Genomic DNA, 72,089 nt, shown 5'->3' with positions numbered 1-72,089 from the left:
AACCCATATTTATTTAAAACTTTTTGCCCTGCTTATGATCCCTACTTATGGTTCATAGGTAGTTCCTATAGGACTGTAGGTTTGATCTATAACCCGATTTTGCTATAAATCCTACGACCCCTTCTTATGGGTCGTAGGTAGGACCTATAGGCCGTTAGGTAGGGTCCATAGGTTAAGGTTCAAATACCCAAATTTTGCTTCTAATTTTCATGACTCAACTTACATGTCGTGGATTAGACCTATGATCCTATAAGTAGGGTCGTAGGTCCACTTACTTGCCTGGAATTTTGTATTTTTTACAATTTTCCAGGTGCTTCTTCATGATCTTAACCTACAAAATAGAAACAAAGTGAACACTAGCCCAAGCAGTGCTTGATTTAATGTTGTGGCATGACATGGCTATGTTGGGTACTCAGGCTTCACCACCAAGCCCATGGGTTGCCTCCCCTACAACACCTAATTTAACATCACATCATGACTCAACTTCCTTGAATACTCAAACTCTGCCAAGGCTTACATTCTCACATACTTTCAATTTCTCTGTGCTTGCCTTGTAATGCTTTACACAATGCCTGTTCACCTTGAATAGGGAATCATTATATCATTTTATCTCAATAGCACCATGTGGAAATATTCTAACCATGGCGAATGGTACAGACCACATAGACTTCAACTTTCCAAGAACTAAGCAAAGTTTTAAATTATACAACAAGACCATATACTGAGATGGAATCCTTTTTCTTAATCTTCTTCTTTTGATACAACTTCATCTTCAGCTTATACAAGGAGGAACTATCATAAAAATGAACGAAGGATTCATGTAACTCATTTATCTTATCAATTTTTAAGTGTGCGGCATCACTCCACTCAAAATTTAGCTTCTTCAACACTCATAGTGACTTATGCTCAAGTTCGATCGACAAGTGGAATGCCTTTCCATACACAAACTGATTATTAAGCTATTTGATAGGTCCAAAGTGTATCATCTAACTTTCTTCACTAGTCAGTTCAGTTAGCATTCACAGTCTTTGCCAAAATAGACTTGATCTCATGGTTGGAGACCTTAACCTGTTCACTTGTCTGTGGATGATAGGGTGTTGTAACCTTATTTGTCACACCATATTTCTCTAGTAGATCCTTGAATACAATTATAGAAATGGTACCCACCATTACCAATGATAGCATGTAGAGTACTAAATCGAGAGAAAATGTTCTTTTTCAAAAATGATATAACACTTCGACCTTATATTGGGAGGCGTAATTGCTTCCATCTACTTAGACACTTAGTCGACTGCCACCAAATATGTTTTATGTCATGAAAACTCACAAATGGACCAATGAAATCACTTCCCCACACATCAAATAGATCAAGATCCAGAATAGGTATCATGGGGAGCTCATACTTCTTTGAGATATTTCGCTACCGCAGGTTTTTATAGGCCCAAGCATAGTCATGTACAACTTCATAAATCATCGTCCAATAGTAACTACACTATAAAAATTTGTGGATCGTACGAGTACCTCTATAGTGACCTACAACTAAAGATGAATAACAGGCCTTAAGAATGCTCATCATCTAAATTTTGAGAATAAACCTCCAAATTAACACCATCCTCACATACCTAAAATAAGTAAGGCCCATCCCAAAAGAACTTTTGTATCTTATGCGGAAATCATTTTTATTGCTGAAAATACATACCTTCTAGTATAATGTCACTTGTCGAATAATTAGGAAAATAAGCATACCAGGGGATTAATTCTTCTTATACTACCAAGATCTGCTCATCTAGGAAAGTATCATCAGTCTCAAGATCATTCCCTAATTTAAGCATCACCTTCTCTTTTTGGCAGGACAAATGTTCAACAACCTGATTTTTCGTGCACTTCCGGTCCTTAACCTTAAAGTCAAATTCTTGCAGTAATAGTACCCATTGAATTAATCTAGGCTTCACATATTTCTTTGACATAAGGTAACTAAGAGATGCATAGTCAGAATGAACGATGACTTTGGTCCCAATCGATTAGGACCAAAATTTGTCAAAAGCAAACACCACTGCCAGAAACTATTGTTTAGTAACTGTGTAATTTTTCCACACAAGGTTGAGTAATTTACTGGCATAATAGATAGGATGAAGTATATTTTTGCGTCTTTGGCCTAGGAAAGCTCCTACGGGCACACAACCAGCATCATATATCACCTCAAATGGATGGGTTTAATTTGAAGACACAATGATAGAATTAGAAATCAAACTCTATTTCAGGCACTCAAAAGCCTTGAGAAAAGCATCATCAAAAATAATTTTCACCTCCTTCTCTAATAACTTGCATAATGGATTTAGAATCTTAGAGAAATCCTTGGTGAACCGCTTATAAAAGCTTGCATGACCCAAGAAACTTTGAATACCTTTCACAGAAATTGGTGGGGGAAATTTTTTAATCACCTCAATTTTAGCCCTATCAACTTCTATTCCTTTATTTGAGATCTTGTGCCCAAGAACTATCCCCTCTTTAACCATGAAGTGACACTTCTCTTAATTTAGAACCAGGTTTCCCTCCTTACATTTCTGAAATGCATTAGCCAAGTGGGACAAACAGTCATCAAATGAGTCTCCCACAACTATGAAATTAACCATTAAGACCTCTATAGTATCCTCCACCATATCAGAAAAGATAGACATCACATAATAAAGAAAGGTGGCAAAAGTATTACAAAGACCAAAAAACATCCTCTTGAACGCGAATATACCATATGGTATGTGAAGTGGTCTTCTCTTGGTGGTCGTTTAAAATAGAAATCTGATTATACCCAAAATAACCATCAAGAAAACAATACCATCCTCTACCTGCAAGACGGTTTAGTATCTAGTACATGAATGACATAGAAAAGTGATCCTTCTGTGTCCAAGTATTCATCTTTCAATTATCCATACAAAATCTCCACTCCATAACTGGTCATAAGAACTAACTCATTCTTTTTATAAGAGACCATAGTAATCCCACCCTTCTTCGGCACTCAATGAACTGGGCTTACACATTTTTTATCGGTAATAAGGTAAACCATACCTACATCTAATCACTTACTAATCTCCTTCTTCATCACCTCTTGCATTGGTGGATTTAGATAACGTTGATGCTCAATTTCAGGTATATACTCTAATTCAAGCTGAATCTTATGAGTGAAAATTTTGGGTGGAATCTTAATAATAGCCATAATAGTCCAACCAATGGCCCATTTAAACCTCTTCAAAACTAAAATCAAGTCCTCAACCTATGTATTCACTAAATCTGCAGCAATGATAACCAACAAGGTATTGTTGGAACCTAAGAATGCATAACGCAAATGAGATAGGAGGACCTTCAATTCGAAGAATGGTGGCTCCTTAATAGATGGATGAGTTGATAGTGTCTCTTTATTCTTTAAATCAAGATCCAACTTTTTTTGGCATTTAATAATAAGAACCTCTACCAATAAGAGTGCTCAACATCTCATCATACTCATCAATACTATCACTATTAAAGTTCATGATCACTATCACTAGTGCCTCAACATCAAGTCTCTCCTTGATGGGTGTAATTAATATATCTTCATATATAGTGTCTATCACAGACATCACCCATATATGTTTTTGTTACCGCACTGATTGATAGATATTGAAAGTAACCTATTAATCATTGAGCCTAAATTTCATCTATCCTATCTCTATGTTAACCAATGCTCTACTTGTGGCTAGCAAGGGCCTTCCCAAGATAATAGGGTCATCAAATTCTACCTCATAGTCAAGAATCACAAAATAATCTAGGAATATAAAAGAAACTACCTTCACCAATACATCACATAATATACCAACCAAATTCTTCATGGTACCATCGGCCATTAATAGTCTCATAGAGGTTAGCTTAGGTGACCCCAATCCTACTGCTTGTAAACAACTAAAAGCTCCAAATTAGTATTATCTACTAAGTCACATAATGATCATACAAAGAATAAGGACCCAATAGTGTAAGAAATAGTGAAAGCCCTGAGATTTTTTTTCTTCTCAACTAAAGATCGAGAAGCAATAACACTATAGTGGTGCATATAATCAGCTGGCTCAAAACTCACCATCTGCTTCTTAGTCACTAAATCCTTCATGAACTTTGCATAGTGAGGAATCTTCTCCAATGCTTCCACAAGAGTGATATTAATAGATAATTCCTTTAACATCAATAAGAATTGTTGATATTTCCCTTCTTCCTTCTTATTTTCCAACCTTTGAGAAAAAAGAGGGGGAGGTCATAGATATTTCCCTTCTTCCTTCTTCTTACTCAGCATTTAAGGAAAAGGAGGGGGAGGTCATAGAATAGGATTTAAGACTAGTTCTACCTCTTTACCCTTTTGTTTATTAGTATCAACTCATTTCTTTACACCCATTAATTTTTGCGATGTCTCACTATTAATCACCAACTTCTCAATTTCAGCTTTGGGTGCATTATCAACATCAAAACTATAATTCCTTACCTCATTAGCTACATAGATGGATTAATAGTAGCCTTTCAACTCTGAGTGGTGATGGCTAGGAAGTGACTATCATTCAATTCTAAATGGTATTGCTCAAAAGAGTGCCTGTTTGATATTGATTTAATATAGCTGACATCTGACCAAGCTACTACTCAAGCTTCTTAATTAAGGTAGCATATGATTCTTCTTTTTAGCTCAACCCTAATATATCTGCCTTAATCTCCTTAAGGAAACTCTTTTTGCTCTCTAAAACCTTAACCAACTTAGCAAGAAATACTTTAATCCTAGAGTCAACATCATGGTTCTCTGATGGAACATACTGGCCACTTTTATTTTTACAATCATCCTTTATCCTCCAGTCAGTATTTCTCTCTCTACTACTATCCCTATAATTATTCCGACCTTGATTCCTTTGCCTCAAGTTCCATGTGTCCTAATTAGACCCTTGTCTTTTGTCTTAGAAACCTTCCATTTCTCTTTCCTATTACTTTTCTTCCTCCTCAGAGTTAGACTCGTCATGTACAGTATATTAACTTTGTGCTCCCACTATGTTTACCTTTTCTGCTCCCATAGTTGAAAAATATTGGTAATCAACCAAATCTCCATCCTTAGCTGCGCTACCTCTTGAGCCAGTCTTACTAAGGCTTTTTACTCACTGGAAGCACCAATAGAATAAGTACTGGCTCCCCTACCTGCCTCTCGAGTATGCCATCCCTTATTGGTAGTGATCTAATCTAAAATTTCATAGTCTGCTCCCAAAAAAGACTCATGAAAGCCCTACTAGTATTAGTGTCAGCCACAGTCTTAGTATTTGTATTCAAGTATCTATAAAATATCTTGAGCAAGTTCCTCTCTTAAATTCTGTGATTAGGCATATTTATTAGCTTCTTCTTGAACCTTAACTAAGTCTCATACAATACCTCTGAATGTAATTGTCTAGAATTATAAATCTCATCATTCAACTACAACATTCTAGAAGATGGGAAAATTCTATCCAAGAATTATGTCTACAACTTATTCCAATTGTTGATAGACCTACAAGGTAGTTAACGTAACCAAAATGTCACTTCGCTTATAAGATAAAAGTGGAAAAACCTAAGTTGTAAGGCTTCCTAACTCACACTCAGTAAATTTACGAAGTGCAAATCCTAATAAAGTTCATAATGTGCATGTTTGCATCATAAGTAGGAAAACCAAAGAACACACCCCTCAGATTAAGTAACTGAATCATTGCACTCGTAATGTCAAATTTTGGTCCTTGTGGAAACTCTGGAGAAATCATAGCTCCTGTATCGATTAGTTCAACATACCGCAAAACTTCTTCCTAATTATTATAAATTGGAAAGTAATTATTAGAGGGTGGTTAAGCTCTATCTCTTCTAAGTCTTTTCTTTTTAAGTTTCACTCGATGATATGCTTCCTCCTATCTATCCTTTTTGTCAATATGTCAGGCTAGTACTAACTTTGAATTCTCCTCAGCTATCAGTTGGTTTGTAGTTTCCTGTAATACCCTATACTTTTTCTTAGCTTGAAATCGTCTCAAGAATGTTAGAAAGTTTCTTTGAAATATGAATCCAATTTTGTAAATGTAGTATTTTTAATATTTTTAACTTTTATCATGTGGGAAATTAAATTATCTTTCCAATGATACCAATTTCCTCAAAATCTGACATCGGAAGAGAAAGTTATGGCCAAAATATAGAAGACAGTAAAACTGCCCAGATGCGACGGTGAGGCTGATGGACCATCGAAATAGCAACGGACCATCACCCATGACCGTTGTAGAAAGTAAGTGAGAACTATCTTCTACCTAGGAGTGATGGCCAGGCCGACGGATTATCAAACTAGCGATGGATTATCGCTCAGGCCGTCGCAAGGGAAATAGTGAGGCCACCATCTGGATAAGGTACGACGGTCAAGTTGATGGACTGTTAAACTTGCGATGGACCTTCGCCAAAGCTGTCGCAACTTAAACAGTGAGATCCTATTCTTTCTAGAAGTGACAGTCAAGGATGGCGGACCATCAACCCAGCGACGGACTATCGTACCCACCATCACAGGTTTCGTTAAGTTTTTTTTAAGTCAATTTAATAGGGATATTTTGGTCATTTACCACCCACTTATATATTCCAAGTTATGTCTGATTTCAACCATTTGGTTCATTATTATTCCATAAATAAGATTAGGGTTTCTCTCTAACATTAATCTCCAAGAACAAAATCTAATCTTCTTCAAGAACTAAGGGAATTTCAATTCTTCAAGTTCAAGAACATCAAGAATCTTATCCCAGGTTTGCATAGTGTTCATTCATGGACTCCTTTATTTCATGAAGCCCAAGAATCCCTTTTCTAAATTCAAGGTATGGATTTTTTTATAAATTTCATGATTGGGCTGCTCTTGTTTATGTTGAAAATGAGTAATTAAATTGTACTCCATGAATAAGTGTTAAATTCCATATGGGTTGATTTGTATAGGTATAGATTCATGAAATCCTATGACTAAACCCTTGAATGACTAAATTAGAATTGAATTATGATAGTTAATTATTGTATGATATTGTTTACACATTCTATGTTTACCATGTGTTTGATTAAATGCCTAAATGAGAGAAAATATCTAATTAACATGATATCATGAAATCCCCATGTATGTACAAGCTTATGCCTAAAACATGTTTGATGAAATGCTTAAAAAATTATATTATGATGATTATTATGTATTCAAGAAAGTCATGCTTTGTCAGTTTCCTTCTATCGAGTCCTAGGGATATTTGTACCCGAAACATTAGCTATGTGCCTAGAGCCATGTCATGTTGTCACGATACTCTCATTCAAGCTATGAATCCTTAGACTTCAGATAGTAATATGACTCAGGAAATCTTTATGATCTTATGAACTCAGTTAGTTGTCAGATATCAGTAGTATTTTGCCAGTCAATAGAATTCAGTAATTCAGCCCATGTTCTCAATTAAATCATGTTCAATGTCTATTAAGATGGGAGTAGAAATTAGCACCGATTAAACCCAAGGATGGGGACACACACTATCAGATGAGGGTGTGATCCTTAGCAGTCATCCTTGTGTTCTTGAACTATGTAGCCAGCATAGGTTGAGATATCAACACTATCGATAAGGGTTGATGAGGTGGATAAACACTGTCAGATAAGGGCCTCACCATTCTCGTACAGGGGATACTATTAGGTAAGGGTCACCCACAACTTGTCCTTACCAGTGGTGCGGTATTGACACTCTTCTAATTAGGGTTACAGATTGGACCCCAACTCAGCCATAATGGTATATCAGGGGCATGCCAGTTAGATAACTACTTCCCATAGTTTAATGTTACAGAATTAGGACTATTAGACACAATCAATTAGTCTCAATAATAGAACTTAGATAGTTCTTCAGATTTTAGGACTGTCAGATATAGTCAACTTAGATACAATACAAAACTCAGCTAGTTCCATCAGATAGAACTATCAGATACAGTCACTTATGTTATCAGTTATATCAGTTACCAGTATGTCATGTTATCAGTATTCAAACTCAGTAATCATGTTATCACGATATCAGTGTCAGTTATTATGTCTCATGCATGTATTCTCACTCTCATGATAGTTAGTTTGTTATAATTATTGTTCATGCATATGAACCCCATGCATTCATCCTACCTCATATGCATACCGGTATATTTAAAATACTGACGCATTCATGCTATGGTGTCTTATACCATAGGTTCAGAGACATGAGCTCTAGAGCAACAGTAGATTTTAGTCTTAGCAGTCAGAGTTAGAAGTGAATCCTTATCTTTTGAGGACATGGTTATTCCTTATTATCTCATTAATTAGTTTATCAGTTGGAGTTAGTTGGGAACATGTCCCATCAACTCCTTACTCAGATAGTTCAGTCAGTTAAAGGCTTTCTAGGCTATTATGTCCAGACAGTTATTTAATTTGTTTTGGGTATTCCATACCCTATTTCAGATGTTACATTTTACTTCAAATATGTGAACCTTATGGCCTTTCAATTTATGTTTTCTGCATTATTCAGTATTTTATACAGTTTACAGGTACAAATATCAGTCATGGGTTAGCTTTTGATCCTTTGGGATCATGAGCACCATGTAGTATTTCGGGTACCAAATTCAGGTTGTTACAAGCTTAGTATCAGATCCTAAGGTTCAATAGAATCCTAGGAAGTCTGAAAGTCGCATCTAGTAGAGTCTTGTACATGGGTGTATTATGCGCCACATTTATGTACAAGAGGCTATAAGATGTTTTAGGAACAGTTTCCCCTCTTTTAGTATTTATGTTATGCCAATAAGCATAATCTCAAGTCTATCTCTCAGTCTAATCCACTTTTTCTCTTTATTTCAGAACATGCCTCCCAAGAGAAGAACCCAACCTGTCCAAGAAGATCCTTTGGATGAACATGTTTCTCATGCGGAGTTCAGGGCCGCATTCACTACTCTCGCTTAGTTAGTTGCCGCTCAAAATAAATGGTCAACAGTCATTTCGGCCAACCCAGTGGCTAATTTAGCCATAACTAGGATTCAAGACTTCACCCGAATGAATCCTCTATGTTTTTCTAGGTCTAAGACAGATGAGGACCCTTAGGAATTTCTTGATCAGGTTCAAAAGGTGACAGACATCATGCGGGGTGACTACTGTTAAGAGTGCTGAGCTAGCTGCATATCAGTTACAGGATGTTGCTCATACTTGGTTCAAGTAGTGGAAGTCAGAGAGGGCAATTAATGCAGGGTCAGCTGAGTGGGAGGAGTTTGCTTCTGCTTTTCTTGATAGATTCTTTCCCCTAGAGCTTAGAGAAGCTAAGGTGTTAGAATTCATCAACCTCAGGCAGGGCAACATGATGGTAAAAGAGTATTTTCTTAAGTTTACTTAATTAGCTAGATATGCCCCTCATGTGGTTGCAGATAGCAGGGCTAAGTTGAGTAAGTTCATTTCAGGGGTGAATGATAGCGTGGTTAATGAGTGTAGATCCACCATGCTAAATAGTAACATGACTTTAGCTAGGCTTATGACTCATACTCAGCAGATAGAAGAGCAGAAGATTAAGCAGAGAGAGAAGCAAAATAAGAATGCTAGGACCGGTAGTTTTAATTTTAGTCATCCCAAATCAGAAGGAGAAAACCATTCTCATTTTTGTTCTAAGTCATCAGTTCTAGCTCCTTCGCCAACCAGTGCTCTAGTACCAAAATTTGGAGTTGGTATTAGAGATAGATCGCCAGGATCTAAGTCTTAGGGCAGTGTTTGCAGTGCCCAAACTAATCCCCTTTGTCAGACTTGTGCTAAGAACCACAAAGGTGCTTGCAGAGCTGGTAGCGATGCCTGTTTCGGATCTGGAAAGCCAGGCCACAGAGTCAGAGATTGTCCTCAGTCAGGTTATCAGATTCATCTTTGCTCCTCAGCTCATTTCGATTGCCTGAACCATAGGGTGCCACCTCTAGTACTACTATTGGGCAATGCCCAAATAGACTTTATGTCCTCTAGTCCCATCAAGATTTGGAAAATTCTCCTGATGCGTTTATTGGTACATTACAGATCTTTCATGTACATATTTTTGCTTTGCTAAATCTAGGTACTTCCTTATTTTTTGTTACTCCTTATATTGCAGGCGATTTTGAAATCAGTCCTAAAATTCTAGTAGAGCTTTTTTCAGTCTCTATCCTAGTGGGTAAAACCATCATAGCCCAGTGGGTATACATGAACTGCCCAGTTATGATATTTTAGAAAGTCAGATATTTTAGAAAGTCATTTTAGTAGACTTAGTCAAATTAGAGATGACTGACTTTGATGTCATTCTCAGCACGGATTGGCTTTATTTCTACTATGCCACAGTCAACTGCAGAAATAGAATAGTCCAATTTCATTTTCTGAATAAACCCGTCCTAGAGTAGAAGGGTAGTGTATCCACTTTCAGAGTCAACTTGTTTCCTACCTTTGGGTACGGAAAATAATATCTAAAGGATATGTCTATCATCTTGTTTGAGTTAGGGACACTAGTTTTGAAACTCCCAATATTGAATCAATCCCAGTCGTAAATGAATATTCAGATGTTTTTCCTGAAGATCTTCTAGGGATTCCTCTCAAAAGAGGAATAGACTTCGGTATTGACTTTCTTCCAGCTACTCAGCCTATATCTATTCCGCTATACAGAATGGCACAAGCAAAGCTCAGAGAACTGAAAGAACAATTGGAGGATCTCTTAGATAAGGGATTCATCAAACCCAATATTTCCCTGTGGGGCGCACCAATCTTATTCATGTGCAAGAAAAATGATTCTCTCAGAATGTGTATTAATTACCGTCAGCTTAATAAAGTCACGGTCAAGAACAAGTATCCTCTTCCCAGAATCAATGACTTGTTTGACCAACTTCAGGGTGCTAGTTATTTTTCTAAGATAGACCTTATATCCGGCTATCATCAGCTCAGAGTCATAGAATCTAACATTTTAAAGACAACTTTCTATACTCGATATGGTCACTTCAAATTCTTAGTCATTTTCTTTGGTCTTACCAATGCCCCAACAACTTTCATGGACTTGATGAACCGTGTGTTTAAGCAGTACTTGGACATATTTGTCATAGTCTTCATAGATGATATTCTGGTCTATTCCCGCAGTGAGCATAATTTTGCAGACCATCTCAGAATTATACTTCAGAATCTTAGAGATCATCAATTGTTCGCCAAATTCAGTAAGTGTGAGTTTTGGCTAAGGTCAGTAGCATTCCTTGGTCATATCATTTCCAGTAATGACATTAGAGTAGATCCCCAAAAGACTGAAGCAGTAAGAAACTGGCCCAGACCTATCTCTCCATCAGATATCAGAAGTTTCTTGGGTTTGGCTGGCTATTACAGGTAGTTTGTTGAGGGATTTTCTTCAATTGCATCCCCTATGTCCAGATTGAATCAGAAGAAAATCAAGTTTCAGTGGTCAGATCCTTGCAAGAAGAGTTTTCAGGAGTTGAAGACTCAACTCACCTTAGCTCTAGTTTTAGCTCTTCCAGATGGTCCAGATGGGTTCGTAGTGTACTATGATGATATCCAGAGTAGGTTTGGGTTGTGTCCTCATGCAGCATGGTAAGGTCATAGCCTACGCCTCCAGACAACTTAAACCCTATGAGAGTAATTATCCTACTTATGATCTTGAGTTAGCAGCCGTAGTCTTTGCCTTGAAGATCTAGAGGTATTATCTCTACGGAGTTCATGTAGATGTCTTTACAGATCATAAAAGTCTTTAGTATATCTTTTCTCAGAAAGATCTCAATCTTTCTCAGAAAAGGTGGTTAGAGCTTTTGAAAGATTATGACATGAGTGTCCTTTATCATCTGAGCAAGGCCAATGTAGTGGCCGACGCTCTTAGTAGACTGTCTATGGGTAGTGTTACTCATGTTAACGATAGTAAGAAGAAGTTAGTTCAGGAAGTCCATCAGCTGGCTAGACTAGGTATTCGTTTAGTCGATACAGAAGGGGGTGATATATGGGTTCAGAGTAGTTCAGAATCATCTCTAGTTTCCGAGGTGAAGGAAAAACAAGATAGAGATACTAGCCTTATCAATTTAAAAGAGTCAGTCCAGGATAAAAAAGTAGAGGTTTTCTCCCAAGGGGAAGATGATGTTTTGCGTTGTCAGGGTTGTCTCTGTGTTCCAAGTGTAGATGACTTAAGGTAGTAAATTCTTGCAGAAGCGCATGGTGCACGCTACTCTATTCATCCAGGGGCCACAAAAATATACCACAACTTGCGGGAAGTTTATTGGTGGAGTGGGATGAAAAGAGATATTACAGAGTTTGTGGCTAAGTGCTCTACGTGTCAGCAGGTTAAGATAGAGCGTCAACAGCCTAGTGGTCTTATGAAGGAGTTCACCATTCCTACTTAGAAGTAGGAAGAAGTGAACATGGACTTCGTGATGGGTTTTCCTTGTACCCATCATCATTATGATTCAGTTAAGGTATTTATAGATAAAATGACCAAATCAGCTCATTTACTTCCTGTTCATACCTATTATTCAGCTGAGGATTATGCCAAACTCAATATCAGTGAGTTGGTCAGATTACATGGTGTTCCGCTATCTATCATATCAGACAGAGGTACCAAGTTCACCTCTCATTTCTGGAAAGTATTCCAAAATTGTCTTGGTACCCATGTTTATCTCAGTACAACCTTTCATCCTCAAATAGATGGTCAAGAAGAAAGGACCATTCAGACTTTAGAAGATATGCTAAGGGCGTGTGCAATTGATTTTAGGGGTAATTGGTATGACCACTTACCTTTGATTGAGTTTTCATACAACAACAACTATCATTCCAGTGTTCAGATAGTTCCATTCGAAGATCTCTATGGTAGGAGATATAGATCTCTAATTGGTTGGTTTGAGGTTAGTGAGGCCTCAGTTGTAGGGCCTGACTTAGTATTAGATGCCTTAGAGAAAGTCCAGTTGATCAGAGAAAGACTCTGGGCTGCTCAAAGCATACAAAAGTCTTATGCAGATGTTCATAAAAAGGATCTCGAGTTTGAGATTGGTGACTATGTTTAGCTAAAGATCTCTCCCATGAAGGGAGTGAAGCGATTCAACAAGAAGGGAAAGGTCAGTCCCCGATATGTTGGTCCCTTCAAGATACTCAGTCACTTTGGCAAGGTAGCTTATGAGCTCGAATCCCTTCAAATCTAGCTTCAGTTCATCCAGTCTTCCATGTTTCTTTGCTCAAGAAATGTATAGGTGATCCAACAATTGTAGTCCCTATTCAGAGTGTAGATGTCCAGAACAACCTCTCTTATGAAGAGATTTTAGTCAAAATCCTAGACTATCAGACTCGTAGACTGAGGAATAAAGAATTCCCTCTAGTTAAAGTTCTTTTGTAAAATCAGTCCGTCGAGGGAACTACATGGGAAGCAAAAGCAGAAATGACAACCGAGTATCCTCACCTCTTCTCCTCTAACTCAGATCAAGCTCAAGGTAACAATTCTCCTTAAGCTTACTCAGTTTCATGTTCAGTGTTCATCACAAACTTGGTACCAAGTACAATTGCATATTCAGTCATGCATTTATGTATCAGTTTAATTATATATTTATGTATTAGACATGCATTCTCATCGTGATAAATTTAGTTCCTTAGAACATCCAGTTATGTATTCATGAATCAGTTACATATGCATCAGATATGCATACTCAGAATGATATCTTCAGCTGTCAGTCATGAGATCATGTTTTAGTTATTTATGTTCAGTATGTACGTCGGTTATCTTCTTCCCTCACTCTTAGTCTCATTCTAGGATGAATGTTCTCAAGGGGGAAGTATTGTAATACCCCGTACTTTTTCTTAGCTTGAAATTGTCTCAAGAATGTTAGAAGCTTGCTTTGAAATATGAATACACTTTTGTAAATATGGTATTTTTAATATTATCACTTTTTATTATGTGGGAAATTGAATTATTTTCCAACGATACAAATTTTGTCAAAATCCGACATCGGAGGAGAAAATTATGGCCAAAATATAGAAGGCTGTAAAACTGCCCAGATGCGATGGTGAGGATGATGGAGCATCGGACTAGCAATGGACCATAGCCCATGACCATAGTAGCAAGGAAGTGAGAACTATTTTCTACCTAGGAGTGATGGCCAGGCCGATGGACCATCGGACTAGCGACGGACCATTAATCAGGCTGTCGCAAGGGAAACAGTGAGGCCACCTTCTGGATAAAGTGCGACGGTCAAGTTGATGGACCATCAAACTTGCAATGGACCATCTCCCAAACCGTCTCATCCTAAATAGTGAGATCCCATTCTGGCTAGAAGTGACGGTCTGGGCCGAAGGATCGTCAACCCAGCGACGGACCATCGCAGGTTCTGTTTAGTTTCTTTTAAGTCGTTTTAATAGGGGTATTTTGGTCATTTGCCATCCACTTATATATACCCAGTTATATCCGATTTTAGCCATTTGGTTCATCATTATTCCACAAACAAGATTAGGGTTTCTCTCTAACATTAATCTCCAAGAACAAAATTCAATCTTCTTCAAGAACTAAGGGAATTCCAATTCTTCAAGTTCAAGAACATTAAGAATCTTATCCCAGGTATGCATAGTGTTCAGTCATGGACTCCTTTTATCTATGAAGCGAAGAATCCCTTTTCTAAATTTAAGTTATGGATTTTCTTATGAATTTCATGATTGGTCTGCTCTTGTTTATGTTGGAAATGAGTAATTGAATTGTATTCCATGAATGAGTGTTAAATTCCATATGGTTGATTTGTATAGGTATAGATTCATGAAATCCTATGACTAAACTCTTGAATGACTAAATTAGAATTGAATCATGACAGTTAATTATTGTATGGTGTTGTTTACACATTCTATGCTTACCATGTGTTTGATTAAATGCCTAGATGAAGAAAAGTGTCTAATTAGCATGATATCATGAAATTCCCATGTATGTACAAGCTTATGCCTAAAACATGTTTGATGAAATGCTTTAGAAACTATAGTATGATGATTATTATGTATTCAAGCAAGTCATGCTTTGTCAGTTTCCTTCTATTGAGTCTTGGGGTTACTTGTACCCAAAACATTAGCTGTGTGCCTAGAGCCATGTCATGTTGTCATGATAATCTCAGTTAAGCAATGAATCCTTGGACTTCAGAAAGACTTATTACTCAGAAAATCTCCATGATCTCATGAACTCAGTCAGTTGTCAGATATTAGTAGTATTTCTCTAGTCAATGGAATTCAGTAATTCAACCCATGTTCAGCTTAGTTAAATCACGTTCAGTGTCTATTCAGATGGGAGTTGAAATTAGCACCGAGTGAACCCAAGGATGGGCACACACACTATTAGATAAGGGTGTGATCCTTAGCATTCATCCTTGTGTTCCAAAACTATATAGCCAGCATAGGTTCAGACATCAACACTATCGATGAGAAATGAGAAGGTGGATAAGCACTGTCAGATAAGGGCCCCACCGTTCTCAAAAAGGGGACACTATCAGGTGAGGGTCACCCACAGCTTGTCCTTACCAGTGGTGCAGTATTGATACCCTTCTAATTAAGTTTACAAATTGGACCCCAACTCATCCATAATGGCATATCAGGGGTATATCGGTTAGATAACTACTTCCCATAGTTTTATGTTACAGAATCAGGACTGTCAGACACAATCAATTAGTCTCGGTAATAGAACTTAGATAGTTCTTCATATTTCAGGACTGTCTGATACTGTCAACTCAGATACAATATGGAACTCAGCTAGTTCCATCAGATTCAAGACTGTCAGATATAGTCACTCATGTTATTAGTTATCAGTATGTCATGTTATCTGTATTCAGACTTAGTAATCATGTTATCACGATATCAGTGTCAGTTATTATGTCTCATGCATGAGTTCTCACACTCATAATAGTCAGTCTGTTATTGTTGTTCATACATATGAATTCCATGTATTCAACCTACCTCACTTGCATGCTAATACATTTAAAGTACTGACGCATTCACGCTATGGTGTCTTATACCATAGGTTCAGAGACATGAGCTCCAGAGCAGCAGTAGATTCCAGTCTCAGTAGTCAGAGTTAGAAGTTTGTCCTCATATTTCAAGGACATGATTATTCCTTATTATCTCATTAATTAGTTTGACAATTGGACTTAGTTGGGGACATGTCCCATCAACTCCTTACTCAGATATTTCAGTCAGTTAGAGGCTTTCTAGACTATTATGTTTAGACAGTTATTTAAGTTGTTTTGGGTATTCCATACCCCATTTCAGATGTTACATTTTTCTTCAGATATGTGAACCTTATGGCCTTTAAGTTCATGTTTTCTGCATTATTCAGTATTTTATGCAGTATACAGGTACAAATATAAGTCATGGATTAGCTTGTGGTCCTTTAGGTCATGAGAACCGTGTAGCAATTCTGGGTACCAGATTTGGGTCATTACATTTCCTCAACAATTTTATGACCACCAGTCGAAAGTGGATGATTCAATGCATTTGGATCATCTTGATGTCCTTCATACTAGCCTTCATGCTCATACTCTTCTATCTTATGATTCTATCGTAAGGTATATCCAAGCTCAGGATCATAAGGATTAGGGGATTACCTTGACTTTTAGTCTTGGGTATACACCTGCGGTTGTTTATTTTTTTCTTCTCTTTTTGGGGTATACACCTGCGTATACCTCAAAAAGAGAAGAAAAAAATGAACAACCTCAATCAATTAATCCATAACCGTACTCTTTGTCAATGGTGACAAAATTTGATGTCACCCAAATTACACCTCCTAAAAAGTATAACACAATTGCTTTTCAAATATAAAATCCATCAAGGTTGGTGTTGATCCCATAGGGAATATGAAAAGAATCTATCACGAGATTGCTGATGCAAGTGGAAAATGCAGACAGTAAATAAGGGTTTTTGTAATAATAGTAGTAATAGTAACAATGCTAGCAAATAGGGTTGTTATCAGTATAAGATGATCACTAGGACTGTGTTTCCCCTGACTTCTTAAATCTATAAACTTATCATGATTTTTAAACCATCTCGATGACTTTCATGTAGAATCTAACAAGTTATGTATCATTTAACCGTGTCTCGACCTTTATTGGGGGTAAATTTCACTCATCTTGTCTCAGTCTCAGAGTGTCACATTACTAACCTTATTTTGGATTCCAAATTAACTATGTCCTCTTGGTCTCAAGTTAATTTGATGAAGGTTGGTATCTTTAAATTACTGTTGTGATCTTCTTTTCTTAATCTCTACCTCTGTCTTAAGTTAATATCAAATATAGAAGGGTTCCTAATATTTCAACCATCAAGAAAGTAATTAAAGCAAGGAAAACCACAATATATCCTTGAACACAAATCAAGAATGACTTTTCACTTCCTCTACTTTGTTAATCCATTAGGGTTCCCACAACCCTAGTTATGGGGTTTAGATGCTTATGATTGTAAGAACATAAATAGAACTCATAATTGAAAGTATATGAATAATCTAAAAAATAATTAAGAATAAGACCCAAAATCTCAAATAAATGTCAAACCCTAAGAACCAAGAACAAGAATTCCAAGATCAAAAGTATATGTCAAAACTCAAAACAATGGTATAGGTGTATAGAATGGATAAACCTTTAATGAAACATCCAATAGGTATTTAGATACATTAGAAAAACTAAAAAAGCCTATCCTCAATAAAGTAGGAAAATAGAGTAGGCATTAACCTATAACCCCATTTATGAGCCGTGTGTAGCACCTACGGTCCGTAGGTAGGTTCATAGGAATCAGAGGGGTCTTCAGATTAAGAACTTCTACTTACGAGGGGTACCTATGGGGTTGTAGGTTCTACCTATGACTCATAGGAAGGCTTTATAGGACTCAAAAAACATAGCAACTTGCAAAACTCTTTAGGATCCTACCTACGGAGCCAACCTACAGGCCCGTAGGTACTACCTAGGGCTCGTAGGTATCCTTTTTTATTTGTTTAATCCATTTTTGCTCCTTCTGTACTCTAAACTCTATTTTCCTACAAAACCAATTCAAAAACACTTAACATTTAACAAAAAAACCTAAGTACTTTCATAAATTCCTTGTCTTAAGCATTGAATGTGTCATAGAACCTTAGTACATAAGGTTTACATTTCATGATGGCTATACCAGATAAATAATCAAAGCGCTAGGAACCTTTTTATAATTGGATCCTATCACTAGGTTAGAAGAAAAAGGCACCTCATCATCATGTTAGGAGCTAGAACTAGCCCCAACCATCCTAGCTTGCTTATCACCTCAGGATAACTGCTTTACAAACTCGACTTGCTAGGTTTAGTGAGACCTAAAGTCAATACTGATCTTATCTCCCATAAATGAAGGCCTACATAAATATACAAATAAAAGAACCACGCTCGTAGTATCTTGAGGAAGCTGATCATTCAACGGATTACTTTTTCAATGTCTGTCACATGGTAATCTCTACCTCATCAAGAGCAAATGAGGGATACATGGAGTGAAACTCTGCACATAGGCCATTAAGATCGGCTCTTAAAGAAGAAAACCACTCATAATCTCTTCTAGACTATACTTCATCTAATATCTACTCATACTCTGCCATTTGAACATATAGAGGTGAAAGGCTTCACTCAATAGTATTCTGAATAAACTGAGGGGTATCAAATACCAATTGGGTAATAGATCTATTATTTACCAAAGTTATTAAAGAAACCCTAGAAAATGTAATCATGGAAGACTTAGGCGGCTAGGTAGACCGATAGGGAGGTGCAGTGCTTGAAAGAGGTGATTAATAAAAAAGATCAACCATTAGAGGAGTGTTACTAGACGTACGGGGAGTATCCAAAGAAAGTGAAGGAATAAGAGGGGTATCTATACCCTCTACACTAGGAAACTCTCCTATAAAAGAATCCACAAATACTGAGGCTTTACTTTTAATCTATGTGGGATTATCATCGTCTTGGCAATGGGTTATGTTAATTAACCTATTACAAATAACCTTGCAGTCAATTTTAGAGAAGATCAGTACCTTATGCTTAAAGTAAAACAACAAAATAAGATATGAAATTGACAATAGAGTACCCAATTTCTTTGACTTCAATTTGATCATATTCGCAATTGATTTTCTTGGAAACTATAATTTTATCCATGATGAAACCAACAATAATAGCACACTTAATATTGACATCTTGATCATCTATTAAAAGAAGTGGGATACAAAAGGGCTTAGTGGATAAAAGGTGTAAAATAATATTTCCCCAATATTATTGAACATGTCAAAGAGAGAGTTTTGGATATCTTCACTGATATGGATCCCACTTCCCATCTATTGAGTTATTAACCAAAAATTGAATGGGAATTCTATACTTTATATGTTGTATGATACAACCAACACAAGTGCAAGATACATAAATAAGACCAACCATGCCTTCCAAGTGTGCTAGTTCAGGGATTTGAGGTTCTATGCACTGCCTAAAAAATTAATCAAATTTACTTCACTTGTGATCGGGTTTCGAGGTTGAGAGCAAGAAATGGATGCTTAGTGGTTGTTATTACTTTTCTTGGCTTGCACAGATGATTACAAAAGGGCTCTCTCCATGTGCCAGTGAAATTATGCAAATTAAGAGGCATGAACTTTCACAACTTTCACAATATTCACAATCAACTTTTTTAAACACCACATTGATATACATTCTTCACACTTTTACAATTTAGAACATGCAACACTCATTGTCTTTATTTGAACAAAAATGACCCTATACTCTTAAAAATAGTGTCACCCAATTTATCATGGGTCAATACATGCATTCTTGTCAACTGGGTTACTCAAACTTCACGTGTAGATTCTATGTGAAACCATTCAATCGACCAAAGTCATGGTGCATTAATTTGAGCAATGAATATATTCAACTACAACTACTGGGTTTCTACAATTAAGAACCTAGTGAACTCATATTAATTCTCAAGTAATGGGCAAATTTTTCCCCAAGAGTGAATTCTCCAAAAATCTATAGCATTCAAGACAAAAACATCTCATTGACATTTAATCAAACGAATGGTGATAATAAGAAAATAAACTTAGACAATTTTAAAATGGCAGACGTAAGAAAGCAAAGTTTGGATATTAAACTTCAAAGATATCTGGGATACTCTTACTATCACAATTGGATCACCTACCACAAGTAAGTGAAAACTAATTCATGTGGGCATTTGAACAAATACATGGGGTACATAAGTTTAGGTACTCGAGAATTCCCTATTGTTCATATAAAAGCATGGTACCCATTTCAAAATTTTCATTCCAACATCTATTATTCATCAAAATAAACTCAATTGAATAAAAATATAACTACAAAGTATCAAGGAATATGATCTACCACTAAAACTTGAAGAGAAACTTAAAGAAATTTAAACAAGTAAACTTATTTAATTAACTTTTGTAATGAAATGATGTGAGAAAATTTTTTTAGTATCCCTAGAGTTGAAGTTTTATTGCGTGTAAGAGAATTTTTCAAATTGAAGTTAAGAATTTTTGAATTTGGAAGAGAGAGAAAATGTAGTGTTAAAGAGAGGAGAAATTGGGTAAAGGAGTGAAAGAGTTGAAAAATGCTAAGTGTAGGGAAAATGGATCAAATTATGTCTTTTAAGATGAAATTAGGCTTACTGATTTGGTTAATCTCAAAAAATGACCTAAGAATTAAAACACACAAGGCAAGCTTGTGTGCCAGACCTATGCACGTATGTCCAAGGCTGCACACGCATGCAACCTTCGTGAGTCAAAATAGTTGCCTGGAAGGATTCTAGGCCACCTGCACGGATGGCCTTCATATGCATGTGTAGGAGCTCAAATCCTCCCATGTACTATGTCCCTTCAACTTGGAAGCCACCTACATATCCAAATGCATACACAGGTGCATAGATGTGCCCGCAAGTGGTTTATCTCACCTTGGGACATGGTTTTAAGCATCCATACTTAGATACATGTTTCCTAACTAATGATAATCATATGTAATCACCCAAAATGAAGTATAATTAGTACTAGCGCAACTATAAAATAACAAGAATAAACCTTGGGTTGCCTCTCAAGAAGCTTCTTAGTTATAGCACAACATTATTTCTCATCACTTTACAATCTTGAAGCAAAGAAACTTAACATTAGCCATTTCGATTCTACCCATATGATCATTCTTTAGTCTTTACCCATTCACAATGAACCTCCACTTCTTATGATCCTCCAATTTGATATCCCTACTTGGATAGACATTTATGACTACAAATAGACTTGATCACTTAGAATTGAGATTGCTCGCAAAGATTTTCAATCATTAATTAAAGAGTAACACATCAACTCTGACATGAATCTCCCATTTTAATATCTTCACATCATGCCACTTCTTCATCTTCTCCTTGTTCAACACAAAGCTCTCATACGCCTTGATTCAGAAATCTTCCCACTCATATAGTTGGTCTACTCTTGATTTGGTAGCATCTTCCCAATTTATGATCAACTTATGGAAGGCCCACAATGATTTTTGGTCCAACTCAGTAAAAGGTAAGAAGCTTTTCCAAACACCAATTGATAGGGTGACATATCGATAGGAATCTTAAATGCCATTCTATACGCCCAAAGGGTATTATCAAGTTGTCTTGCCCAATTTGTACGACCAACATTCAAGGTTTTCTATAGGGTGGACTTTATCTTTTTATTTAAAGCCTCAAATTGGAAAATAATTTAGGGATAATAAAGAGTAAAGACCTTATGCTTCACCTCATACTTATCATGCAATGCACTAAAGACCCTATTATAAGAATGTGACCCACTATCACTAATGATTGCTCATAAAGTCTTGAATCACGTTAAGAAATACTTCTTCAAGAAGAAGTGAAACTTTTGCTTCCATTGTTTGGTAGATAAATTGCATCCACCCACTTTGAGACATAATTGATGGCTACCAAGATATACTTATTTCCATATAAACTCACGAAAGAGCCCAGAAAGTCAATGCACCATACATTGAACAATTTAACCTCGAGGTTAGGCTTTAGAGGCATATCATGCCTCCTTGAAATACCTCCTTTTATTTGACATTGAGGAAATATTTTGACTAACTCATGAGCATCTCTATGGAGGGTCGGCTAATAGTATCCATTTGAAGAAGTTTTTCAGCAGTTCTAATACTACCATGATGTCCATTGAATTGAGATGAGTGACAAGCCTCATGAATGTCCTACATTTCTAAATCTATGACACACCAATGAGTCATTTCATCCGTACACTTTCTAAGAAAGTATGATTTATCCCAAAGTATTCTTCACATCAAACAAGAACCTCTTCTTTTGGTAATGATTGAGATCATTGGGAAGCAATCCACTTATAATGTAATAAGGATAATTTGCACATCAAGGCTCCATACTTCAAGAAAATGATATGATTAGCTCATCAAGGAATGGTTCATCAATTTAAGTCTCACCCAACTTCTCATGATTGGATTTAAGGTGATAGAGGTGGTTGGATACTTGATGTTCCCAACCCTAATTTTCATAACCCTTTCAGTCCTTAAACTTAAAATCAAATTCTTTTATAAGAAAGATCTATCTAATCAATTAATGTTTTGCCTATTTTTCACCATGAGATGTTTAAGATCTATGTAGTCCATATGTACAACTACTTTTGTACCCAATTAGGCCCCAGATGTTTCAGAAGTATATACAACTACGAGTAATTTTTTCAAACACCCTAGGTTCTGGCCCTTAGAAATTTCTTGCATTTTGAGTCTTCTGGAGATCATATGACTTGGGGTACTTATCGTATAATAGGGTACGGTTTAGAGTCCTCATCTCGTATATTCATCAGTGTGTTCTGGTTGGTTTCTATCCAAGGTATGAATAGATTATACTAGTCGTATGTTTGGGTACCAGTGGTATGATATCAATCGTATGATTCCCTATATCTAACCTAGGTGAGTCTATTCTGCCTAAGGTACAGTTCTAGGGTACTTTTTGTATGGTTGGAAATGAGTTACCCTTGGTGGTCACATGTTAGATTGTATTAGGGTCCAATCTTAGTCCTAGGGTACGAGTGGTAGGTATCACTCATATGGTATGGTATAGTTTTAGGGGTGGTGGTCATACCCTTATATGGGAATTTTATACGATTTAAGTTCGGGGTATTCTAGACATTTTCCCTCTTAACTTCTTATGACCCCATGACTTAAAATACTATTAGGACTTATTTACCCTATTATCAAATCTTAAACATTCAAAAACTCTCTCAAGCTCTTGGATTAAGCAAAGGCTAGGGTTTTCTTTAAGGTGGTCAATTAAGGCTCTAAAGGGTGATTTCTCTCCATCTTCTTTATATTTTTCAAACACCCTAGGTTCTGGTCCTTAGAAATTTCCTGTGTTTTTTAGTCTTCTAGAGATCATATAACTTGGGGTACTTATCGTATGATAGGGTATGGTTTAGAATCCTTATCTCATATGTTCATCAGTATGGTCTGGTTGGTTTCTATCCAAGGTATGAATGGATCATACTAGTCATATGTTTTGGTACTAGTACTATGGTGTCAATCGTTTGAGGCCCTATATCTAGCCTAAATGAGTCTATTCTGCCTAAGGTACAATTCTAGGGTACTTTTTATATGGTTGGATACGAGTTAGCCTTGGTGGTCATATGTTGGATAGTGTTAGGGTCCAAAGTTAGGCCTAGGGTATGAGTGGTGGGTACCACTTATATGGTATGGTACGATTTTGAGGGAAGGGGTGTGGTCGTACTCTCATGTGGGAATTTTATACAATTTAAGTTGGGGATATTCTGGACATTTTCCCTCTCAACCTTTTATGACCCCATGACTTAAAACACTATTGGGACTTCATTTACCCTATTATTCTTATATTAAACACTCAAAAACTCTCTCTAAACTCTCTCAAGCTCTTGGGTTAAGCAAAGGCTAGGATTTTCTTCAAGGTGGTCAATTAAGGCACTAAAGGGTGATTTCTCTCCATCTTCTTCATATTGTAAGACATGTTACTCCTCCCACATTGTTAGTTTAATTAAAGGCATATTTTATGGATGGTTTTCATGGCATAATTGTGATATGGTTTTGGGTTTGAATTATATGTTGGGGGTTTTGGTTATTAATGACTGATTTATGTTTTCTTGTATTTTTACTTATGGTTTTCATATTTTAATGGTGGTTTGAACATATGGTTTCATAGGAATGGTTAATAAATACTTGGTTTTATTTTGGAAACTATATACCCTCAACATATTTGATAAAATGCCTATGAGAATGATTTTATTACATAGTTGAACTTTTATTGAAAACTTTGCATGGTATAATATGTTAATAGAACTTAAACTAGTTTTGATGGTTTTAAATGGTTAAAGGGTAATGCCTTGGAGGCTATGAAATTTGTTTAAATGAATAAACTTGTGGGGTACATAGGAATCCCTTAAGCAAACTTTATAATAAAATACTTGTAGAGTACACGACAATCCCCCAAGTAAACTTAATAATAAAGAAATCTTTTGGTATATGAGAATCCCTTAAAAGGTTGGCTAAGGACATTGCTTGCAAGCTATAGTCGATATGACAATAGCACTTTTTTATATCCTTGGTTAATAATGAATGGAATTGGTGGCTTGTTTATGTGCTAATGGTTTTAATTGGGCAATAATGGTAGGTTATGATAACTAACCGTGAAGGTGTGAGTCCAATGGAAGGAAACTGGAAACTCTTATTTGCCAACATGAGGATTGGCTATGGCGACCATATACTTGTGGGGCGCAAAGGAATCCCCTAAATTTATACTTGTATATATGTATCATGGAGGGCAAAGGGTACACGAGAATCCCCTACCCCTATGGTCTGATTCATATGGCTACACGCACTGGGGCCTGTCCAGGGAGTAACACAGGATCCATATAGCCTATGGCTAGTTTTAGGATGGTTAAGCTTTACATACCCAGGTTAATGGTTTTAATGGCATACTAAACCCAATTCCTTTTCACAACATAGATTTTATATATATATATATATATATATATATACGTATGAATGTGAATTCATATGTTTTTTTACTTAGTTTTAAAGGTTTTCATTATTTTATCTTCATTTTAAGTGCATGCTAGTATTCACCCACTAACCCATCTTTGAGAACTATATCCACGCATGATGCATGAACCTACCATACTTCTCCTCCTGCTAAGTGATTAAATTCGAGATCAACTTTTATTAGATTGAAGTGGTGACCTTTCATACTCTAGAAGGCTCTATTTTATGTTATGGTCTTATTTTTATACTTTGGTCTTTTCATAGACTTAGGTTTTGGCTATGTTCGGGAGCATGTCCTGACCGAATATTGTTTTACATTTAGATAAAAGCTTTGCGAGACTACTATAGGTTGGTATGGGTGGTGTCAGTTTTGTGTCAGCCATGGCATTGATATTTGTATTAAGGATGACACTTTGGTTGATTGTATTTGATTTATGATTATTTAATTTTGTTATGTAATATACATATGTTTCAAATTCATTCGACTTAAGGTGTAGGGTTGTTATGGTTAGGCATTTAGGGTGGTTTTCGGTCTCAGTTGGGCTTGAAGTATTCAACATGACTAGGCCCTGGTTTGGGTTGTGTCAAATTGGTATCAGAGCCCTAGGTTTATGTTCAATTGGGAGTCACAAATCCGTGTGGAGTGGAGTCTCTTTTAAGAGTGTGTAGCATGCCACACTCATAAGAGAGAGGCTATAAGACATTTTAGAATGTTTCTCTCTTGTGTTCTATTTTTAAGCTTTAGAGTCTAAGTCCTAGAATCTTCTCGAATTCTTATTTTTTCATATTTTAGATCATACCTCAATGATCTGAACTTCACAAAAACTTCTTTATACCAATTGGAGACAATGTTGATGGGACATGCTCTACTCATGGGATCAATACTTGGTCTAGAAATCTAGTTCCTAATTGTACAGAAGTTTTACCAATTCGCTCTAGTCCTTCTATGGCTAACGTGATTAATGATGAGTTTTGTCAGTCAATTAATATGATTGCTCAATTAGTGGCTTCTCAGGACAGTTCATGAGGATGAGCCCTCTAACTTTTACTGGTGTTAAGGTGGATGTAGATCCTTAGGGTTTTCTAGATAAGATGGAAAGGACTTTTAGGGTTATGTATACCACAAATATGGAAGGGGTAGAGTTTACTGCCTACCAGCTGAAGGATGTAGCGTATCAATTGCACGAGGAATTGGATAGAGCAAGGTGTGATGTCGAGGATTCATCTTTGTAGGATACTTTCTCTAATGTATTTTTGGACCTGTTCTTTCCTCAGGAGTTGAGGAAAGAAAAAATAGAGGAATTTATTAATCTGAAACAAGGGAAATGTCAGTCAAGGAGTATGCCTTGAAGTTTCACTAGTTTTCTTGATATACCTAAAGATGGTGTTTGATATAAGACACCGGATAAGAAAGTTTGCTTTAGGACTGTCACATGAGTTGATCCTTGAGAGTAAGACTACCTTTCTAATCAAGGAGATGGACATCTATAGGTTGGTTGTTCATATACAATAGGTGGAGGAGGAGAAGAAAAATAGGCTAAGATAGGGAAGAGGCAGGGTAAAAAGTTTAGGTTCTCTGAGCAGGGTGGTCGCCAACAACAAAGTAGTAGAGATGGTGGTAAGTAGCCAAATAAGATGTAGAGGAGTTCTAGCTCTTTCTCCACAGCTGGTGCTTTCTACCTGAAGTTGTCTGGAGACAAACATTAACAGGGTGGCAATAACTTCAGCTTACAGGATTCCTAATCTCAGGCTAGTGGTGCTCAGTCATTTCTATTATATCCTCTATGCAGGTTTTATGGTCATATGGATAGGGGTTTCTATAATAAGGGAAGGGATAGGTTCTTCGACTATGGTCAGCCAGACCATATTCTTAGAAACTATCTTGTTAGTAAGGTTTCCTATGGGGAAAATAAGGTTTTGGTTGCTTCATCTTCAACTCTAGCACCAAAGGGTGTATCATCTAATTTTGGCACTAGTCTAAACAGTCTTTATGCTCTCACTAGCTGACAGGAATCTAAGGCATCGCCTGATATTGTGACTAGTATATTACAACTCTTTTCTCGCGATGTATATTGTTTACTTGAATCGGGGTCCAGTCTCTCTTATATGACCCCCTTTGTGGCTGTGCATTTTGGTTTTGGTTCTGGGTGTGTTTTAGATATTTTTTCTATTTCAACCTCGGTAGGTGACTTTATGATTGCTAAAAGAGTCTTTAGGGTGTGTGTGGTATCTGTTGGTAGTAAGGAAACCTTGGTGGATTTGTTTGAACTACATATGGTGGATTTTGATGTCATTATAGGGATGGATGGGTTGTATTTTAGCTATGTGTCCTTAGATTATCAGACCCGTAAGGTTATCTTTAAGTTCCCCGGTGAGATGATTTAATAGGAGGAAGGATCCCTATCTCCTAAGAGGAAGTTTATATCATATCTTAGAGCTCGAAGATTCAAGGGGTGTCTCTATCATCTTTTTAGGTTAAATTTTCTAACTTGGAATGCCTTTATTTGTATTCTATTCCAGTGATAAATGAATTTCCAAACCTTGATGACCTTTCTGGTGTTCCTCTGGATAGGGAAATTAAGTTTGGGATTGATCTTATTTTGGACACTCATCCGATTTTTATTCCCCTTTATAGAATGGCTCCAGATGAGTTAAAAGATCTTAAGAAGAAACTAAAGGATCTTTTGGATAAGGGTTTCATCCGTCCTAATGTGTCCCTATAGGGTGCATTGATATTATTCTTGCATAATAAGGATGGTTCCCTTCGGATGTGTATTGACTCTCGGTAGGTGAATAAGGTAACAGTTAAGAACAAGTATTCTCTTTCAAGGATAGATGACTTGTTTGATCAGTTACAAGGTGCCAATTATTTTCTAAGATTGATCTTTAGTCTTGGTATCATTAGCTTAAGATTAGGGAGGTGGATATCCCTAAGAGTGCCTTCCGTACCCGGTATGGTCACTTTGAGTTTCTGGTTATGTCTTTTGGGTTGAACAATGCCCTAGCGATATTCATGGATTTGATGAATAGAGTCTTCCATCAGTTTCTGGATCTGTTTGTCATTGTGTTCATAGATGATATTTTTGTGTACTCTAAGAATGAAGTGGATCATACCAACCATCTTTTTGTTGTGTTGTAGACCTTGAAGAGCAGCAGTAATATGCCAAGTTTTTGAAATGTTAATTTTGGTTAAACACTTTCACTTTTATGGGTCACATTATTTCTAGTGAGGGTATCATGGTGGATCCACAAAAGGTTGTGGTGATTAAGAAGTGGCCTAGACCCACGACTTCAATCGATATTCAGTGTTTTTAGGGTTTGTCTTGGATACTATAGGAGGTTCGTAGAGAGTTTCTCTTCTATAGCTGTCTTGTTGACTAAGTTGACTCAAAAAAGGTAAATTTCACTTAGTCGGATGCTTGTGATTGATGTTTTGAGAAGAAGAATGATAAGCTAACTTTAGCTCCCATGTTGACCTTGCCCAAAGGTACGGATAGATTTATGGTTTACTGTGATACGTCCCGGGTAGGACTGGGTTGTGTATTGATGCAACATTGAAAGGTGATAGATTAGGCTTCTAGGTAGTTCAAGGTGCATAAGAGTAACTATCCTAATCATGACTTAGAACTGTTGGCCATAGTGTCTGCATTGGAAATCTGGTGGCACTATTTGTATGGGGTACACGTAATATCTTCTCAGATCATAAAAATCAAAAGTATGTGTTCATTCAGAAAGAGTATAACCTCAGGCAAAGGAGATGTCTTGAGCTTCTCAAGGATGATGACATGAGTCTTTACTACCATCCAGGTAAAGCTAATATAGTTAATGATGCTCTTTGTAGGTTATCCATGGGTAGTCTAGCTCATGCTAATAAGGATAAGCGGGAGTTGGTGAATGATATGCACCATTTGGCTAACCTTGGACTTCGCCTCTTAGACTCTAAGCATTGTGGTTTGTTTGTTCAAAAGGTGGTGCAGTCGTCTCTTGGTGATGAAATCAAGGAGAAACAGATGTTAGATCCTGTCTTGTTAAGCATCAAGGGTGATGTTGATGGGCAAAAAGTGATGGCCTTTAGTATTAGTGGGGATGGTACCTTGCGGTACTAAGAGAGGTTGTGTGTTCTTGACGTCAATGGTTTGCGAGAAAGGATATTATCTTAGGCGCATGAGTCATGCAATGTTGTTCATACTGGTTCAATGAAATGTATCATAACCTCAAGGACATGTATTAGTGAAATGGTATGAAGAGGGATGTGGCTGATTTTGTTGCCAGGTGTATGGTGTTACAACAAGTGAAGGTTGAGCAAATGAGGCCTGGAGGATTGTATCCAGAGATTGAATTTCCTATTGAATTTCCTGAATATAAAGGGAAGTGATCAACATGGATTTTGTTATCGGTGTTCCTCGATCTCAGAATTAGTTTGATTTGGTTTGGGTCATCATGTATAGAATGACAAAGTCAGCCTTTTTTTTCCAATAAGGACTAACCTTTTAGTTGGGGATTATTCGAGGTTGTACTTCCATGACATTGTGAAGCGTCATGGGTACCTGTTTCTATCATCTCTGACTGTGGTATGCAAATTTTATCTCATTTTTGGTGGTTGTTTCAAAAAGGGTTGGGGACTAAGGTTAGCCTAAGTACTGCTTTCCACCCACAGATGGATGGACAAGCGGAGAGGACTATTCAGATGTTGGAGGATCTGATTTGTGCGTGTGTGATTGACTATGGCGGTATTTGGGTCGAGCATTTACCTATTGTAGAGTTTGCTTATAACAACAATTACTATTCCAGAATTGGTATGGCCCCTTTTGAGGCGTTGTATAATAGGAGGTATAGATCTCTTATTGTATGGTTTGAGCTTTGTAAAGCGGATATATTTGGCCAAAACATGGTCTACCAGGATATGGAGAAGGTAAAGGTGATTTAGGATAGGATTAAGGCTGCCTAAAGTCACCAAAAGTCCTATACGGATGTAAGACGAAGATACTTGGAGATTAAGGTTAGGGATAGGGCATTCCTATAGGTGTCTCCCATGAAGGGAGTAATGCGGTTTGGGAAGAAGGGGAAGCCCAGTCCCCGGTATATTGTCCCATATGTGATTTTGAGGAAGGTTGGTAATGTTGCATATGAATTGGAGTTACCTTCTGTTTGAGCTCCATTCACTCGGTATTCCACATCTCTATGTTGAGTAAATGTGTTGTAATCTTTCATCGGTTTTTCCTTTGGACGGGTTCAATATTTATGATTCTCTATCTAATAAAGAAATCCTGGTTGAGATCTTTAATCGTCAGGTTTATCAGTTGTGGACCAAGGTTGTAGCCTTGATAAAAGTTCTTAAGAGGAACCACAAGGTGTAAGAGGCTAATTGGGAAACAGAAGAGGACAAAGTCCAAGTATCCGTTCCTGTTTCCTACTCCAGAAATTCGTGCAAAAGGTATGTGTTTTTCATCACATCTTTGTTTTCTAACTTGGTTAAAGGAAGAATTGATTCCTTGCATCTTTGTTTTCTTAGTTAAAGGTGGGAATGGAGGTGTTGGGGTGTAAATCATGCTTATACTACCTTGTCCATCATTTGGGGATGAATGATCCAAATGGGATAGAATTGAAACACCCAGGGTTCTAGTCATTGGAAATTTCCTGTGTTTTGAATCTTCTGGATAACATACAACTTGGGGTACTTGTTGTATGATAGGGTATAGTTTAGGGTCCTCATCTCGTATGTTCTTCAGTGTGGTTTGGTTGGTCTATGTCCAAGGTATGAATAGATCATACTAGTCATATGTTAGGGTACCAATGGTATTATATCAACTGTATGGTGCCGTATGTCTAGCCTAGCTGATTCTATTCTGCCTAGGGTACGTGAACCGACTTGACCAGAGGCCTTGTCGTAATATGCATCTCAAGTCCAACCAGGAATAGAGACCACCCCTGATACCCAACCCAACCATCTGGCATATACCCTGAGTAGACATAACAAGATAGCGTGTAATATAACTAATCCAGACTCTGGGATAGGTCTATGACCGAGACCAACAAAAATGAGCCCAACCATCCCAAATCCAACCAATGACCATAACCAACAGATACCACAAGCCAAAACCATAATAATAATAAAATTAAGTTCAATAACACAATAAAAAAGGATGGAACAACCAATAATATAGTCAACTGCTATCGGCCCTAATACCAATAACAATACTAAGGCAGACATCAATACCGATCCCGCCCATACCAACCCATTGTAGTTCCACAAAAGCTTTTAACCAAAGAAAACCAATATCCGATTGGGACATGCCCCCAACCATATCTAAAACATATGTCCATAAATAACCCAAAGTTTATGAAAATGTCCATAGCATAAAATTGAGTCTTCCAGAAAGATGGAATCTCACCACTTCAATCCAAAAGCTGATCCCAGAATTCAATAATTATGCATGAGGAGTAGATTGGCCGATTCCTGCATGACGTAGGGATACAGTCGCCCAAAGATGGGTTAGAGGGTGAATGCTAGCATGAACTCAGTATAAGGATAAAATAATTCCATCCAGCAAAACCAAGTAAACCAACCATATGCATACAAACCACACACATATATATAACCATGTCGATAAAGGGAACCGGGTTTAGCATGAATTTAAATTCATTAACCTGGGTATGTCTAGCTAACCATCCTAAACCACCCAAAGGCTATATGAGTTGAATGTAACCCCCTAAACGAGCCCCGATGCATGTAGCCGCATGAACTGTATATACCATAAGAGTAGGGGATTCCCAAGTACCCTTTGCTCTCCATGATACATATGTACAGTGTACTTAGAGGATTTTCGTGTACCTCATAGTATCATATATGGTCGCCATGACCAACCCTATATGTCTGAAAAATATGAGTTTCCAGTGTTTATTCATTGAACTCCTACCTTCATGGTTAGCTATTGCACCCTACCATTATTGCCCAATTAAAACCATTACCAACCAACCAATCCATTATTCCATTATTAACCAAGGCTATTAATAGCGGTATCGTCATATCGATTATAACTTGCAAGTATTGTCCTTATCCAACCTTTTCAGTCAAAGGGATTCTCGCGTACCCATTCACCAAGTTAGCTTGGGGGAGTCCTATGTAGCCCACAAGTTCTCCATTATGTTTGCTTGGGAGATTCCATTGTACCCCCAAAAGGATGTTTACTACCATGTTTACTTGGAGGATTCCATTATACTGCACAAAGAGTTTTTTTAATCATAATCATGACCACAAAACCATTCCATTTAACCAATCCAAACCGTTTAAACCATTTAGGGTTCCATTACCAAATTATTTCATGCAATAGTTCCATTAAAAAGTCCAACAATATAGGGAAAGCATTCACATAGGCATTTTATTAAACATATTGGGGGCATATTATTTCCCAAACCAAAACCAATTACCATATGATCATTCCTATGCAACCAATTATCCAAAACCACCATTTGAAACATATAAAAACATAATCAAAACATGGGAAAACCATAACCAAGCCATTATAACCAAACCCCCCAAAATATATTTGAAAACCCCAAAATCGAGCAATAAATAATTCTATGAAAACATTGTATAAAACCATGCCTTTAGTTGGAACTAACTATGAGGAAGAGTACATGCCTTAAATTGAGTAGGTAATGGAGAGAAATAACAAGGAAGAGTACATGCCTTAAATTGAGTAGGTAATGGAGAGACATAACAAACACAAGCCCCAAATTAATCCTTAAAATGATACCCTAGCTTCCTTTAAGAAATAGCCTTAGAGAGTGTTTTCTAAGTGTTAATGAATAGAATAATAGGGAAAATAACCTCCCAAGTAGGTTAAAAGTCGTGGGGCCGTATTAGGTTAAGTGGGGAAATGCCCAAATTTTCCTCACTTAAACTGCATAAAATTCCTATCTAGGGGAACGACTAACCATACTAGTCATACCCTCCAATACGAGTGGTACCCACCACTCTTACCCTAGGCCTCCTCCTTGGACCCAATAATATCCAAGGTACCACTTACCCAAACCAAGTCGTATTCAAAGCATACGACCCGTAACTTCAACCCATACCCCTGGTAGAATAGAATCACAAGAGGTTTGAATACTGTCCACCATATAAGTCTATGGTACAACTCGTACCCTAGCTTACGGCTCATGGTGAGCCACTCATACTCAGATCCAACTTCAGTTTCCAAGTGTATGATTAAGCAAAGGAAATAACCATACCCAATAACCTGTATCTACCAATACAACTCGTACCACCTAAATCGTATCTATTCCAGTAAAAAATTAAACCCACCACCAATCACTAGTTAGCATACGACCAACCCATACCACCCGTACCCCAGTGTATGACTCGTTCCCCTTAGTTGTAACTTGACCAGAAACCAGAAATCCTAAAAATTTTCTAAGGGTCAAAAACCCAAGGTGTTATAGTCTCCTGTACTAGGAACATTCTCTCCGAATAATAGACAAGTTAGGGTAAACACAAGCACAATTCATTTGCATTATCAAACATCAATCCAATATTTGACCAAGTTAGAAAATAAAGATGTAAAAAGATTAATATTTCCTTTAATAAAGCTTGAAAATGAAAGTATGTTGAAGAAAACATATCTTCTGCACAAATCCCAGGATACTTAGACTTTATGTCCTCTTATGCTTCCCATATAGCCTCTTCCACCTTGTGGTTCCACCGTAGAACCTTAACCAAGGTCACATCCTTGGTTTAGAACCGATGAACCTGTATATCCAGAATCTCAAGCGGGACCTCTTCAAAAGAAAGAGAATTTGAGAAACCCAATCCCTCTAAAGGAACAATCAAAGAAATATCACCAATGCACTTCTTCAATAGAGAGACGTAATATACTGGATAAGTGGAGCTTAAGATAGAAGGAAACTCTAATTCATAAGCCACATTACCAACCCTCCGCAAAATTGCATAAGGACCAATAAACTGGGGACTGAGCTTCCCTTTTTTACAAAATTGCATTACTCCTTTCATGGGAGATACCTTTATAAACACTTATCCCTAACCTCAAACTCTAAGTCTCTACACCTTATATCCGTATAGGACTTTTGGCAACTTTGGGCAGACTTAAGCCTATCCCGAGTCACCTTTACCTTTTCCATGGCTTGATAAACCAAATCTAGACTGAACATATCCACCACACCAAGCTTAAACTAACCAATAGAAGATCTACATCTCCTACCATACAATGCCTCAAAAGGTGCAATACCAATACTAGAATGATAGCTATTATTGTAACCAAACTCACCAAAGGTAGATGGTCAACCCAATTTCCACCATAATTAATCATGCACGCTCGAAGCATATCCTCTAATATCTAAATAGTTTTTTCTGCTTGCCCATTCATCTGAGAATGAAAAGAAGTACTCAAACTAACCTTACTCCCTAATCCCTTCTGAAAAGACTGCCAGAAGTAAGATGAAAACTATTTACCATGATCAGCGATAATTGAAACAGGCACCTTATGCAGCTGTAAAATCTCATAAAGGTACAACCTCGCATAGTTCCTAGCCGAAAAGTTAGTCCGCACCGGTAAGAAGTGAGCAGACTTGGTTATCCTATTGATGATGAACCAAATCAAATCAAATTAATTCTGACATCGAGGAAGACCATAAACAAAATCCATATTGACAACCTCCTATTTCCATTCAGGAAAATTAATTTCTTGATATAACCCACCAGGCCTTTGGACACAAAATCAGTAATATCCTATTTCATACCACTCCACCAATACATCTCCTTGATATCATGATACATTTTTGTTGAATCAGGATGAACAACATAGCACGATTCATGCGCCTTAGCCAAGATCCTGTATTACAAATCGTTGATATTAGAAACACACAAACTCCCTTAGTACCATAAAGTACCATCACCATTGATCTAAAAAACCATTACCTTTGCCCACCAATATATCTCTTAATTTTCATAATGACAGGATCCAGAACTTGCTTGTCCTTAATATCTGTACCAAGATATAACCAAACCACTTCCTACATCATCACACCACCATCATTAGAGTCCAAGAGGAAAACTCCAACATTAGCCAAGAAGGGAATATCCTTTACCAATTTCTACTTTTGCTGATCCATATGAGCCAAACTCCCTATCGACAACCTGCTAAGAGCATCAACGACCATATTAGCTTTACCTGGGTGGTAGTGAAGACTCACATCATAGTCCTTGAAAAGCTCCAACTATCTCCTTTGCCTGAGATTTAGATCATTCTGAGTGAACACATATTGTAGACTTTTATGATAAAAAAAGATGTCCACGTGCACCCCATACAAATAATGTTGCCAGATTATAAGAGCAAAAACCACCGTCAACAGCTCTAAATCATGAGTAGGATATCCTCTCCTGTACCTTCAACTGCCCGAAAGCATAGGTTATAACCTTACCATGTCACATCAAGATAACCAATTCCCCCTTGGGACATATCATAATAAACCACAAACCCCTCATTACCTTCAGGCAATGTGAAAACTGGAGCCCAAGTTAGCTTATCCTTACACTTCTCGAAACTCCCTTCACACGCATTTAACCAAGAAAACTTTACTTTTTTCTGAGTTAACTTAGTTAATGGGGCAGCTATCATCGAGAAACTTTCCATAAACTACCAATAATTCCCAACCAAACCCAAGAAGCTCCGAATATCGATTGGAGTCGTTAGTCTAGGCCACTTTTTAACCACAATGACCTTTTATGGATCCACTATGACCCCCCTTGCTAGAAATAATATTGTCCAAGAAAGTCACAACGTTAAACTAAAACTAACACTTGGAGAACTTAACAAACAACTATTGTTCCTTTAAGGTCTAGAACACAACACTAAGATGATTGGCATGATCCACCTCACTTTTAGAGTACACCAAGATGTCATCAGTAAACACAATGAGAAAAAGATCCAAGAACTGCCTGAAAACCCTGTTTATCAAATCCATAAATACCACCGTGCCATTAGTCAAGAAAAATGACATCACAAAGAATTCAAAGTGCTTTTACCGAGTATAAAAATTAGTCTAAGGGATATCCACCTCCCTAATTTAAGCTGATGATACCCAGATCGAAGATTTATTTTAGAAAAGAACTTAACACATTGTAATAATCAAATAAGTCATCTATACTTAGAAGAGGATACTTGTTCTTAATCATTACCTTATTAAATTATCGATATTCAATGCACATTCGAAGGGAACCATCCTTCTTGCGCAGGAATAACACCGGCATACCCCATGGGGATACCCTAGGATGGGTGAACCCCTTATCCAGAAGATATTTAAGATGCTTCTTTAGTTCTCTCAACTCAGCCAGAGCCATTCTATAAGGAATAATAGTTATTTGATGAGTGACCAAAACCAAATCAATACCATACTCAATTTTCTTATCCTGAGGAACACCAGGAAGATCATCTAGAAAGACCTTAAGAAATTTATTTACCACTGGAACCAAATGGAAATAAGGACCTTTCGAGTTAGAATCTTTAACTGAGACCAAGAGATAAAGACACCCTTTGGAGATTAATCTCTGAGCTCTAAGATAAGAAACAAACCCCTCTAGGAGCTAGGGAACCACCCTCCCACTTAATAATCGATTCACCAAGGAACCTACAAACAACCTTATGGGTCCGACAATCTAAGTATGCGTAACAAAAGTATAAATAATCCAGCCCTAGAATAACATCAAAATCCACTATATCCAGTTCAAATAGATCTACCAAAGTCTGCCTACTACCAACAGATACCGCACACCCCCTATATACCTTTTTAGCAATAACTGAGTCACCTACTAAGGTAGAAAAACAAAAAGGATCCAAAATAATCTTAGGATTAAAACCAAAATACACAGATAAAATTGGGTCACATAAGAAAGAGTGGACCCCAAATCAAGCAAGCAATACATGTTATGAGAAAAGAGTTGTAACGTACCAGTCATGACATCAGGTGTTGCCTTAGACTCCTATCGAGATGCAAGAGTATATAACTTTTTGCAACAAGGGCCAACACTAGAAGTAGGACCAGATACCAAAGAAGCACCACTAAGTGCAGGAGCAAAAGATGAAGTAATCAGAGCTTTGACCGCCCTCAAAGAACCCTTATAAACTGGACAGTTTCTAAGCATATGGCCTAGCAGGACATACTTAAAATGCCTGTCCCTCTTTTCATTACAAAATACTTGATGAAGACGACCACAGAACCAACAAGGAGGTCATAAAGAAGCCAAATATGCCCCACTCTTCTGAGATTAGGTACCCTGTGCTCGGAAATTATCTCCATTGTAATTCTTTGAGTCTGTACCCTGGATGCTACATAGTGCTCATAATCCCAAAGGACCACAAGCTAAACCATGACTGGTACCTGCTACAATAACTAAATAGTAATACTACAAATATATGGAAATTGGGCAAAACACAAGCCATAAGGTTCAATACTATAATAAAACTGAATATGGTATACCGATACCAAAACTGAAACATCTGTCTTAAAAATACTCTAGTCTGAAAAGCCTCTACTATCTAAAATATGAAGTTGATGGGACAAGTCTCTAACTACCTTTGAACTACTGAAATAAACTAACTACTTAAAATATCATCATGTCCTTGAACTAAGAGGACTCACAACTAACTCTATAAGCTTAATATTTGAACTACTAAGTATGATCGGGATCCCGCACATCTAAATCTATAATATAAAACATCATAGCGCAAAAGAAAAGTATGCATCAGTACTTTGAATGTACTGGTATACAAAGTAAGGTAGGCTGAAATGCATGGGTTCTTATGCATAAACAACACTGACTGAATGACATGAATATAGCTAAATAAGAGTACATACATGAATATGTAAAATATGAGTAAGATCGTGATAACACTGTATACTGAGTTCTGAGTTACTGATTTACTAATATATGAATTTACTGATACTGTGTAGTTGATAACTGAGTGACTGTATATGACAGTCTTGATCCTATGGAACTATATTGAGTTCTGTACAGAACTGAGTAACTGTATCTGATAGTCCTAAATTTATAAAACAGAACTGAGTTCTATTTTGAGACTAGAACTAAAACTGAGATTGTGGAAAGTAATTATCTAACCGATATACACATCTCTAAATTAATTGGGGTCCAACATGTAACCCCAGGTGGAAGGGTGTCAGTATCGTGCCACGGGTAAAGACAAGCTGAGTCACCCTTATTTAGCAGGTACTCTGAATGAGAATGGTGGTACCCTAAACTGGCAGGTAGATCACCTCATCAACCCTCAACTGCCAGGTTGATGTCTCAACCTACGCTGGCTATATAGTTCTGGAACATAAGGACTGTTTCTAAAGATCACACCCTCTACTAGTAGGTGAGTCCCCATTCATGGGTTCATTCGGTGCAGAATCCTACTCCCAACTGAATAGACGCAAAATTGATTTCTAGTTTGTACTAAGCGGGATTGAACTATTACTAATTATACTATCTAACTTAACTGAACTAAGTTGACTGAGTTTCGTTGACTGATGAAATACTACTGAATTTTGTTAATTGGCTGAATTCATTGAGATTTGAACTAAATACTGAACTAAAATAGACTGATACTGAGTCTACTGAGGTTTTCTTAAGTTCTGTAAATTATTGAGAGTACTGTTGATCGTGACATAACTGATACTATCCCGAGACTGACCATGGCTCTAGGTAATTAGCTAAATTGTCAGGTATTAAATACCCTCAGGACTCGATAGCATAAATTAGAAGGCATGGAAAAATTTGAAACATGATAAAAAACTACTTGATCATCATTCATTCATTGGGACATTCAAGCAAACACTTGCATGCCATGAACTTGAATACATGCAAACATGATTTAATTTCATTATTTAATTTTCATGAACAACTCACCAAACACTTGGAAGGAATTATATATACACATAGTACTAATCAACACATGAGTATCATAATTTCAAGACTTTAACATGAATTCACATGATACTACATATATAATAGTTGTTTTTACATAAATCTTGCACTTAATTATGGAATAGAAATCCAATCAACATTATAATCATGAATACACTTGAATCTAAATCATGGAAAGCATGAAATCAAGCTACATGGAGTTTATAAGAGTTTCTTCGTGTCCAAGGGTGGAAGGAACCCTTGGATGAACATGACATACCTTGGTAGCTAAATTCTAGAAGATTAATAGTGGAATCTTGAGCCTGGAATTTGAAATTCAATCACCTAGGGTTTTTGTTCTTGAGTAATATGTGAAATAATGAGTGTATGTTTCAATTAGAAGGCTAAATTTTATGTTTTGGGGGGTTGAAGGACATGGGAAAAGACCCAAATACTCCTAAGGATATGGCTTTTAATGGCTGAAAACCAAACTTTCAACACGCAGATCGACGCACTGCATCATTGGCATCGATGCGATGGCCAACACACCACATCAAGTCCACATCAGTTCACTAGAAATTGCCACTGGAGCCAAGGAAAATTATTAGTCGATGCTATGGACATTGCGCCGCGCTAAGATCACATCGATGCAGTATTTTGGATTCACAAATGTGGTTAAAACGAGGTCCAAAAAATATGAAACTTATATGGGAACTCTTACTGACATTCCTGATCATGAATCAATCTAAAGATTGGTACTTTAAGGTCATAAGAGTCGTGAAATAGAGTTTCCAACATACAAAAGGCAAAATAATATTAAGTCTGAATACTTAGCTAAAATTTTCTAAGTCTAGGACGGACCCCTTAGCATTCTTAAAAGACTGAGTTGATCTTAGGATTTTGCGGGGTCTTACAATATCTCCCCCTTGGGAATATTCATCCTCGAATGAGTTTGATTAAATTGAGAATACTGATAGACTGTATTTAGACACTGGACATGCATAACTGAAACATGATTTCATGACTGAAATTACTGATATACTGAATTATTATACTGAACATGCATATCGGATGGATAAGTGTATAGTTGAACATGATTCATAAATGCATGATTGGATTACTGATAAGCTGAGTTTATATACTGGACATGCATATCTGATGCATGAGTACATGACTAAATTGATTCGTAAATGCATGACTGGGTATGCAACGTTAATTGATACCAAGTTAGTAGCTATATCTGAATATGAGATTGAGTAATTTCAAAGGAAAACCGTTACCTTGAGCTAAGTCAGTTTTTGGATAAAACATGAGAATACTTGGTCTGCATGTATGCTTCTGCTTCCTAAGTAGCTTCCTCCATGGACTGATTCTGCCAAAGTACTTTGACTAGAGGGACTTCTTTATTCCTTAGTCTGTGAATCTGATAATCAAGGATTTCGACTGGAATCTCTTCATAAGAGAGGCTGTTCTAAATATCTATGACATCTATAGGGAATACGACTATTAGGTCACGTATAAATTTTTTAAGGACACATGAAACACTGGATGCACTGAACCTAAGTTTGAAGGCAATTCAAGCTCATAAGCTACCTTTACAAAATGGTTGAGAATTCGGTAAGTACCGACATATCGGGGACTGAGTTTCCCCTTCTTGCCAAACCTCTTCCTCCTTTCATAGGAGAGATTTTAAAATACATAAAATCACCAATCCCAAACTCGAGATCTTTTCTGCGTACATCTGCGTATGATTTCTGTCGGCTCTGAGCTATCTTAAAACTTTCCCTGATCAACTAAAATTTCTCTAAGGTATTAAATACCAAGTCAGGACCTATCACTGCACACTCACCCACTTTAAACCAACCAATAGGAGATCTATACCTCCTCCCATAAAGTGCCTCAAATAGAGCCATCTGAATGCTGGAATGATAGTTGTTGTTATATGCGAATTCAATCAAAGGCAAGTGGTCATCTCAACTACCGTTAAAGTCTATCGCACACTCTCGCAACATATTTTCTAAAGTCTGAATGGTCCTTTTTACTTGACCATCTGTCTGAGGATGAAAGGTTGTACTGAAGTAAACTCAGGTACCAAAACCCATTTAGAATGCCTTCCAGAAATAAAAGGTGAATTGGGTAACTCTATCTGAGATAATGGAGAACGAAACACTATGTAATCTGACCAAATCCTTAATATAGAGTTTCGTGTAATCCTCGGCTGAATAAGAGGTATGGACTGGTAGAAAACAAGTTGATTTGGTCATCCTATCTACAATGACCTAAACTAAATCATGTTGGCAATGAGTACGAGGCAAACCTATCACAAAGTCCATGTTCACTTCTTCCCACTTTCAGGTGGGAATAATAAACTCCTACATGGACCCATTTGGCTTCTGATGCATGTCTTAACCTACTGACATATTGAGAACTTAGCCACAAAATGTGCAATGTCTCTCTTCATCCCACTCCTCCAATAAATCTCCTGTAAATCACAGTACATCTTAGTGGCCTTTGGATAAATAGAGTAGCGCACACCATACGCTTCTATAAGAATTCGCTATCTCAAATCAACTACACTTGGCACACATAGCCGAGCCTAGCAGCACAACACTCCATCTCCCCCTTGGGAGAAAACCTCTACCTTCAAATCTCTAATTGATTTCTTTAACTTAGATAGACTGGGATCCCTATCCTACTTTTCCTTCACCTCAGAAACTAGGGATGATTCTGAACTAATCTGTACCATATACTACCTTCTGATGAATCGACTAAGCAAACACCTAGTTGGACAAGATGATGAACTTCCTGAGCTAACTTTTTCTTACCATCCTCCACATGAGCAACACTACCCTTAGACATCCTACTAAGAGCATCAACCACTATATTGGCTTTACCCGAATGATACAAGACGCTCATGTTGTAGTCTTTCAATAACTCCAACCACCTTCTCTGATAGATATTTAGGTCTTTCTGAGAGAACACATACTGTAGGCTCTTATGGTCAGTGAACACATCAACGTGCACCCCATACAAATAATACCTCCAACCTCCTATCCATAAGTGTGGCGCGCTACACACCTACGTATCATATTGTACTAGATGTAGCTTTTAGATTTCCTAGGACTCTGTTGAACCTTAGGCTCTTATACCAAGTTTTTAATGCCCCGAGTCTGTACCCTAGATACTACATGATGCTCATAATCCCGATGGACCACAAACTAACCCATGACTAGTACCTGCTGTAATAATTGAATACTAATTCTACAAATATGCAGATATTAGATAGAAAATAAGCCATAAGGTTCAATAATATAATAAAACTGAATACGGCATAACAATACCAAAATTGAAACATCTATCTAAAAAATACTCTAGTCTGTAAAGCCTCTATTGTCTGAAATATAGAGTTGATGGGACAAGTCCCCAACTAACTCCAAACTACTAAAATAAGATAAAATAATAAAATAATCATCACATCCTTGAACTAAGAGGACTCACCACTAACTCTGTCAGATAAATATCTAAACTGCTAAGTATGATCGGGAGCCTGCGCGTCTGAACCTATGATAGAAAACATCATAGCACAAAAGAAAGGTATGCGTCAGTTCCTTGAATGTTCTGGTATGAAAAGTGAGGTAGGCTAAAATGCATAGGTTCATATGCATGAACAACACTAACTAAATGGTATAAATATAACTGAATAAGAGAACATGCGTGAATATGTAAACTGTGACTGAGAACGTGATAACACTGGATACTGAGTTTTGAGTTACTGATTTATTGATATCTAAATTTACTAATACTGTGTAGCTGATAACTGTGTAACTATATTTGATAGTCTTGATCCTATGGAACTATATTGAGTTCCGTACTAAACTGAGTGACTGTATCTGATAGTCCTAAATCTGTAGAATTGATTTGAGTTCTATTATGAGACTAGAACTGAAACTAAGCTGTGGGAAGTAATTATCTAATTGACATGCCCCTCTCTAAACTGATTGGGGTCCAAATTGTAACCCCAGCTGGAAGGGTGTCAGTACCGTGCCATGGGTAAAGATAAGCTGAGTCACCCTCATCTGGCAGGTGCTTTGAACGAGAATGGTAGTACCCTCAAGTAGAAAGTAGATCACCTCATGAACCCTCAACTGGTAGGTTGATGTATCAACCTACACTGGCTACGTAGTTTTGGAATATAAGGACAGCTTCTAAGGATCACACCCTCTACTGGTAGGTGAGTCCCTATCTATGGGTTTACTTGGTGCTAAATCCTACTCCCAACTGAATAGACACTGAACTGATTTCTAGTTCATACTAGGCTTGACTAAATTGTTACTAATTATACTATCTAACTAAATTAAACTGAGTTTCGTTGACTGATGGAATACTATTGCATTCTATTAACTAGCTGAATTACTAAGGTCTGAACTGAAAACTGAACTGGATTAGATTGATACTGAGTCTATTGAGTTTTTCCTGAGTTCTGTAACTAACTGAGAGTACTACTGATCATGGCATGACTGATACTATCCTGAGATTGACCATGGCTCTAGGTAATCAGCTAAATTGTTGGGTATTAAATACCCCTAGGACTCGATAGCATAAATTATAAGACATGGCAAAATCTTGAAACATGATAAATAATTACTTGATCATCATTCATTCATAGGGACATTCTAGAAAACACTTGCATGCCATGAACTTGAATACATTCTAACATAAAATAATTTCATTATTTAATTCTAATGAACAACTCATCAAACACTTGGCAGGCATTTTATATGCACATAGTACTAATCAACATATGAGCATCACAATTTCAAGGCTTTAACATGAATTCACATGATACTACATACATAATAGTTGTTTTTACATAAATCTTACACTTAATCATGGAATAGAAATCCAATCAACATTATAATCATGAATACACTTGAATCCAAATCATGGAAAGTATGAAATCAAGCTACTTGAAGTTTAAAAGAGTTTCTTAGACTCCAAGGGTGGAAGGAACCCTTGGATGAATACTTGACATACCTTGGTTGCTAAATTCTTGAAGATTAATGTTGGAAACCCTGAGTCATATGAATTCAAAACATATAAGAAGATAGCGTGTAATAGAACTAATCAAGACACAGGGATAGGCCTATGAGCGAGATTAACCCAAACGAGCCCAACCATCCCAAATCTAACAATGACCATAACCAACCAATACCGCAAGCCAAAACCATAACAATAACCAAATAAAGTTCTATAATATAACATAATATAAAAGAATAGAACAACCAATAATACAGTCAGCCGGTATTGACCCGAACACTAATGCCAATACTAAGGCTGACACCAATACCAATCCCGCCCATACAACCGAAAGTAGTTCCAAGAAAAGCCTCTAACCAAAATAAAAATAATATCTAGTTGGGACATACCCCTAACCATAGACACAACCAATGTCCATAAATAACCCAAAGTATATGAAAATGTCCATAATATGAAATGGAGTCTTCCAGAAAGACAAAAGCTTACTATTTCAATAAAAAAGCTAATCTTGAAATACAATCGCTATGCATGAGGAGTAGAACGGTCGATTCCTACATTACGTGGGGATACATCCGCCCGAAGATGGGTTAGAAGGTGAACTCTAGCATGAACTTAGGATAAGGATAAAATAATGCCATTAAGAAAAAACAAGTAAACCAACCATATGCATATAAACCATACATATATATAACCATGCTAGGAAAGGGAATCGGGTTTAGAATGCATTTAAATCCATTAACCTTGGTATGAATAGCTTAACCATCCTAAACTACCCATGGGCTATATGGGTCCAGTGTAACCCCCTGAACGGTTCCCGATACATGTAGCCGCACGAACCAGATATACCATAAGAGTAAGGGATTCCCAAGTACCCTTCACTCTCCATGATACATATGTACAATGTACTTATAGGATTCTCGTGTAACTTATAGTATCATATATGGTTTCTATGACTAACCCTCATGTTAGCTAATATGAGCTTTTAGTGTTCATTTACTAAACTCCCACCTTCCAGTTAGCTATCACACCCTGCCATTAATACCTAATTAAAACCATTTCCAACCAACCAATCCATTATTCCATTTATTATTAACCAAGGCTATTAATAGTGGTATTGTCATACCAACTATAACTTACAATTATTTTCCTTAGCCAACCTTTTAGGGTAAAGAGACTCCCGTGTACCCATTTACCAAGTTAACTTGGGAGAGTCCCATGTACCCCACAAGTGATCCATTATGTTTACTTGGAGGATTCTATGTTACCCTACAAAGATGTTTACTAACATATTTACTTGGGGGATTCCATTGTACACCATAAAGATTTTAATTAATCATAACCATGATGTAATGTCCCACAAAATTCTCTTCTAGTCTAAGTCGTAGAGCGTATTTGGTAAAGCAAAAATTCAAGTCAAAATGTTTAAGAAATATCCTTCCAAGTATGAAATACTTTGAAATTGTGTAGGAATCTATTTGAGCATGAATTGAGATCATAGAGGTCCCCTAACTCATGAACGAGTTGAAAACTTTCCTATCGTTCAAGTTGTAGTGACCGTCAAAATTTGGGTCAACTTCAATTGACCATAACTCATTGTATATTAATAAATGGGTGGTTTTATAGATATCAAATGAAATATCTTTGAATTATCTTTCCAACTATACCAATTTTGTCTAAATCCAATATTAGAGCAAAGAGTTATGCCCATTTTACTCCAGCATGTCAAGCTGGAAAATGGTGACGATGTTTTTGACGGGCTATCACATTTCTGACACCCTTTTTGATGATGTCATAACAGTCTGATGACATTTCTGACGACATCGGCAGCCTTAGGCAGAAAATCAAGAATTTAGACCCCTTTTGTGATGGCCTATCACGAACCTGACGGCCTGTCATGGATGGCGTCAAGTATATTTTTCCAGCAATTTAAAAGAGTTTTTGCAAGGGTATTTTGGTCATTTCTCACTCTTTTTGAGACTCTATAAATATGAGGAACCCTCATTCAAACCCTAATTCAATCATTTTCTTTTTCAACTCTCTCAGAAGAGTATAACTAGGGTTTTAATCAAGAACCCTAATCTTCCAAAAGTCATCCATAAATCTTCAAGGTTTCTTTAAGAATCAAGTTTCTCATAGTGTGGGCTTCAAGAATTTATTTATTTATTTCAAGTGTGGATAAAGTTTCAAGCACTAAAGTTCATCTAATTTCAAAGGTTAAGGTATGTAGATGTTGATTCTTGGGTCCCTTTCATCAAAGAAGCTCAAGAACCCTTTTTAAAACAAAAAGATTTTTATGTTTGTGAGTTGCAAATGATTTGTATGAGTTGAAATGAATGTTTTATGTGTTGTTGAGTTTTGATTTATGTTTTCTTACAAAATTTATGGGCTTTGAACCTAGTATGTGGAATTCATGTGATGTTTGTGATAGACTCTCTTGAAGTTGTTTTTTCATGTGATGTGTTCATGACTTTAGGGTGTAGAAATGGTTGAATAAGTGAAGAAGGTACCCCATAGGTTTGATAAAGAGATTAGGTAAGGAATAAGGGCCTCTACGGTATGTTAAATAGGAAACTCCAAATTGTGAGCTAGTCCATGCATGCCTAGTGTTTGATAAAATGCCTTAGTGAGTGAAATAAGCCAAGATATCATGAAATCCCCAATTAGGTGTAAAATCGGTCATGTCTAGTAGTTGTTGAAAGACCTTAGGGAATAAAGGAACAAGTCAAGATATGATGGTTGTAAATACCCCAATTTTGTGCTCTTTCATATATGCTAAGCTTTTAATACATGTCAAGTGGTTAGTAAGTAAATAGTGACGTATTTGTATGAAGTTTCACCCAAATCAAGTGACATCCAAATACATGATAAGACCGATATAGGTATGAAGTACTTGATGTAAGATCTCATTGAATGGGGTATAATATAATAGCATATCTTCCCTAGGCTAGTATATGATGATGAATAGAGGTCTATGTTTCCTAAATCCTTAATGCGATATCCTAAGGATCTTGAGAGGAAAAGTATGTTATGCTGTCCAATTACTTGAATTGATTCTTTAACAATTGTGATAATACATGAATGATTGTAATGATGAATGAATGTTTGTAATGATGAATGAATGATGGTAGTGATGAATGGATAACCGTGATAATGCATGAATGATTTGTCATGAAAAATGATTATGTCTTACTTTTATGTTATCGAGTCCTGGGGGTATTTATACCTGAAAATAAAGCTGTTGTCTAGAGCCCGTGTTAGTTTCTTGATAATTCCAATCGAGCCATGATTCTCAAAACTTAGTGAACTATAAAATCATGTATCCTCAGATAAGTGCAAAGCTTAATAAAGATCAGTAATCTCAGTTATCTCTGTAATCTCTTTATCACTACTAATCCAACCTCAGACCTGTAATTAGCTCAGTTCTAATAGTATTCAAGTGATTTAATCCCAATCTCATAAGCAATTCGAGCAACCTATTCAAGTTCTATATCATCAGTCAGATACTATGATTCAATATCTTTTCCATCAGATACAGAGCCAAGTGATCCCAAGGTAATTCAGTCAGACCTTTTGAGTAATTTAATCAGTGTCAGATTTAGTTCAATCAGTGTTCAGTTGAGATTTCAGTTCTGAGTCTTTTAGTTCGAAGTAGAAACTAGCACCGAGCGAGCTCAAGGATGGGAACTCACCTACTAATAGAGGGTGTGATTCTTAGAAGCAATCCTTATGCTCCAGAACTATGTAGCCAGCGCAAGTTTAGACATCACACCTGTTAGTTGAGGGTGGATGAGAGACATCATACCTACTAGATAAGGGTAGATGAGGTGGCTTAAGCTACTAGATGAAGGCTCCACCATTCTCATTTGAGGACCTGCTAGATGAGGGTCACGTAGAGTTGTCTTTACCAGTGTTGCGGTAATGACACCCTTCCAAATGGGGCATAGGTTGGACCCTACATGTGTTAGGCCAGGGCATGTCGGTTAAGTGACTACTTTCTACAGTTTTAGTTTTAGATTCCGTCTCAATTTCAGAATCAGTCTTTAGAAATTAGGACTTCAGATATAGTCATCTATCATTGTGAGGAACTCAGATTGTTCCATTGATTTATGGGCCATAACATCAAATAGACTTGGTCTAACATACAGTTATTTGATATTATATTAAGAGATACGCTGTCAGACAGGCTTGATCATAGTATCAGATTTCTATTGAGTAATTTTGTTGTTAGATTTAGATATAATCATATTTCTTATCATTGACAAAGCTTCCAAAATCATCTGTTAGAAAGGTTGATCTCTAATCCTGTCAGTCGAAAGCAGTAAGTCCAAGAATTCAGTCATTGATGTAAGCACATCCAGATCCTCAATTAGTAGTATTAGATAAGTCAGTGATTCAGTATTTTAGTATCAGTAGTGAGTTTAGTATGCAGTAAAGTGGTATCTGATTTTCAGTATCTAGAGTTCCGATAATTGTGTTCATGTTTTGTGCATTCATGTATGTGTTCTCATGTGGCATTTTCATGATTATTTAGTTTAGATATTGTGCATGCATAAACCTTTTCACTAGCCTACCCCATCTACATACTCGGTACATTTTTGTACAGATGTATTTGCGCTATAGTGTTTTATTTGACACCATATGTTCAGAAGCACAGGATCCAGTTTATCCTCAGTAGTTTGGTCCCAGTCAGTAGTAGTAGTAGTGATTTCTCTTTTTTCGAGGACGATTCTCAATTTACTACTATTGTTTCAAACTTAGTTTATTTTTATTTGATGGAGTTAGTTGGGGACATGTCCAATCAAATCCATAGTTCAGACAGTTAGAGGCTTTTCAGATAAATGTATTAGTATTCAATTTTTAGTTTTGAGTATGTATAGATGTGTTCAACCTTATGGCTAGTTTTTGCATTTTTTCAGATATTATGCAGTGTACAAGTACAGATATCAGAAAATTGTTAGCTTGTGGTCCTTTGGGTCCATAAGCATCGTGTGACGTCTTGGGATGGGATCTTAGGGAGTTACAAACTTGGTATCAGAGCCTAAGGTTCAAGAGTATCTAAGAAATCCTGAAAAGCCACATCTAGTAGATCTTGTACATGGGTATATAGCGCACCACATTTATGTACAAGAGGCTACAGGATATTCTTAAGAGCAGTTCCTCTTTTTTTCAGTGATTATTTCATGCGAGTAAGCATGAGCTTAAGTTGGTCCTCAGTCTAATCCACTTCATTCTTTTATTTGTAGAGTATGCCTCCTCGTATAGACTTTGTCTATAGGGTTGATGATCAGCCCCCTCAAACAGTAGATCTTGAAAATGAGAGTATCTCACATGCAGAGTTTCAGGAAGATTTCCAAGCACCAGACCATGTTGTGACTTCTGTTCATGGTAACCGTCAGGCTGCAGCTCCACCTTAGCAAGATGGGAATTCCACCACAGCCAGGATTAGACGCGTCATGTAAATAAACCCGCCCGAAGTATTTAGATGAGTAGTAGGTGAGGATCCGTAGTTGTTTCTTGAGAAGATGAAGAAGATCATCCAAATTATGTATGTGTCAGAGAAGAAGAGTATTGAGTTAGCATCTTATAGGTTGAAAGATATTTTTCATGATTGGATAGTGATGTGGGAGAAGAGTAGAGGGGTGAATGCAGCTCTCATGACTTGGCTAGAGTTTTAGAGTGCCTTTCTAGATAGGTTTCTCCTGATAGAAATAAGAGAAGCTAAAGTAGAAGAGCTTATGAACCTAAGGCAAGGCTCCATGACAGTGAAAGAGTATTGTCTTAAGTTTAACCAATTATCTAAGTATGCTCCCGACTTGATAGCTAACCCTAGAGCGGGTATGAGTAAGTTTTTGACTAGGGTATCAAGTGATGTGTTGAAAGAGTATAGAGCTTCCATGCTCAATAGAGATATGGATCTTTCTAGGCTAACAATTCATGCGCAATAGATTGAGGCAGATAAGATGAAGGAGAGAGGAAAAGTGAGTAAGAGAGCTAAGATAGGTAGTCGTGGTTTCTCGCAATCAGGGTCTCAAGGTGGTAGTATTTCTCAGTATGGTCGGAGATTTTTAGTTCCAGCTCTATCTTCAGCTAGTGTACTCGCACCTACATTTGGGGGTGTCAAATTTGAGGGAGCGCCAAGCTCAAAAGCCCATAGTAGTATTAGTGGTATTCGTACCTACCCGTTGTGTGAAGAATATGGTAAGAATCATAAGGGTGTATGTAGAGCCGGTAGTGATGTGTACTTTGGATGTGGCAAGACCTGTAACAAAGTTTGAGACTGTCCTAAGCTAGGTCCCCAAAGTCAGCGTAGTCATACTTCAGCTCATAATAGATTATATGTACTTCAGGCTCGCCTTGATCGGGAAAGATCCGTTGAAATTGACCCAGGTATGTTATGAGCTCTTCATCTTTACGTTATGCATTGATAGATCCTTTTCTCTTATTTTGAGCTTATATGTTAGCATGAGTCATGCATAAGTTTCAGATCTTGATCAGTCAATTATGACCCATTCTGTAGGTGCCCCGCGCACCTCTCTAGTATTTTAGCAAAGTGTGTTTAGAAGGACATAGAGTCTCAAGGGGGAGATACCCCAAGGTATTATGATGTTGCATGCCATTAGATTCATCTGGATGCATGTTCATATTTTCCTTATAAATTTAGCATCAATCATTGTTGCACTGTCTAGTCGTGCTTTTAAAAGTCAGCATAGCCGGACATTCATAAATTAGATATGCGCATTTAGTAGAAAGAGTTCAGCTTGTCAGTGTGTGTTTAGTTGTGTATTCATGAGATCATCCCATTTATGAGTCCATGCATCAGATATGCGTATGTATTATGAGAATTCAGCTATGAGTATCATCAATCGAGTATTTCATGCATCATATATGCATGCCTGGTGTGAGAACTCTATATGTCAGTTGTTCCAGTTACGTAGTCCTGATCTGAGATGTTTCCATTTCTTGAGTAAGTTTTGTTGATCCGTATTCTCAGTATATCAAACGACATTTGAGGACGAATGTTCTCAAGGGGGAGATAATGTAATGCCCCACAAAATCCTTTTCCAGTCTGAGCATATTTGGTAAAGCAAAAATTCGAGTCAAAATGTTTAAGAAATATTCTACCAAGTATTAAATAATTTAAAATTATGTGGGATTCTATTTGATCATGAATTAAGATCATAGAGGTCCCCTAACTCATGAACGAGTTGAAAACTTTCCTACCGTGCAAGTTTCGGTGACCATCAAAATTAAGGTCAACTTCAATCGACCATAAATCATTGTATATTAAAAACTGTAGGGTTTTCTATATATCAAGTGAAAGAGCTTTCAATTATCTTTCCAACGATACTAATTTCTCCAAAATTCGTTATCGGAGCAAAGAGTTATGCCCATTTTACTCCAGCATGTCAAGCTGAAAAACAGTGACGACGTTTCAGACGGGCTATCATGTTTCTGATGCCCTTTTTGACGACGTTGTAATATTCTGACGACATTTTTGACTACATCCTCAGCCCTGGGCAGAAAATAAAGAATTTGGACCCTTTTTGTGATGATCATTCGTGATGGCCTATCACGGACCTGGAGGCCTGTCACGGATGGCGTCAAGTATATTTTTACCATAATTCAAGGGATTTTTTGCAAGGGTATTTTGGTCATTTCCCAACCTTTTTGAGCCTCTATAAATATGACGAACATTCAAACCCTAATTCAATCATTTTCTTTTTCAACTCTCTTAAGAGAGTATAACTAGGGTATCAATCAAGAACCCTAATCTTTCAAAAATCATCCATAAATCTTCAAGGTTTTTTCAAGAATCAAGTTCCTCATAGTGTGGGCTTCAAGAATTTATTTATTTATTTTAAGTGTGGATAAAGTTTCAAGCACTAAAGTTCATCTAATTTTAAAGGTTAAGGTATGTAGATGTTGATTCTTGGGTCCCTTTCATCTAAGAAGCTCAAGAACCCTTTTTAAAACAAAAAGATTTTTATGTTTATGAGTTGTAAATGATTTGTATGAGTTGAAATGGATGTTTAATGTGTTGTTGAGTTTTGATTTATATTTGCCTACAAAATTTATGAGCTTTGACACTAGTATGTGGAATTCATGTGATGTTTGTGATAGACCCTCTTGAAGTTGTTTTTCCATGAGATGTGTTCATGACTTTTGGGTGTAGAAATGGCTGAATAAGTGAAGAACGTGCCCCATAGGTTTGATAAAGAGCTTAGGTGAAGCATAAGGGCCATTATAGTATGTTGAATACAAACTCAAAACTGTGAGCTAGTCCATGCATGTCTAGTATTTGATAAAATGCCATAGTGAGTGAACTGTGCCAAGATAGCATGAAATCCCCAAGTAGGTATAAAATCGGTCGTGTCTAGTGGTTGTTGAAAGACCCTAGGTAACAAACAAACAAGTCGAGATATGATGGTTGTAAATTCCCCAATTTTATGCTCTTTGATATATGCTAAGCTTTTAATACATGTCAAGTGGTTAGCAAGTAAATAGCGATGTGTTAGTATGAAGTTTCCCCTAAATCAAATGATATCCAAATACATGAAAAAACTGATATAGGTATGAAGTACTTGATATAAGATCTCATTGAATGGGGTATAATGTAATAGCATGTCTTTCCTAGGCTAGTATAAAATGATGAATAGAAGTCTATGTTTCCTAAATGCTTAATGCGATGTCGTAAGGATCTTAAGAGGGAAAGTATGTTGTGATGCCTAACTATTTGAAGTGATTCTTTAACGATTGTGATAATACATGAATGATTGTAATGATGAATGAATTCTTGTAATGATGAATAAATGACGGTAGTGATGAGTGGATGACCGTGATGATGTATGAATGATTTGTGATGAAGAATAATTATGTCTTACTTTTATGCTATCGAGTCCTAGGGGTATTTATACCCCAAAATAAAGTTGTTGTGTTAGTTTCTCAACAATTCCAATCGAGCCATGATTCTCAGAACTCAATAAACTATAGAACTCCGTATCCTCAGATAAGTGCGCAGCTTAATAAACCTCAGTAATCTCAATTATCTCTATAATCTCTATATCACTAGTAATCTAGCCTCAGACCTGTAATCAGCTCAGTTCTAATAGTATTCAAGTGATTCAATCCCAATCTCAAAAGTGATTTGATTAATCTATTCAAGCTCTATATCGTCATTCAGATACCATGATTCGATATTTTTTTCCATCAGATATAGAGCCAAGTGATCTCAGCATAAATCTGTCAGACCTTTATTAGTAATATGATCAATGTCAGATTTAGTTCAATCAGTGTTCAGTTGAGAATTCAGTTCTGAGTCTTTCAGTAGGGAGTAGAAACTAGCACCGAGCTAGCTCAAGGATGGGAGCTCACCTACTAGTAGAGGGTGTGATTCTTAAAAGCAATCCTTATGCTCCAGAACTACGTAGCCAATGTAGGTTGAGATATCACATCTGTTAGTTGAGGGGGGATGAGAGACATTATACCTGCTAGATGAGGGAATATGAGGTGGCTTGACCTGCTAGATGAGGGCTTTACTATTCTCGTTTGAGGACCTACTAGATGAGGGTCACATAGAGTTATCTTTACCAGTGGTGCGGTAATGATACCCTTCCAATTGGTGCACAGGTTGGACCCCGCATGTGGTAGGTCGGGGCATGTCGGTTAAGTGACTACTTCCCACAGTTTCAGTTTTAGATTCAGTCTTAGTTTCAGAATCAGTCTTCAAAAATCAGGACTTTCAGATACAGTCATCTATCATTGTGTGGAACTCAGATTGTTCCATTGATTTATGGGACATCCTATCAGATAGACTTGGTCTCACATATAGTTATTTGATATTAAATTAAGAGATATGCTGTCAGACAGGCTTGATCACAGTATCAGATTTCTATTGAGTATTCTTGTTGTCAGATTCAGATATAATCATATTTCTTATCATTGACAAAGCTTCCAAAATCATCTGTTAGAAAGGTTGATCTCTAATCCTGTTAGTCGAAAGCAGTAAGTCCAACAATTCAGTCATTGATGTAAGCACATCTAGATCCTCAATTATCAGTATCAGATAAGTCAGTGATTCAGTATTTCAGTATCAGTGGTGAGTTTAGTATGCAGTAAAGTGGTATCTTAGTTTCAGTATCTAGAGTTACAACAATTGTGTTCATGTTCTATGCATTCATGTATGCATTCTCATACGATGTTTTCATGATTATTCAGTTTAGATATTGTGCATGCATGAACCCTTGTATTAGCCTACCCCGTCTACATACTCGATATATTTTTGTACTGACGCATTTGTGCTATGGTGTTTTATTTAAGACCATAGGTTCAGAGGTACAGGATCCAGTTTATCCTTAGCAGTTTCGTCCCAGTCAACAGCAGTAGCAGTGAGTTCTCTTATTTTGAGGACGAGACTCAGTTTACTACTATTGTTTCAGACTTTGTTTATTTTCTATTGATGGAGTTCGTTGGGGACATATCCCATCAACTCCACAGTTCAGACAGTTAGATGCTTTTCAGATGGATGTATTAGTAGTCAGTTTTAAGTTACAAGTATTTATAGATGTGTTGAACCTTAAGGAAAGTTTCCATATTATTTTAGATAGTATGCAGTGTACAGGTACAAATATCAGAAAAGGGTTAGCTTGTGGTCCTTCGGGTCCATAAGCACTGTGTGACATCTCGGGATAGGATCTCAGGGCATTTCAAACTTGGTATCAGAGCCTAAGGTTCAAGATTATCCTAGATCCTAGGGAGTCTGAAAAGCTGCATTTAGTAGAGTCTTGTACATGGGTGTGTAGCGCGCCATATTTATGTACAAGAGGCTACAGTATGTTCTTAGGAGTAGTTCCTCTTCTTTCAGTGATCATTTTGTGTCGGTAGTGATGTGTGCTTTGGATATGGAGAGACCAGTCACAAAGTTTGAGACTGTTCTAAGCCAGGTCCCCGAAGTCAGCGTAGTCATCCTTCAGCTCATAATAGATTGTATCCACTTCAGGCTCATCTTGATTGGGAAAGATCCCCTTAAATTGACCCAGGTATGTTATGAGCCCTTCATCTTTATGTTATGCATTGATAGATCCTTTGCTCTCATTTTGAGCTTATATGTTAGCATGAGTCATGCATAAGTTTCAGATCTTGATCGTCCAATTATGACCCAGTCTGTAGGTGCCCCGCGCACTGCTCCAATATTTTAGCAAAGTATGTTTAGAGGGACATAGAGTCCCAAGGGGGAGATACCCCATGGTATTATGATGTTGCATGCCATAGATTCATCTCGATGCATGTTCATATTTTCCTTATAAAGTTAGCATCAATCATTGTTGCATTGTCAAGTTGTGCTTTCAAAAGTTAGCTTAGCCGGCCATTCATGCATTAGATATGCACATTTAGTCGAAAGAGTTCAGCTTGTCAGTGTGTGTTCAGTCGTGTATTCATGAGATCATCCCAGTTATGAGTCCATGCATCAGATATGAATGTGTATTATCAGAATTTATCTATGAGTACCATCAGTCGAGTATTCCATGCATCATATATGCATGCCCAGTGTGAGAACTCTATATGTCAATTGTTCCAGTTGCGTAGTCCTGATCTGAGATATTTCCATTTCTTGAGTAAGTTTGGTTGATCCGTATTCTCAGTCTATCAAACAACATTCGAGGATGAATGTTCTCAAGGGAGAGATAATGTAATGCCCTACAAAATCCTCTTCTAGTCTGAGCGTATTTGGTTAAGCAAAAATCCGAGTCAAAATATTTAAGAAATATCCTCCCAAGTATGAAATACTTTTAAATTGTGTGGAAATCTATTTGAGCATGAATTAATATCATAGAGGTCCCCTAACTCATGAACGAGTTGAAAACTTTCCTATCGTTCAAGTTTTGGTGACCGTCAAAATTAGGGTCAACTTCAATAGACCATAACTCATTGTATATTAAGAACTGTGTGGTTTTCTATATATCAAATGAAAGATATTTGAATTATCTTTCCAAGATACCAATTTCGTCTAAATCCGATATCGGGGCAAAGAGTTATTTCCATTTTACTCTAGCATGTCAAGTTAGTAAATGGTGACGACGTTTCTGATGGGCTATCACATTTTTGATGCCCTTTTTGATGACAGCGTGACATTCTGACAACATTTTTGACAACTACATCAGCCCTGGGTAGAAAATCAAGAATTTGGACCCCTTTTGTGACGACCATTTGGGACGGCCTATCACTAACCTGACGGCCTGTCACAGATTGCGTCAAGTATTTTTTTTCCAGCAATTCAAAGGAATTTTTGCAATGGTATTTTGGTCATTCCCACCTTTTTTGAGCCTCTGTAAATATGAGGAACCCTCATTCAAACACTAATTCAATCATTTTCTTTTTTAGCTCTCTCAATAGAGTATAACTAGGGTTTCAATCAAGAACCCTAATCTTCAAAAAATCATCTAGATATCTTTAAGGTTTCTTCAAGAATCAAGTTCCTCATAGTGTGGGCTACAAGAATTTATTTATTTCAAGTGTGGATAAAGTTTCAAGCAATAAAGTTCATCCAATTTCAAAGGTTAAGGTATGTAGATGTTGATTGTTGGGTCCCTTTCATCCAAGAAGCTCAAGAACCCTTTTTAAAACTAAAAGATTTTTATGTTTATAAGTTGTAAATGATTTGTATGAGTTGAAATGGATGTTTAATGTGTTGTTGAGTATTGATTTATGTTTGCCTATAAAATTTATGAGCTTTGACCTTAGTATGTGGAATTTATGTGATGTTTGTGATAGACCCTCTTGAAGTTGTTTTCCATGTGATGTGTTCATGACTTTTGGGTGTAGAAATGGTCAAATAAGTGGAGGACATGCCCTATAGGTTTGATAAAGAGCTTAGGTAAAGTATAAGGGCTGCTATAGTATGTTGAATAAGAAACTCCAAATTATGAGCTAGTCCATGCATGTCTAGTGTTTGATAAAATGCCTTATTGAGTGAAATGTGACAAGATAGCATGAAATCCCCAAGTAGGTGTAAAATCGGTCGTGTCTAGTATTTGTTGAAAGACCCTAGGAAACAAAGGAACTAGTCGAGATATGATGTTTGTAAATTCCTTGATTTTGTTCTTTTTGATATATACTAATATTTTAATACATGTCAAGTGGTTAGCAAATAAATAGTGATGTGTTAGTATGAAGTTTCCCCCAAATCAAGTGATATCCAAATATATGACAAGATCGATATAGGTATGAAGTACTTGATGTAAGTTCTCATTGAATGGGGTATAATCTAATAGCATGTCTTTCCTAGGCTAGTATATGATGATTAATAGAGGTCTATGTTTCTTAAATGCTTAATGTGATGTCCTAAGGATCTTGAGAGGGAAAGTATGCTGTGATGCCCAACTACTTTAAGTGATTATTTAACAATTGTGATAATACATGAATGATTGTAATGATGTATGAATTCTTGTAATGATGAATGAATGATGGTAGTGATGAATGGATGACCGTGATGATGCATGAATGATTTGTGCTGAAGAATGATTATGTCTTACTTTTATGTTATCGAGTCCTAGGGGTATTTATACCCGAAAATAAAGCTATTGTCTAGAGCCTGTGTCAGTTTATAGATAATTCCAATCGAGCCATGATTCTTAGAACTCGGTGAACTATAGAACTTTGTATCCTCAGACAAGTGCGAAGCTTAATAAAGCTCAGTAATCTCAGTTATCTCTGTAATCTCTATATCGCTAGTAATCTAACCTTAGACCTATAATCATCTTAGTTCTAATAGTATTCAGGTGATTCAATCCCAATCTTAGAAGCGATTCAAGTAATCTATTGAAGCTCTGTATCGTCAGTCAGATACCATGATTTGATATCTTTTCTATCAGATACGGAGCGAAGTGATCTCAGCATAACTCAGTCAGACCTTTTGAGTAATATGATCAGTGTCAAATTCAGTTCAGTAGTGTTCTACTGAGAATTCAGTTTTGAGTCTTTCAGTTGGGATTAAAAACTAGCACCGAGCGAGCTCAAGGATGGGAACTCACCTACTAGTAGAGGGTGTGATTCTTAGATGCAATCCTTATGCTCCAGAACTGTATAGCCAACGTAGGTTGAGACATCACACCTGTTAGTTGAGCATGGATGAGAGATATCATACTTACTAGATGAGGGTAGATGAGGTGCCTTGACCTGGTAGATGAGGGCTCCACCATTCTCGTATGAGAACCTACTAGATGAGGGTTACATAGAGTTGTCTTTACTAGTGGTGCGGTAATGACACCTTTCAAACTGGGGCACAGGTTGGACCCTACATATGGTAGGTCGGGGCATATCGGTTAAGTAACTACTTCCCACAGTTTCAGTTTTAGATTCAGTCTCAGTTTCAAGATCAGTCTTCAGAAATAAGGATTGTCAGATACTGTCATATATCATTGTGAGGAACTCAGATAGTTTCATTGATTTATGGGCCATCCCATCAGATAGACTTGGTCTCACATACAGTTATTTGATATTATATTCAGAGATATGCTGTCATACAGGCTTGATCACAGTATCAGACTTCTATTAAGTATTTTGGATGTCAGATTCAGATATAATCATATTTCTTATCTTTAATAAAGCTTCCGAAATCATCTGTTAGAAAGGTTGATCTCTAATCCTGTCAGTCGAAAGTAGTAAGTCCAAGAATTTCGTCATCGATGTAAGCACATCCAGATTCTTAGTTATCTGTATTAGATGAGTCAGTGATTCAGTATTTCAGTGTCAGTAGTGAGTTCAGTCTGCAGTAAAGTGGTATCTGAGTTTTAGTATCTAGAGTTGCGATAATTGTGTTCATGTTCTGTTCATTCATGTATCTGTTCTCATGCGGCATTTTCATGATTATTCAGTTTAGATATTGTGCATTCATGAAATCTTGCATTAGCCTACCCCGTCTAATACTCGATATATTTTTATACCGATGCATTTACGCTATGGTGTTTTATTTAACACCATAGGTTCAGAGGCACAGAATCCAATTTATCCTTAGCAGTTTGGCCCTAGTCAGCAGAAGTAGCAGTGAGTCCTCTTCTTTCAAGGACGAATCTCAGTTTACTACTATTGTTTCAGACTTTGCTTATTTTCTGTTGACGCAGTTAGTTGGGGACATGTCCCATCAACTCCACAGTTCAGATAGTTAGAGGCTTTACAGACGGATGTATTAGTATTCAGTTTTCAGTTTTGAGTATGTATAGATGTGTTGAACCTTATGGAAAGTTTTCATATTTTTTCAGATATTATGCAGTGTACAGGTACAAATATCAGAAAAGGGTTAGCTTGTGGTCCTTTGGGTCCATAAGCACCGTGTAACATCTCGGGATGGGATCTTGGGGCGTTACACATGACCAACAAGCCATTCCATTTAACCATTCCCAACCATTTAAACCGTTTATACCATTTAGAGCTCTATTACCAAACCATACCATGCAATAGTTTCATTAAAAATTCCAATAATATAGTAAAAGAATTCTCATAGGCATTTTATCAAACATATTGGGGGCATAGTATTTCCAAAACCAAAACCAGTTATGACATGATCATTCTTATGCAAATAATTTTTCAAACCCACCATTTAAAACATGTAAAAATATAATTAAAACATGGGAAAACCATAACCAAGCCATTATAACCAAAACCCCCAATATATATTTGAAAACCCCAAAACCAAAAAAAAATAAAAAAAACCCAAAAATCTTGTAATTAATCATGCCATGAAAACATTATTTACAACTATTCCTTTAGTTGGAACTAATAAAGAAGGAGGTGTACATGCCTTAAATTGAGTAGAAAATTGAGAGAAATCACCAACACAAGCCCCAAATTAATCCTTAATATGAAACCCTAGCTTTTTTCTCAAGAGCCTTAGAGAGGATTTGAGAGTGTTTTCTAAGTGTTAATGAATAGAAATAGGGCAAATAACCCCCCCAAGTAGGTTAAAAGTTGTGGGGCCTTATTAGGTAATGTGGGGAAATATCTAGATTGTCCTCGCTTAAACTTCATAAAATTCCCGCCAGGGGGTATGACAAACCAGAATAGTCGTACCCTCCAATACGTGTGGTACCCACCACTCATACCCTAGGCCTCCCCCTAGTACCTAAAACTATCCAAGGTATGAGTTACCCAAACCAAGTCGTACTCAAAGCATATGATCTGTACCTTTAACCCGTATTCCTGGCAGAATAGAATCATAAGAAGTTTGAATACTATCCACCATACGAGTCCATTGTACGACTCGTAACCTATATTATGAATCATGGTGAGCCACTCATACTTAGATCCAAATTAAGATTCCAAGTATAAGATTAAGTAAAGAAAAGAACCATCCCAAAAACCCGTATCCACCAATAGGACTCGTACCACCTACGTCCTATCCATTCAAGGAACCAAATTCAACCCACCATCAATCAATGGACAGCATACGACCAAATCATACCAATCGTACCCTAGTGTATGACTCATTCCCCTATTCATAACTTTACCAAAAACTAGAAATCCTGGAAATTTTCTAAGGGTCGAAAACCAAGGATGTTATAGGACGGTTCTAGGGTATTTGTCGTATAGTTGGATATGAGTTGGCCTTGGCGGTCATATGTTGGATAGTGCTGGGGTCTAAGGTGAGGACTAGGGTACCAGTTGTGGGTACCACTCATATGGTATGGTACGGTTTGGAGGGGGTGGTCGTCTACTTCAATGGGAAGTTTATTCATTTTAAGTTGGGGGTATTTTGGACATTTCCCCTCTTAACCTCTTATGACCCCATGACTTAAAACACTATTGGGACTTTATTTACCATATTATTCTAATCTTAAACACTCCAAAAATCTCTATAAACTCTCTCAATCTCTTAGGTTAATCAAAGGCTAGGGTTTCCTTCAAGGTGGTCAATTAAGGCTCTAAAGGATGATTTTTCTCTGTCTTTTATATAATCTAAGGCATGTTAATCCTCCTTCATTGTTATTTCAATTAAAGGCATGTTTTTGAATGGCTTTCATGGCATAATTGTGATATGGTTTTGGGTATGAACTATATGTTAGGGTTTTTATTAATGGTTGATTTATGTTTTCCAATGTTTTTACTAATAGTTTTCATGTTTTAATGGTGGTTTGAACATATGGTTGCATGGGAATGGGTAATTTGTACTGGGTTTTTATTTTGGAAACTATATGTCCTCAACATGTTTGATAATATGCCTATGGAAATGCTTTTATTACATAGTTGAACTTTTATTAAAAACCTTGCATGTTATAATATGGTGATGGAACTTAAACTGGTTTGGATGGTTTTAAATAGTTAATGGGTAAAAACTTGGAGGCTATGAAAATGGTTTAAATGAATAAACTTGTGTGGTACATGTGAATCCCCCAAGCAAAGTTTATAATGAAACACTTGTGGGGCACACAAAAATCCCCCAAGTAAACTTAATAATAATGGAATCTTTGGGTACATAGGAATCCCTTAAAAGGTTGGCTAAGGACATTGATTTAAAAATATAGTATGTATGATGATACCACTTCTTATACCCTTGGTTAATAATAAATGGAATTGGCGGTTTGGTTGCTTGTTAATGGTTTTAATTGGGCAATAAAGGCAGGTTGTGATAGCTAATCGTGAAGGTATGAGCCCAATGGACGGATACTGGAAACTAATGTTTGAGACATGAGGATTGGTCATGGAGAAAATATACTTGCGAGGTAGAAAGGAATCCCCTAAAGTTATACTTGTATATATATATATATATCACGGAGGGTGAAGGGTACATAAGAATATACTACACCTATGGTATCTCTGGTTCGTGTGACTACATACACTGGGGCCCGTCCAGGGGTATAACTGGACCCATATGGTCAATGTGTGGTTCTAGGATGGTTAAGCTTCACATACCCAGGTTAATGGTTTTAAAGGCATGCTAAACCCGGTTCCCTTTCCCAGAGTGGATTATATATATATTTATGTATAGACATGAATGCATATGGTTATTTACTTGGTTTTAAAGGTTTGAATTATTTATCCTTATCTTGAGTACATGATAGTGTTCACCTGCTAGCCAAACTTTAAGATTTGTATCCCCACGTGATGCAGAAATTGGCCATACTCCTCCTCCTACTGAGTGATTAAATTCAAGATCAGCTTGTATTGGATTGAAGTGGTCAGCTTCCATACTTTCGAAGGCTCCATTTCATGTTATGGTTTTCTTTATATACTTTGGTCCTTTCATAGACTTGGGTTTTGGCTATGGTCGGGGGCATGTATCAATTGGATATTGTTTTACTTTTGGATAGAGGCTTTATGAGACTACAATGGGTTGGTATGGGCAGTGTCTGTATTGGTGTTGGCCTTGGCATTGGTATTGGTATGGAGATAACATCGGTTGATTGTATTTAATTTATAATTATTCCATTTTGTTACTTTATATACATATGTTAGGAATTCATCTAACTTAAGATGTAAGGCATTTATGGTTGGGTATTAGGGGTGGTCTCCGAACCCGGTTGGCCTTGAGGCACCCAACACGACTAATCCCTATTTTGGGTCATGTCACTCTTGTTCTCTAAATATATAGGTACGTTGGGCATCATTTAATGATTTTCTAGCATCCTAGATCAGGTAAATCAATTTTTATTTCCTTTGTCCCAATACCACACCTAATGCAACACAACTAGCATCACATATTTCTTCAAAATAAATGGACCAATTCAGAGCCGTGATGATTGGGTACGACATAAGAAGCTCCTTGAGGCAATTAAAAGCTCTTAAAAAATCATCATCAAATTCAAACTTCACCTACTTTTCAAGGAGTTTGCATAAATTGTGAGCAATCTTTGAGAAATCCTTCGTGGAACACCTGTAATACCTAGCGTGGACAAGAAAACTTCTAACACCTCTCATGGAAATGGTGGAGTTAATTGAAAAATCATTTATATCTTTGATTGATCGACTTGTATGCACTTACTTTAAAATCTTATGGCCTAGCATGATGCCTTATTTTACCATAAAATGGCATTTTTCCCAATTCCAAACAAGTTTTGTCCCCACACTCTGCACAAAAGGACCTTACTTAAATGATCGAGGAAAGATCTGAATAAGTCACCAACAATGGACAAATCATCCAGGAACACTTTCGTAGTATCCTCTACCATGTTAGAGAATATGGACAACCAACACCATTGAAAGGTAGCGGATGAATTGCATAGCCCAAAGGGCATGCGTTTTAAACAAAGGTCCCATAGGGACGTGTAAATATGGTATTTTATTAACCATCAAGTGTAATAAAAATTTTATTATAACCTTAATATCTATCAAGAAAATAATACCATCCACTCCCGTCTAATTGATCCAACATTTGGTCCATGAAAGGCATAAAAAAGTGATCTTTTTTAGCCCATGAACTCAATTTTTGATATCTATACACACCTTAAAACTTGTGGCCAAACGTATGGGCACAAGATTATTAAATTAATTTAGGACTACTATCATGCCACCATTCTTGGGAATGCATTGGACAAGACTAACCCACGTACTATTTCAAATCAGGTGGACAACACCTACATAAGTCATTTTATAATCTCCTTCTTGACTGCCTGTTGTATTGGTGGGTTAAGCCTTCATTAATGTTCCACAATAGGCACATGATTAAAAATTAATTTAATTTTGTGTGATCAAATTCTAGGATCAATCCCTATGATGTCCTCTATGGTCCACTCAATAGCACAGACAGACTTTTTCATAATAGACTTCAAGTCCTCCACTTGGCAAGGCTATAGATCCTATAATAATGATTAGCAAAGTATTATTCTCAACTAAGAAGATATAACAAATATGTGAAGGCAATGAATTAAGTTCAAGTTAATTCAATTCAATATAGGAGGTTTGGTGGGTGGACTTTCACGATTTTTCAAATCAAGATCCAACTTACATGGATTTTTAGTATAAGAGCCCCAAGACCCGTCAATGAAGCAACCACCTCATCATATTTTGCAATCACCTTACTACCTAAGTTCTATAATACACCCACAAAGGGGTTATTTAAAAGATCTGCCTCTATGTTGTTAGTCACCTTATCATCAATCACATCGATCACCAAACAACTTGCAAATACATAGGTTGTTTCATGGACTTACACATATTGAAAGACACCTCTTCATTATTCACCCAAAACTTCATTTAGCTATATTCCACATTAACTAAGGCCTATCCAATAGCCAATAATGACCTACCAAGAATAATAGGCTCCTCATGATCAATTTCATAATCTAGAATGACAAAGTCGGCCAAAAAGTTAAAGCGGTCCACCTTCAAAAGAACATCATACAACACACCCACGTGCTTCTTGATCGTTCGATTGACCATTAAAATTCTCATTTTATTTGTCTTGGGATTACCTAAACATATCTTTCAAAACATGACAAATGGCATCAAATTAATACATTCCCTAAGATTACATAATGCTTTTCTGAATTTGTACACCTCAATCATGCAAGAAATAGTGAATGTACCCAGATATTTCTTCTTCACAACCATAGTTCTAGACATTATGGCACTACTATTCTATGGCACCTCAATAGTTTCAAAATCCTTGACTCATTTCTTTGTAACCAAGTCCTTTATGAATTTAGCATACCCATACATCTCTTGTAAAGCTTCTAACAATGGTATATTCACCTATAGGTTGCTAAATTTTACAAAGAATTTTTTGAACTTTGTTTCATCTTCCTTCTTCTTGATTATTTATGGAAATAGGGGAGGAATTTTGATTTGTGGCATTGAGACAACTGGAGTTTCTTCTAATTTTGGAGCATTACAATCAACCGTTTATGGTGCTTCTTCACATTCAACCTTTTCTTTAACTACTCTCGGCTTTTCAACAATTGTCTTATTAATATTTGAAACACCATTATTTGATTTTTATAGCAACTTTATCTTTCCATTGTATTGTTCATCACATCCCCTTTCATTGGTAATCTTCATCAAGATTAACAATATCTTTACCAAGAGTATGACCACTTCTAGTGACAATTGCCATGATGCAAGTGTCATTTTTTTTAGATAAGCCACTATGTCACTAGGTAATCCACCTTTTGGCCTTGTATTAATATGAGTCAATACTTAGCCTAATTGAGTTTCAAGTTGCTTGATAAAAGATGAACGAGAGGTCACTATTTGATTGAGTTATGAAATATCACTCTTTATCTCTCTCAACATCCCATCACTTCCTTCAACACACATTCAATTATGAGCAAGGATGTCATTACTCTTGAACTTCTCTGGGTCAATGGATATTGGCTCTTTACCCTTGGCCCGATGATCTTAGGTCAATTTATGTACCTAAATACAATAATCTCTACGTATTTAGCCTAGTTTTGAGGACTTTTTGTATGTTTAAAGAGTTGATATTCATGAAATTGAATATCTAAGTGCTAAAGTACTTGATTATAATATTGAAGGGATGTTCAAAAAAAGTTTGGAATGAAAACAATCACTTCGAGTTTAGAGGAAAAGACTAGTTTTACTAACTTGAGCTATGTATTATTCTACTTGATCTTGTTGGATTCTATTATGTTTTAAGACCTAATTTGTAGTATTTGATGATATAGGAAGCCTTGTGGAATGTTAAATTCAATGATGGGATGCTATACAAGCTAAATTTGAAGTGTCAAGACAACTACGAAGTGAGGAACTCAAAGCCAAATGGATGGATCAAACATGGAAATCTAGAAATTCTGAGCCCTAGGGTGTTCTACGTCCTCTAGAGTGTAAGATAAGAGCATGACATGCCCTTATTATGCCAATGGAAAAGTGTAGCATGCCTAAGACTTCAAATCAGACACCTAGTTCCAACTATAAATTGAATACTTCTAGCTTATTATATACACATTGGATGACCTTTGGGTCTTGAAATATAATTGAGGAGGCTTCTTTTAGGGTTCTTAATTTTCCTTTAGTATACTTTTGTTTTTTATAGATAAATTTCAATCTTGTGATTCATTAAAAGACCATGAGTGGCTAAACATCCTCTTTTAGGGTTAAGGACAAGAAGATGATCACTTAAACTTATACTTGAGTTGGTTATGTTTATTATCATGTTTCGTTGTTCATATATCCTTTTATTTACTATTCTACAGATTTGTAACCCTTAGGATAAACCTATATTTCTTTGTGTGTCCAAAAAGAGGAATAATAGACTATAACTTGCAGTTACTTTAAATTCAAACTTTTAAGTATTATTGGTTACATTAGGACTTTTTAAAGTTATTTAGCATTGATAGGATTAAATTATTGTTGCGCACAAGTCCATGTGGGATTGATACTTGGATTTTAAGGGCCATTTACTACTTGGGTAACCATGTACGCTTGCGTGTATGCTAGGACGCAACACTAGATCATGTAGAGGAATGTATTAATCATGGCCTCTATTCTTATATTTATAATCACGCTCTCTATTAAAATCCTTATCAATCCAATCTTTATCATGATTGTGGTCTTTCTATTCACATTTCTTTTATTCATAATCTCTTTTCTTCCAACCTTGACTTTGATAGTTAGGACAGGAACCACTATTTCATTTGACAAGAATTAAATTTCCTCATCAGGAGATTCTGCTTAATCATCATCATAAGCTTTAAATCTTAGAATTAATGACATTAACCTCATTTGGAGGAGCTCCCATTATATGCTTATTGAGAGGATCTAGTTGACATATCACTTTAGCCATATTCTTATCTCTTTATTTATCCTTTTTCCTTTGTTCTAGACTTACAAAAGATATGTAGAAGCCCCCACGACCACCTTGGTATCTCTTGTATGCCAACCACAACTTTTCTTAGTCACTTGATCTAGTAAAGCCACCGTAACACCTTAAGATTATTCTATAATAGATCCTCCAGCTGTATTATTAGTTACCATCTTGTTCAGTTGGTCCAATATCCTATAGAATATTTGAAGAAGTATTTTATTTGGGATATTATCATTTGGGCATTGCATTACCTTTTTGTTAAATCATTGCCAAGACTTATGTAATGGTTTGCCATTAAGTTGGTGAAAGTTGATGTTTCATCCCTTAGTTGAAACATCCATGAAGGAGGAAATAACCAATCTAAGAATTCTTCCATTAGTTCAACCCATGAAGTGATATATCCTACGGGTAACTCCCACAACTATATGACTGCTTCTTTTGTCAATGAGAATGGGAAAGTATCAAAGAGGAATGATTCTTGATAAATGTGGGTGATATAAAAGAAAGACATACATTAATGAAATTTCTCAAATGTAGGTTGGTGTATTTATGTGGTTGACCCCAAACAAACCTTTTATTTGTAGAAAATGAAGCATTATGATACTAATGTGAAACACTCCATTCTTAGCCATTAGTGGTACATAAATGATACTAGCTTGGCCTATATCTCTAAAGTGGTCATCGTCCTTGAGATGCCTATAGAAAATGCTGGTATTGCTACCATGTTGGATCATGGTATCATATAAACTATGATCGTCATCTGATAAAGAACAAAAACAAAAAATAATATAAAATAAATGCTACAAGTTACTCAAAGTGACTACTAACACTAAAAGAACAAAAACGATATTTCACACCCCAATAACGATGCCTAAATTTGATGATGCTCAAATTACACCTCTAAGGTATAAGTAATCATCATCAGTGTAGTTAACCCAACAAGTATTAGGGTTGAATACTCAGGGAATGAGAACATAGATTTTAACATTAAGTGTTAGAAGCAACTAAAAGTTGGTTCGTAATGTTGTCTAAATTAAACAAGAAAGTAAATTGGGGGTTTGTATGAAGACTTTAGCATCAAAAGTTTTATCATAGTGAGACAACAATTTCAAAGATAATAATGACTAGAGTTTAAACCAAATATGGAACAAGACCTGGGGTTATTCTATAGTAAATATTGGTTCATGTATGGGTAATTAAACATTTGTCTAAATTTATTTAAAAGTTATTGGTGGGCTAGATTATAGGTATTTAGTGTTAATTTTTCAATCAAACACCAAAATCTCACAAATGGGTTCGTTCGAACACCTTATAAGTGTAACTATTTGAACAATCTATGGCCTCAATTAATTCTTATGTCTAAGAGATACTATTAAATGATTTAAATCAAGTTATTGTTCACACCCGTTCCTCACCCTCATCATTTTTGTCAAGAATGATAAGGGTTTAAGGGTAACTAGAGTTTACAACCTCTAATTCTCAACAAATCAAGGAATAGGATTAAAAACTATGTCAATTATCTAAATAGAAATACAAATAAACAACATCCATACAATAATCACAACTTATTCAATCATAACCCCAAGAAAATAAATTAGCTACTCATAGAGACAAAAAGAGAAAATTGACCCAAATTCTCAACCCATTGTTCCATTGAGTCATAAATTAATACAATAATGAAGATCTAAATTCAATAAAACTTTTAAGAAATTTTCTAATTTTACACTTGGGGTCTCACTCTAATATTTCAAGCTTTAAAAAGTACAAAAATAGAGGTCTAGGGCTGAAAAACTCCTTTTAAGCCCAAAATTCACATTTTACAAAAATTATGAAACTTTCATAGTACTGTGACCTACTGGCGCAGGTGCCAGCATATATGGGTGACTTGTGTGTACATGTCACCTTTGCAAATGCCACTGGAAGCTTCAAATAATCCAGTTGCATGCACAAATCTAATATATGGATGTGCATAGGCTCCAAACTTGTCCAAATAAACTTTTAAGCTTCTTTTTTTCTATTTTCACACTCTAATTGACTTGTATAGATAGCTCAACTTTATTTTCAACCTTTTTCCTGCACAAAGGAGCATTTTAACATGGGAATTACCTAGAATCAATGGACAAACATGATAATTTAAGATTATAAAGTGCCAACAAGTCATTGATTTACCAACTTATCAATACGATCTAACATATGTGAGGAGAGATTTGAAAATATCAAGTCTTTTTTGGCCATAACTACCATTCTTGCCTTACCAATTGATTTTAAAGACTTTATTATCTTTTATGGTGATCCATGCTCTGGTTTAGGTGTTGTGTTGATGCAGGATAGGAATGTGATTGCATAAAATTCAAGGCAATTGAATCCTTATAAGAAGAATTATCTAACCCATGATTTGGAGTTGGAAGAGGTAGTTTTGCACTTAGGTTATGGAGACACTACCTCTATGGTTTCAAGTGTGAAGAGTTTATAAACCATCGTATTTTGCAACATGTTTTTACCCAAAGGGACTTGAACTTGAGGCATATATGGTGGATAGAATTGTTGTAGAATTATGATGTGACCATTAAATACCATCTGAGTAAGACCAATACGGTGGAAGATGCATTGAGCCAAAAATCAATAAGTATGGGTAGCTTGGCTTACTTAAGAGTGTCAAGGGAGACTTTTGCTAGAGTAATTCAAACTCTAGATTTGTAGTTCACACTGTTTGGTATTTCTAAAAAGGATGGAGTGTTGGCTAATGTAGATATAAGGTCAATATTCCTTGATCAAATTAAGACTAGATAGTTTGAAGATGTGAAATTGAATTAATTAAAAACAAATTAGTCTGTGGTAAAGCTTTTGATTCCACACTTGATGTGTGTATAGTGTTAGGGTGTAGGGGTGCATGCGTATTCCTTATATTGGTGATATAATTTAGAGTTTGCTTGTAGAAGCTTATGTTACTGGATATTTGTTTTATTTAGGTGCAACCAAGATGTACTATATTTTAAGACAACTCTATTAGTGGACCCATAAGAAGAGAGATATAGTAGAGTGTGTATCTAGATGCCATAATTATCAACATGTGAAGTATGAACATTAAAGGCATATGGGTTTGCTTCATAAGATGTCTATTCCCAAATGGAAGTGGAAGAGGATAGCCATGGATTTTATGGTGGTCTTCCTAAGACCTTGGGGTATAATGACTTTCTTTGGGTCATAATAGAAGGGATAACCAAGTTCTCTCACTTTATTTTGGTTAGAGTAGACTAAAATTTATAGCCATTAGCCAGATTTATGTCAGGGAGATATTGAGTTTGCATAGGGTGCTGGTTTTTATCATTTTTTATAGAGATACACAATTTACCTCCATATTTGGGGACAAGATATAAGAAGAGTTGGGTGCCAATCTTGATCTTCGCACAACATTTCATCCTTATACTGATGAAAATTTAAGAGGACTATTCAAGTGCTTGAGGATATGTAACGAGCCTATGTGGTTGATTTTGGTGGTCATTGGGACAATTACTTACCATTTTTGAGTTCTCATACACTAATTGTTACTATTTTAGTATCAACATGACTCCATTCAAAGAATGCTATGGGAGAAGGTGTAGATCACCGATAGATTAGTTCGCAGTTGGTGAAGTAAAGCCTTTAGGCATAGACTTGGTGAAGAAATCTTAAGAGAATGTGAGGTTAATTTAAGACAAGTTTTTGGCATACCAAAGTAGACAGAATGAGTGTGTGAATCGTAAGGTAAGGGGATATTTCTTAAAACTTAGTGAGTATATGTTGTTGATGTTATCTCTTATAAGGAGATTTATATAATTTGGAAAAACTAGTTAAGCCTATTCCTCAGTATATTTATCTACTTGAGGTCCTTGATGAAGTTTTGACAGTAGAGTACAAGTTGGCCTTGCCACCAAGCCTGTCAGGAGTCCATCCGATGTTTCACATGGTTAAGAAACACTATAAGGATGGTGATTATATCATCAAATAGGACTCAATTTTGCTAAATAAAAACCTTTCATATAAATAATATTCAATTGTAATTCTTGATTGAGATGTTTAGAAATTAAGAAATAAGGAGATTTGGTTTGTGAAAGTTTAGTGGAAACATCATCCTATTGAAGGGGATACTTGATAATCTGAGACGGACAACTGTGACAAGTACACTAATTTGTTTGACAATCTAGGCATTTATTTATTTATTTATTTATTTATTACTGGTCTTATTTTTTTATTTGATAGTTTGGGGATGAACGATGGGTAAATTGGTATTTATTGTAATGACCTTTTTTTATCTTTATGGTAAAGTCTAGATTGTAAAAAATTTAGGCTAAGGTTTCCCCAAATAAAGAGTTTGAAATATCATGCTAGGCTAGTTTTCAATAAAAGCCAAGTGTCATATGGTCTAGGATAAACCAGGATGAGATGAATGGATGATTTTGGGACTTGAGAGATTATTTTATTATAGCTAAGACTTTAAAGAATCCATAGAAAATTTCAAAAGTGAATTCGGGTTAGTAGAACTCCCAATATTGGATTTATCATAAAGGAGAAGGTTTATAATTTCAATATACAGAAGTGTATTATAAAATGGGCAAGGCTTAGGGGTTGAAAAACTTTCTACATTTTCCTAGGACACTATAGAGGGAAGTAGGCTTCCACATACCCCCCTATAGTGTGAATATTCCTGTTCTAGTGGGAGTCAAAGTCAGTTTATCTCATTTGAGTAGACAAATTCTGCTACAATGGGAATTATTCCGCTATAGCATGATAAATGCTGATTAATACAAAAAATATTTTACAAAAGTTATTTTTATTCTATATTCATCCAAGGGTTGGGAGAGATGTGATTTCAATTGGTTTTCTACCAATTCTCTTTGTTGAGGTAAGTAAATCCTTCCTGCTAACTAGCTTTTGATAATTAATCCTTAAAATCACTAGTCTTTAGGTATGTGGAGGATTAAAGTTTACCTAGGTGAATTTTCTTGTGCAATTAGAAGAATTGGGTCAAAAATCCTTGGGGTTATGGGATTAAGTTATAATCCTTAAATATGTTAGGCCATTGTCTGAATTATGAATGTATCATTATTTTTCGACCACAACAAGCTGAGATTGCAAGAAAAGCCAAGGTTTAACTTTGTTGAGTGGTGTAAAGCTTATATTAAGGTAGGTGATGGTTAAATATAGTTGATGACCCAACTTGGTTTATATGTGCATGTTAACCGTTTCTTAGTATACTTCTTACAATGTATGTTTATGTAGTATTGCAGTGTCAAATGATTTCCTAAGTGTTAATTACAAATAATGAGGTTAAATAAAGGCCTC

Source organism: Capsicum annuum, chromosome 10 (genome assembly GCF_002878395.1).
Source record: "Capsicum annuum cultivar UCD-10X-F1 chromosome 10, UCD10Xv1.1, whole genome shotgun sequence".
Taxonomy (NCBI): Eukaryota; Viridiplantae; Streptophyta; class Magnoliopsida; order Solanales; family Solanaceae; genus Capsicum; species Capsicum annuum.
The sequence above is the reverse complement of the archived record's forward strand: the minus strand, read 5'-3'. Positions refer to the sequence as shown.